This window comes from Phyllobates terribilis, unplaced genomic scaffold (assembly GCF_046119375.1).
Source record: "Phyllobates terribilis strain yellow unplaced genomic scaffold, ASM4611937v1 Scaffold_5__5_contigs__length_657084704, whole genome shotgun sequence".
Lineage (NCBI taxonomy): Eukaryota > Metazoa > Chordata > Amphibia > Anura > Dendrobatidae > Phyllobates > Phyllobates terribilis.
The window spans coordinates 100308302-100380390 of NW_027362765.1; the positions used below are offsets into that span (position 1 = coordinate 100308302).

The 72089-nt window shown below is 44.0% G+C and overlaps 4 non-coding genes and 2 pseudogenes across 4 annotated transcripts; all 6 read left to right on the forward strand.

The window, feature by feature from the left end:
- Window positions 1-13535: 13535 nt before the first annotated feature.
- LOC141150846 (U2 spliceosomal RNA) lies at window positions 13536-13708 on the forward strand (annotated as a pseudogene).
- Window positions 13709-19871: 6163 nt separating this feature from the next.
- Window positions 19872-20065, forward strand: LOC141150808 (U2 spliceosomal RNA). The gene has a single exon (XR_012246917.1). It is a non-coding gene; the product is annotated as a U2 spliceosomal RNA (small nuclear RNA).
- A 5462-nt stretch (window positions 20066-25527) lies between these two features.
- LOC141150799 (U2 spliceosomal RNA) lies at window positions 25528-25716 on the forward strand. Its single transcript, XR_012246910.1, has one exon. It is a non-coding gene; the product is annotated as a U2 spliceosomal RNA (small nuclear RNA).
- Window positions 25717-36505: 10789 nt separating this feature from the next.
- On the forward strand, window positions 36506-36705 carry LOC141150841 (U2 spliceosomal RNA). The gene has a single exon (XR_012246936.1). It is a non-coding gene; the product is annotated as a U2 spliceosomal RNA (small nuclear RNA).
- A 1079-nt stretch (window positions 36706-37784) lies between these two features.
- Window positions 37785-37937, forward strand: LOC141151147 (U2 spliceosomal RNA; annotated as a pseudogene).
- Window positions 37938-40621: 2684 nt separating this feature from the next.
- LOC141150634 (U2 spliceosomal RNA) lies at window positions 40622-40803 on the forward strand. The gene has a single exon (XR_012246781.1). It is a non-coding gene; the product is annotated as a U2 spliceosomal RNA (small nuclear RNA).
- The last annotated feature ends 31286 nt before the right edge of the window (window positions 40804-72089 follow it).

Here is a 72089-nt window from a genome sequence, read left to right on the forward strand (position 1 = left end):
TTGGTGGAACTTGGATACCGAGAAGGAGGCACCTAATCCAAAGGCACTGCCGAGAACCAGCTGACGGTACTGGAACCCGGATGGGTAGCAGAAGATACAAGAGCAAATGGAACTACCGAGGACCAGCTGACGGTACTGGAACCCGGATGGGTAGCAGAAGATACAAGAGCAAATGGAACTACCGAGGACCAGCTGACGGTACTGGAACCCGGATGGGTAGCAGAAGGTACAAGAGCCAATGGAACTACCGAGGACCAGCTGATGTTACTGGAACTCGGTTACTAAGCAGGAGGTACCTGTGCCAGAAAGCACTACCAAGGACCAGCAGACGTTGGTGGAACTTGGATACCGAGAAGGAGGCACCTAATCCAAAGGCACTGCCGAGAACCAGCTGACGGTACTGGAACCCGGATGGGTAGCAGAAGGTACCCATGTAAAAAAAAAGTTCAAGGCCGCGAGCCGGCCGCAGTTACCAAAACCCACAGTCCTACAGAGGGTGCTTGTCCTATTGGCACTATGGAACCAGCCTTCATTGCCAGATCCCGCAGCCCACATAGGAGTCACCTAAACTGCAGGCACCATAGAGTCGGCTAACCCGACCGCAACACGACAGGACAACGCATTGGAGGCAAAGTGACGTTGACACTACCCGGAAACAGCTGGCGTGCTGGAACCAGGCTGGGCAGGAGGGAGTACCCGTGCCAAAGACACTGCCGAGAACCAGCTGACGGTACTGGAACCCGGATGGGTAGCAGAAGGTACAAGAGCCAATGGAACTGCCGAGAACCAGCTGGCGGTGCTGGAGCCCAGGGTAAATACTAAAAACAGAAGAGCCAGAGGTGTATTTGGAGGAGGTTTTAAATCCGTACTACAGTGGATGTGGACAAAGCAGGAGAATTTGCCGGACACACAGCTGGGGATCAGCTGACGTTACTGAATCCCAATAACACTGGAGCAAGCGTTGACTGTGCAGACGGCACTTCTGAGCAGCAACTAGCGGTATTGGAGCCCAGGGTAAATACTAAAAACGGAGGAGCCAGAGGTGTAATTGGAGCAAGTTTTAAATAAGTAGCACAGTGAATATGGACAGAGCAGGAGAAATTGCCGTGAACACAGCAGGGGAACAGCTGACGTTACCGAACCCCAATAACACCGCAGCAAGTGTTGACTGTGCAGACGGCACTTCCGAGCGCCAACTGGCGGTGCTGGAGCCCAGGGATAAGAATGAAAACAGAGGAGCCAGAGGTGTAATTGGAGCAACTTTAAAATCTGTAGTAGTGAGAATGTGGACAGAGCAGGAGAAATTGCCGTCCGCACAGCAGGGGAACAGCTGACGTTACTGAACCCCAATAACATGGTAGCAAGTGTTGACTGTGCAGACAGCACTTCCGAGCGCCAACTGGCGGTGCTGGAGCCCAGGGATAAGAATGAAAACAGAGGAGCCAGAGGTGTAATTGGAGCAACTTTAAAATCTGTAGTAGTGAGAATGTGGACAGAGCAGGAGAAATTGCCGTCCGCACAGCAGGGGAACAGCTGACGTTACTGAACCCCAATAACACGGCAGCAAGTGTTGACTGTGCAGACAGCACTTTCGAGCGCCAACTGGCGGTGTTGGAGCCCAGGGTAAATACTAAAAACGGAGGAGCCAGAGGTGTAATTGGAGCAAGTTTTAAATAAGTAGCACAGTGAATATGGACAGAGCAGGAGAAATTGCCGTGAACACAGCAGGGGAACAGCTGACGTTACCGAACCCCAATAACACCGCAGCAAGTGTTGACTGTGCAGACGGCACTTCCGAGCGCCAACTGGCGGTGCTGGAGCCCAGGGATAAGAATGAAAACAGAGGAGCCAGAGGTGTAATTCGAGCAACTTTAAAATGTGTAGTACAGTGGATGTGGACAAAGCAGGAGAAATTGCCGTCCGCACAGCAGGAGAACAGCTGACGTTACTGAACCCCAATAACACGGCAGCAAGTGTTGACTGTGCAGACAGCACTTCCGAGCGCCAACTGGCGGTGTTGGAGCCCAGGGTAAATACTAAAAACGGAGGAGCCAGAGGTGTAATTGGAGCAAGTTTTAAATAAGTAGCACAGTGAATATGGACAGAGCATGAGAAATTGCCGTGAACACAGCAGGGGAACAGCTGACGTTACCGAACCCCAATAACACCGCAGCAAGTGTTGACTGTGCAGACGGCACTTCCGAGCGCCAACTGGCGGTGCTGGAGCCCAGGGATAAGAATGAAAACAGAGGAGCCAGAGGTGTAATTGGAGCAACTTTAAAATCTGTAGTAGTGAGAATGTGGACAGAGCAGGAGAAATTGCCGTCCGCACAGCAGGGGAACAGCTGACGTTACTGAACCCCAATAACATGGTAGCAAGTGTTGACTGTGCAGACAGCACTTCCGAGCGCCAACTGGCGGTGCTGGAGCCCAGGGATAAGAATGAAAACAGAGGAGCCAGAGGTGTAATTCGAGCAACTTTAAAATGTGTAGTACAGTGGATGTGGACAAAGCAGGAGAAATTGCCGTCCGCACAGCAGGAGAACAGCTGACGTTACTGAACCCCAATAACACGGCAGCAAGTGTTGACTGTGCAGACGGCACTTCCGAGCGCCAACTGGCGGTGCTGGAGCCCAGGGATAAGAATGAAAACAGAGGAGCCAGAGGTGTAATTCGAGCAACTTTAAAATGTGTAGTACAGTGGATGTGGACAAAGCAGGAGAAATTGCCGTCCGCACAGCAGGAGAACAGCTGACGTTACTGAACCCCAATAACACGGCAGCAAGTGTTGACTGTGCAGACAGCACTTCCGAGCGCCAACTGGCGGTGTTGGAGCCCAGGGTAAATACTAAAAACGGAGGAGCCAGAGGTGTAATTGGAGCAAGTTTTAAATAAGTAGCACAGTGAATATGGACAGAGCAGGAGAAATTGCCGTGAACACAGCAGGGGAACAGCTGACGTTACCGAACCCCAATAACACCGCAGCAAGTGTTGACTGTGCAGACGGCACTTCCGAGCGCCAACTGGCGGTGCTGGAGCCCAGGGATAAGAATGAAAACAGAGGAGCCAGAGGTGTAATTGGAGCAACTTTAAAATCTGTAGTAGTGAGAATGTGGACAGAGCAGGAGAAATTGCCGTCCGCACAGCAGGGGAACAGCTGACGTTACTGAACCCCAATAACATGGTAGCAAGTGTTGACTGTGCAGACAGCACTTCCGAGCGCCAACTGGCGGTGCTGGAGCCCAGGGATAAGAATGAAAACAGAGGAGCCAGAGGAGTAATTGGAGCAACTTTAAAATGTGTAGTACAGTGGATGTGGACAAATCAGGAGAAATTGCCGTCCGCACAGCAGGAGAACAGCTGACGTTACTGAACCCCAATAACACGGCAGCAAGTGTTGACTGTGCAGACGGCACTTCCGAGCGCCAACTGGCGGTGTTGGAGCTCAGGGATTACAGTTCAGGTGGTAGAAACATGAACAGAACAGGAGACCTGGATACTGTTGCCAACCAATTATTTATTCTGGAAGAGGACTGGCAAATTCATGAGAGATCCAGGCCTTGTTCATTTTGAGAAAAGTAAGCCGGTCAACGTTATCGGAGGATAGTCGCATGCGACGGTCTGTTAGTACACCACCTGCGGCACTAAAGACGCGTTCCGATAATACACTAGCAGCAGGGCAAGCTAGCACCTCCAGTGCATACTGACTAAGCTCTGGCCATGTATCCAGCTTACAGACCCAAAACTTGAAGGGAGAAGAGCCGTCTGGGAGTACACTAAGAGGGCAAGACATGTAGTCTGTCACCATCTGACGGAAACGTTGCCTCCTGCTGACTGGAGCTGTCTGTGATGGTGTAGACATTTGTGGCGGCGGGGACACAAAACTTTGCCACATTTCGGCCATACTGGTCTTGCCTTGTGCTGAGGCGCTGCTTCTGCTCCCTCTTTGTGCAGAGCTTCCTCCACTGCCTCGACGCACTGAGCTGCTTTGTAAAGCACTAGCAGCACTGCTCTCGGTTGGAATGGAGAACATGATGGAATGCACCAGTGCGTCTTGGTACTCCCGCATTTTACGCTCCCGGTTCAATGGTGTTATGAGGCTTTGTAAGTTGTCCCGGTAGCGAGGATCTAGGAGGGTGGACACCCAATAATCAGCCGTGTTGAGAATGTGGGCGATGCGGCGGTCGTTTCTGAGGCACTGCAGCATGAAATCAACCATGTGCTGCAGACTGCCAACTGGCCAAGAAACGCTGTCCCCTGCTTGAGGCGTGATCTCTGCCTGCTCTGCATCACCCCACCCTCGCTCTAGATACTGACTACTAGAGCATTGTGTACCTCCCTCCTCTGGACAGATGTCTTCCTCATCCATTGACTCCTCCTCATCCTCCTCACAAAGTGTCCCCTGCCTAGGCCTTTGTGAGGAACCACGTTGCGCAGACTGTAGAGAAGCAGATGGCATTTGTGACTCCTCATCCTCCACCTCTTCCAAAACCTCGTCCCTTAGTGCTTGCAGTGTTTTTTCAAGCAGGCAGATAAGGGGGATAGTCATGCTGACTAGTGCATCATCTGCACTCGCCATCCGCGTGGAATAATCGAAGGCACGCAAAACGTGGCAAATGTCCTTCATAGAGGCCCACTCAGTGGTGGTGAAGTGTGAACGGCGCGCACTGCGACTTGTTTGCGCCTGCTGCAGCTGGTACTCCATTACTGCTGCCTGCTGCTCACACAACCTCTCCAACATATGTAACATTGAATTCCACCTGGTGGGTAGGTCACATATGATGCGATGTTCCGGAAGACATAATCGGCGCTGCAGAGCTGCAATGCGTGATCTTGCATTGCTGGAACGCCGCAAGTGAGCGCACTCTATGCGGACCTTGTGAAGCAGTGCATCAAGATCCGGATAGTCCCTCAAAAAACTCTGCACGACCAAGTTGAGCACATGTGCCAGACATGGGATGTGAGTGAGGTTGCCTAGGCCCAGAGCTGCCACCAGATTTCGGCCATTGTCACACACTACCATGCCTGGCTGGAGATTCGCTGGCACAAACCACACGTCACTCTGCTGCTTGATGGCATTCCAGAGCTCCTGCGCTGTGTGGCTTCGATTCCCCAAAGAAATTAATTTTAATACGGCCTGTTGACGTTTGGCCACGGCTGTGCTCATATCGGTCATCATAACAGGTAACCGTTCACGGGTCGATGTGGAGGTAGACCGTGACGGCTCCTGCAGCGCTGATTCAGAGGAACTGGAGTATGAGGAGGAGTCAATGTGTACAGACTGGATTCCTGCAATCCTTGGAGTTGGCAGAACACGTACAGCGCCACTCTCAAGATCTGTACCCGGCTCCACAACATTTACCCAATGGGCAGTGAGGGAAAGGTATCGTCCCTGTCCATGCTTACTGGTCCACGCATCAGTGGTCAGGTGGACCTTGCTACTGACGGCGTTTTGTAGCGCATGTTTAATTTTTCCCTCCACATGATGTTGCAGGGCAGGGACGGCTTGCCTGCTGAAATAAAAGCGGCTGGGCACGTTGTATTGTGGGACTGCCAATGCCATAAAGTTACGGAATGTGTCAGTCTCCACCAGCCTGAATGATAGCATTTCAAGGGCCAGTAGTTTAGCAATGCCAGCATTCAGAGCCTGTGCTCGGGGGTGGTTTGCCGAGTATGGGCGCCTTTTCTCCCATGCCTGTGCTAACGATGGCTGTAGACTGGCCTGGGAGTGTGAGGATGACTGGGAAAGTGGTGCTGTGGGTGGAATTACACTGTGTCTCTGTACAACAGTGCCAGAGATTCTTCCATGGCGATCCTGTGAGGAAGCCGAACCAGCTGTGTGTGAGCTGGAGGAAGAGGCTACAACACGAGCTGAAGAGGTGGTAGGTGGCGCTGTAGGTTGGCCTAGGTCTTCAGTGTGTTTGTGTAACTCCACCACGTGCTTGGTCCGCACATGTTTCCACATATTTGTGGTATTGAGGTTGCTGACACTTTTCCCTCTTTTCACCTTCTGATTACACAGCTTGCATTTGACAAAGCAAATGTCATCTGCAACTGTGTCAAAAAAGGACCAGGCACTGCAAGTCTTGGGAGCGCCCGCTTTGGATTTTGGAAGAGCCATGCTCCTAATGGGTGCCGAAGTGGAGGCTACAGGCAACCAAGTCTGCCCCCTCCCTCTCCCTCCTTTTTGGGCCGTTCGGGGAATCTCTTCCTCAGAGCTGCTCCCACCACCTTCCTGTCCCTCACGCCATGATGGGTCAAGGACCTCATCATCTACACCACCCTCTTCAAACAACTGCTTCTCCTGGGTAGTCTCGACAGCACAGTACGCACCAGAAAGTGGCACCTGAGTCTCATCATCAGATGCGTACTGAGGTGTGCTGCTGACCATAGGCACTGGCCCACCCGCCTCTTCAGATTCAGAGAGACAAAACGGTTGCGCATCACTGCATACTACCTCTTCTTCAAATTCTCGAATTCTGCTTGGCTGGCCCCCTCTTTCCAAGCCAAGAGATTCAGAGAACAGAAGTAGAGATGGCTCCTGTCCAGGGCTCTCTGACTGCCTGGGCAATTTGGCAGGTGGTGAAGAGACAGATGGGTGCTCTTCAGTGCTCAGGACCTGAGAGGATCTGGAACTAATTGAAGTCGATGCGTTAGCTGCCATCCATCCGACAACGGCTTCAATTTGGTCCTCGCGCAGCAGTGGGGTACGGCTAGCTCCTACAAAGCTGCGCATAAAGGACTGTTCCCTGGTAAAACTGGGGGATGCTGAGTCACTGGTGCCCGCAGCAGGCACAGAATCCCCACGTCCTCTCCCTGCAGGCACAGAATCCTCACGTCCTCTCCCTGCAGAAACTCCACGCCCACGCCCACGACCACGACCACATGCCTTACTCCCTGCCTTCTTCATCTTGGTAGACTGATAAAGATAGGCAGAAAAGTACTAAGGGCTTAGTGTGCTTATTCCTGAACAGCTGCTAACAGGTATAAGAAACACTAATTTTATAAAGTGTGGACTAGACTTTAATATGAGCTAATGTGGCCTACACAACTGTAAAGTGGAGTGTTTGGTGAACTTTATTTAGGTTTTTTTTGTCACAAAAAGACACTGGATGTGCCTAAAGATGTAATAACGATAGTATCACAAACTTTTTGTAGCTATTACAATGTAGGAAGGTAACCTACAATGCAATAGATGAGGCTGCAAAAAATAGGCTAATACTAATCTGGCTGGGGCTGCAGGGCCCAATGCTGCAGAAAGGCTCCTCTATCTACTCCTATATAGTGTGTTTGGAATCAATTTAGCTGAATATGGATGGAACCACCACACTAATAGGAGATATCAGGAAAAATTATGAATTGGCAATAAAGGACAATGTATGAGGCAGTGACACACACTGAGTGCACTACAACCAGACGGGGTTGAAGCACACACTACAGGGTGAGCTGCACTCACACACCAGACCTTGCAGACAGCGGTGAACAGTACAGATGCAGAGCACTGTGCACTAGTGCTGCAAGACGGAAAAAAAATTCTCTATCTACTCCTATATAGTGTGTTTGGAACCAATTTAGCTGAATACAGATGGAACCACCACACTAATAGGAGATATCAGGAAAAATTATGAATTGGCAATAAAGGACAATGTATGAGGCAGTGACACACACTGAGTGCACTACAACCAGACGGGGTTGAAGCACACACTACAGGGTGAGCTGCACTCACACACCAGACCTTGCAGACAGCGGTGAACAGTACAGATGCAGAGCACTGTGCACTAGTGCTGCAAGACGGAAAAAAAATTCTCTATCTACTCCTATATAGTGTGTTTGGAACCAATTTAGCTGAATACAGATGGAACCACCACACTAATAGGAGATATCAGGAAAAATTATGAATTGGCAAAAAAGGACAATGTATGAGGCAGTGACACACACTGAGTGCACTACAACCAGACTTGGCTGAAGCACACACTACAGGGTGAGCTGCACTCACACACACAGACCTTGCAGATAGCGGTGAACAGCACAGGGAACTGTGCACTAGCACTGCAAGGCACAGTGATTTAGAAAGTAGCTTGGGTAAAGCAGTATAGAGCAAATAGGTAGCTAAAACTGTCCCTCAGAACAACAGCGTCCTATCCCTAACTGAATTCACAGCAGAGTGAGCTCAAAATGGCGGCGGTGGCTTTTATAGTGCATCATGACATCATTTCAGCAGCCAATCACAGCCATGCCATTAGTTAAGATGCCTACATGCCTAACAGGATGTGCCCACACTTCTTAGGATCCTCATTGGCTGAATAAAATGAAAATGTCTCATTGCATTATGGGAACTTCCGATTCCGGTATACGATATTGCAATAGTATCGGAATTAAGTATCGGAATTCCGATACCGCGAATATCGGCCGATACCCGATATTTCAGTATCGGAATGCTCAACACTAGTCATGATTGATCTGTTGAAAGCTAGAACTGATTTGAGCTCATTGCTAGACACAGAAACAGCGAGACAGAGAGACCACTTCCGTAGATATCTATATGAATACTCAGACAAGCCTGGTAGAGCTTTAGCACGATTTTTACATCCTCGAATTCCTACTACATATATACCCATCATTAAATCTAAATCAGGTAAATCTCTTCATTCCCCCCTGGAGATTGCAGACTCATTTAGGGATTATTACAATTCCCTTTACAACCTTAGGGGACCTTCAGTAGACATGGCCGTGTCCAACTTCCAGGAAAGAGTGGATGATTATGTAAATAGCACTCTGATTCCCCCTCTGCCATCTGAGGAAGTGGCGGCCCTTGAGATCCCGTACTCGGAACAGGAGGTACTGGACACGGTCAAGTCTTTGGCAAATAGCAAAAGCCCGGGTCCGGATGGATTCCCGGCTAATTTTTATAAATTATTTGCACCTAATTTAATATCATTTATGACGAAGCTCTTCAATTCTATCTCTGAGAATTGCCATTTTGCCCCTCAAACCTTAGCTGCCACGATTGTCATTATTCCCAAACCAGGAAAGGACCCCTTGGTATGCGCAAATTATCGGCCTATCTCCCTAATTAACGTAGATGTAAAAGTATATGCCAAAGCAATTGCAAACAGATTAAGCTCACTACTTCCTAGCTCTATTCATGGAGATCAGGCTGGTTTTGTACACCGCAGAGAGGCTAGAGATAATACTATAAAAACATTGCTCCTTACCTCCCATATGCGTAAACATAAGATCCCAGCATGTCTATTATCTATTGATGCAGAAAAGGCATCTGATCGCCTGGGGTGGAGCTTCCTGAGGTCTGCCTTGACACAACTTGGGTTGGGTCCGGACATGCTAGGTAGGATTATGGCACTATATCAGGGTCCCACAGCCTGACTTAAAGTTAATGGCATTTTCTCATCCCCTTTTCATATAGCTAATGGCACAAGACAGGGATGCCCTCTTTCTCCCTTACTCTACATCATTGCAATGGAGCATCTGGCGGTAGCACTGAGGAACGCATCAGATATCAAAGGCGTCATTGTTGGTCAGAATCATTTTAAATTGTCCATCTATGCAGATGACCTTTTGATCTACATCACTAATCCGACCATTGCCTTCCCAGTGCTGATGAGAGAGTTCCAATGGTTTGGAGAAGTATCTAATTTTAAAGTTAATTATTCCAAGACAGAGGCCCTAAATATATCTCTCACTAACGATTTATTTCGGAGACTTCAAACTTCCTTCCCATTTAAAAGGGAGGATAAAGCAATAAAGTACCTGGGAGTTTGGATCCCTAGAGATGGGGTAGACCTGTTTTCATTGAACTATGTCCCACTTCTACACAAAACGTTTTTGGATCTTAAAAAATACAGTAGACCTCAGCTTTCATGGTTCGGCCATATCAACGTTATTAAAATGGATATTCTCCCTCGTTTCCTTTATCTTTTTCAAACTGCCCCAATAGCAATACCTGATTATTTCTTTAATAGTTTACAATCTGCTATCAATAGTTTTGCTTGGGGCGCTTGCAAACCCCGAATTAGGCTCTCGGTTTTGACTAGATCCAAGACACAGGGGGGCACAGGTCTACCTAATTTCAAACGATACTATCAAGCTATTCTCTTGTCTAGATTGGTTGATTGGAGATATAATGACTTGCACAAACAGTGGGTGACTATAGAAAAACTCCTCTCCCCTGCCTCTCTATATTGGGCACCATGGTGTGGTGCCGTTTCTAGGCCCCCGATCTCAGACTTTCCACCACTTACGCAGATAGTGCTGAGATTTTGGGATAGAAATCGGGGAAACTGAAACTTAGTAATACACCGTGCAGACTGAGCCCCCTCTTCGACAACATTGATTTCCCCTCAGTGGTAGATAGAACTACATTTTTATGTTGGAAATCTGTTGACCGGGTGAGATTGGGACAGGTGGCGGACAGGCTCTCTGGGCTCTCCGATGTGGGGGAGTTGGGGGACATATGCCGTAGCAGGCCACGGTCTTGGCTTGAATTCATACAGTTGAAGGACTTCCTCTCAGGTATTTCTTTTAACAGACCGACCCGATTTGAGTCCTTGATGCGGTCTACTGAGGGCCCTACTCACATAGTCTCTTTGCTTTATAATTTGATCCTGGAAACGGTTTCTATTGACACTCCTAGCTTTATTACAGCATGGGAGAGAGACTTGCAGACTACCCTCTCTGAGGCTGACTGCCTGAAGATCTTTACCCTTACTCACAAGATCTCTGTCTCTTGCAGATCACAAGAGAAAAATTATAAAATTTTAACACGCTGGTATAGGTGTCCTGTGCTTCTCCATAAATTCAACCCTGCAATCCCGAATATATGCTGGAGATGCGACAACGAGGAAGGGTCTATGCTTCATATATGGTGGTCTTGTAGACTTCTGCGTCCATTTTGGGGTGCGGTTTTTAATGCCTTTCGCTTGATGACGGATGTCCACTGTGAACCATCCCCTCAAATTGCCCTCCTTTCATTGATTCCTGGGTCTATAACAACCATAAAGAAAGGAATTCTGAGGTTCTGCTTAGTGGCAGCAAGAACAATTATCCCCCGATACTGGAGAGCGGTGAGGGTTCCATCTGCGGCTGAGAGGGTGTCCGAAATGGATAGATTGGGCTGCATGGAGTCGATGATGGCTCAAGATAGCGACTCTGTGTCCTTTCAGGGCCAAACATGGTTCCTTTGGGAGACATTCAAGGTGAGCTTAGAGTTTCGGGACTGGTTAAGTGAGTTCTCATAACCCCCATATAAGGTAATTGGGACCGAGGATGGTTTAGTCCCTCCCCCCCTTTTCCCCACTTCCAATCTTTTGCCTCTATTTCCTTTCCTATCTCTTTACCTTACTTTATTTCTTCTTCACTGTCCTTTTCCTACACCATTTAAGAATGTTTAGTTTAAAATTGACTAAGCGGTGTTTGGACAAGAGGAGTCCAACCTGACATATTTTGGATCACAAGTTTGATTTGTTTCTTCATAAGGTTGTACTATACCTGAATGTGAATTCATATGTATTCATTCATATGCATACTATTTTTCTTGATTATTTTTCCTGTTTGTTGTATCTTATCTTTGAAAAATTTAAATAAATATATTTACGGAAAAAAAGGAAATAAGACTAATCTAGAGAACTGGAGACCAATCACATTACTCAACGTAGATTATAAAATTATGGCAAAAATCATGGTTAACAGAATGAAGAAGGTGATAGAGAAGGTCGTGCATCCTGATCAGGTATGTGGTGTGCCTGGTCGTACAATTGCAGAAAACTTGAATAATATAAGGGACGCAATATGGTATCAGCAAGAGAGGAAGCAAAAGCTAGCTCTTCTGTCCCTTGATTTCCAGAAAGCGTATGACAGAGTCTCTCATAAGTACCTGTATTACATGTTAAAGAAAATTAAATTCCCAGATGTTTTTATTAAGCACATTGCACTTTTATATGATGGAAGTTTTAGCAGGATTTTAATTAATGTTTTTTATCTTCAGAAGTTCTTCTAAAGTCGGGAGTCAAACAAGGATGCCCATTTTCGCCTCTGCTTTTTATCTGCGCAATCGAGCCTCTACTGGCAATGTTGAGGAAAGATAAGATGGTGAAAGGTGTACCCATACCAGGTAGAAATGGACTAAGTACTAAGTCACTGGGGTACATGGATGACATCACGATCCTGTGCGACTCAGAACAATCGCTGACAAGAGCTGTAAGAACTACTGACTTTTTCTGTTTAGCATCTGCCTTCAAACTGAACTTGGAGAAGAGCGAATGTCTTGGATTCGGTGATTGGTCAGATGCGCAGATTCCTCAACTTAAAATAAGTGATAAGATCAAAATCTTAGGTGTTGTGTTTACAAAGAAGAATTATGGAGAAGAAAGTTGGCAGTTGGTGAAGGAGAAAATGCAAAAGAAGATAAGTTTATGGAAACTCAGAAAATTATCAATGGAAGGTAAAAACTTAATCATTAAGTCTTTGTTGTTGCTGACAATGTTGATTTTAAGTATGGTGTACCCCCCGAATGAGAACACAGTAAAGTTTCTCCAGAGACAAATTTTTCTTTTTCTGTGGGGATCAAAAATGGAGAAGGTTCGAAGAGAGACAATGTACCAGCAGCATAAATATGGTGGAAAGAATATCCCAAATATCCAAAAATTTTTGTACCTAAAGTTCCTTAGTTTTTGCTTCAAAATGACTAATTTAAGGACTCGTTGGTCTTTCTATTTAAGATATGCAGCTGGAGATATCTTTAGAAAAAGAAAGTGGATAACATTGCCCCAAAATTCTCCTGTCCTAATTACACCGCCAAAACAATATGTCTTACTAGAAAAAACAATTAGACTTTATAACTTACCTGAAATAGATGTGGAGATGCTGTCAAATTCAAGAAGACTGGCTCTAGAGACAAAGACAAAAGAAACGATGACAGCAGTGGCAAATTTTACATACAGTACAAGTGGAAGAATTTGGAGAATGGCTTATGCACCTTACCTAACAAATGAATATAAAGACTTGGCATGGGCAATAGTGCAAGAATGTGTTCCTGTTAGATTTTTTCAACACAGAAGGGGATTGTGCAATACTGCAAGATGCCCTAGAACAGGCTGTGTTAGAGAGGAAACAGTTTTACACACCTTTTGGAACTGTTTTTATGCCCAAAATGTCTGGAAAGAAGTTGGAAGTCTTTTAAAGTTTGTTACTGGTCTTAAGTTTTTAAATCACAATGTAGTTTTATATGGAAATTTTACATGTCAATCAAAAGAAAAAGAAAGAGTCATCTGGATAATGATAAATGGAATAAAGAATGCGCTATGGAAAGTCCGAAATATATTGCTTTTTAAAAGAGATTTTATAAGTGAAAATGAATGCATAAAATTAGCACTAAGTGAAATATATATTTATTACCTGTTAGATCTGAAGAGAATTGGGAAAAAAAGAGCCAAGAGTCTATGGAACTTTCATCTGTGGAACCTTGTAACATGAACAGATTATAATGCAAGAGAAATATTAGAAGAGAAATAACAACTGAAATATAAGAACAAAATGAAAAAGAAAAAAATCTGTTCTTATCAGTTTAATATCTGATACGTCCCCTATCTGGGGACCATATATTAAACGGATTTTTAGAACAGGGAGATGGAAAAAGAGCTTACTCCACGCATTGACCTGGTATTGCAGTATTTCCAGGACCGGTGCATCCCTTCTTTAATGCAGTTTCTAAAATCAGAAACAATTGAATTCAATGCATTTTGTTGATTTTGCTTGTTTGTCGGATTTTTGGGTGGACTTTTTGCCTTTGCTTTTCTTCCCCTCATTGGATTTTCATGTTAAAAGTTGCAGAAGCCAGATGACAAACTCGTTTTGCTTCAACTGTAGCAACTCTGCATTGCATTGCATTGTACTGTAATGCAATGCTATCTATCTTATCCCCTCTTTCCTTCCTTTTGGATAAACAGCCATATTAGGCAAGGATTTTGGAGTTTTCACCTAACTACAGGTGGTGAGATAAATAAGCTGCACAATATAATTGTTCTTTTAGTATATTGTTGCACACACACCATCTATTTAGCAAATGCCCTTGTTATCAACTGCAGCCGGTTAAACTCACCTGAGCCAACAGGTATGTGTGCTGGTTACCCTTCACTTAAAATTTCTTTTTTGGCTTGCTACAATGACTTTTCTGAAATGTTGTCTCCCTCTGGTGGATCATTGACTTCTTTAATTTCATGCCTGCAGACTATAAAAAATAGCTAAAAAAAGTTTGGTCTGTGTGTGTCTGTGGCGTTCTTTTAAAGTGCTGCTTATGGCTGTCTCTGTGAGCTTCTTAGTGCTGTTCAGCTAGCCAGGTATCCTGCCTGCAGTAGATGGAATGTGGCAATGGAACACTGCGCGTGTCATAATAAGCTCTGACCTTTATATACCTGCGCACGGCAGCCATTTTCAGTCTGCTGAACAACCAGCAGCAGCAGGTAAGGTAAGGTAAGGTAAGTAATCAGCAACACTCTTGCTAAGGGTAGACGGCTGCTCGTTTTTTTTCCCCCTTAATTGGTTCTCCACCCTTGCTCTCCGGTGTTGAGGCGGGTGGGAATAGCAGGGGGTGAGGGTGGTGTTTTAAAATAGGTGGAGCTATGCAGATCTAAAACGCGTGGATTGCAGCAGCAGCAAGCCGAAAAGTGGAGGCATGTAAGGGATCTAGAGGTTGACAACATGTCTTCTTAACGGGAGTCCAGTTGCCCACCTCCACAAATGGACTTTTCAGGATCCGAGGGTGCCACACTAGGCCGAAACCAATTCAGGTTATCGCTTCTCGGCCTTTTGGCTCAGATCCAGTTGGGGGAACCCTGCTGGGTCTGGGTCGGGGGGCTTTTTGCATGGAAGGCAACTTCCGGCATTTTTGGAGCTGCGATCGAGTGCCGTGGGCATTGTACTAGGAATGGCTGCCATCAAGAATACTGTTCGGCTGACTGTTGCTACTGAAATTAAGCTTTCCTTGCAGTTGGGGCATATTGTGCTGGATGTGATTATGGATCTGGCATGTATCGAGTTGGAGAAGATTTTTTGTATTCAAGAATTCCCATCTTCTGGTAATTATGACATTTCCTTTTACCGTGAAGAAGATTGCCTACATTTTTTCCAATATCTAAAGGAGCACAAAGACCACCAGCATATGAGGTACATTTCTGTTACTCCTTTATTTTCAGCTGTTGACAGGCCTCTTGTTGTACATATGTTTAATCCCTTCATTGACACTACTTTAATCATGGCTTTTTTGTCAAGATATTGTTCCTCTGTGAAGGGAGGCATAGCCCAAAGGAATGTTTTTGGCGTTTACAATGGGAATTTGAATTTTGGGTCCGCTTTAAACTTGACTCTGAAGGTGTTGGAGGGACCATGCATCCTCCAGCGAATTTTTTAATTGGGGGTAATAGGGGATTTCTCCACTACCCTTGGCAACCTACCTTCTGCCGTAGTTGTTTCCGTTATGGGCATTTAAAGGAGGACTGCCAGCAAGGGGTTACCAGCAAGAACTGTAAAAGAACAGGACATGATGCAGGGGCTTGCCCTTACCCCCCTGTGTGTGATATGTGTGGGGGTTTGGACCATACATGCAGGTCCTGCCCAAGTCTAGGTGCACAGCATATCCTTGAGAGGAGGCGTTTTGATAGGAAAACAAGTGCCTTTAACATACGTGCAAAGCTCCACTCTGTGGAGGACAGTGAGGGTGCTGGTGTAATACATCCTGTATTGCCTGCGGAAGAGGTGGAGTCCCATCCTGCTCCAGCTGATGTGCCTGCTGGGGAGAGTAGTGCTGGACTGGTGGTGTCTGAGGTTGAGCAGGTGCCTGGAATGGAGGCTAATGATGCCCTTGAAGTATGCAAAGTAGCTGAGACGCCTGAATCTGCCCAGGGGAATGCTGGGACCATTGCTGGCTTCCTGGAGAGTGATAGTCTAGATATGGGTGCAGATGAACTTGACTCTGATCTGATTGAAATGTCCTCATCTGATGGTGAAAGTCTGGGCAAGGAAAAGATATCTGCTGTTGAGCTTCCTGCAGGCTTTCATAAAGTTTTTTCAAAAAAGGGCAGCAAAGGAGTTAATAGGGTGAAGAAGGGGCCTTTGGAGAAGCTTTCCTTTGTGTCACGCAATGTGTTTGACGTTTTGAGTCTGGAGCCTACCATTAGTGAGGGCCCTGCTTCAGGGGTCACTGAAGACCCTATTTCTCCTGGTCAAAGTTTTCTTTCCAGTGAACAGGTGGCAGTACTGGAAGAAGTTATTCAGTTTGGCAGTAGTGGAACTAAAGCTTTTTTTTGTCTGCATGTCCTTTTTTCTGTTTAGTGTTTTTTCATGACTTTGAAGCTGAATATTGCCTCACAGAATGTGAGGGTCTTCCAGTCGGCATATAAGCGTGCTTGTGTGCTGGATTTTCTAGCTTCTAAAGGTTGTGATGTGGTGTGTGTGCAAGAATGTGGGTTAAATAGGGCGCCTAAGAAGAATGAATGGGATTTTGGTGAAGTGGTGTGGTCATTCTCTCCCATAAATAACAATGACGGAGTGGGGATTTTGATTAAAAATAGGGACATTTCTATATTACAAAGTGTGGTTGTGGAGGGGGATAGGTGTGTGTGCTTGATTTTGTGTTTCAGGGGGTGGAAATTTAAATTAATCAACATTTATGCGCATGCTGACAAGAAGCAGAGACTTGCCCTTTTTGAGAAATTGCGGGTTTTTTTGCATGGCAGAATTCCAACTTTTGTGGTTGGTGATATTAATTGTGTCCTGGACAAAAGGGGTAGAGCTGGTTCAGTGGAATCCAAAATTGACGTGACTGGAAATCTCTGGAATCGTCTGATGTCTGATTTTTCAATGAAAGATGCTGTGGATTCTAAGCCAGGTACCTATATGTACCATGTGGAAGATGGTCGGACCGAGTCCCGTTTGGACTACTTCTTTTTTTCTTCATCTGCTGTAAAGTGCGTTAATTATATGCAAGAAAGGGTGTGTTTTTCTGACCACGAGCGTTTGGTGGGGAGTTTTGAGATTGCTAATTTGTTTTATGGGTGTGTAGTATGGAAAATGAATGTTAGATTTCTGCAGGATGAAAGGATGAAAATCGAGTTTGCCAGGAAGTATGCATGTTGGGTTAGGAGAAAGAAAGGCTTTGCAAATTTGTTGATATGGTGGGATTGGGTGAAAGTAAGGATTGGTGTGTTCTTTAGGAAAGCTGGTATACGAGAGCTAGGAAAAGGAGATGTTTGTATAAGTGGCAAAATAGGAGGATTTCCTATTTGCATAAATGCAAATCTTTGGGTTTGGATGTTAAGTACGAGTTGGAAAGGGCCAAGAGAGAGATTAAAGAATGGTTTGGGAAGGAGGGTAGGAAAACTATTTTGAGATCTAAAATTGAGGTGAGAGAGAAGAATGAAAAGTGTACAAGTTTCTTTTTTAAGAGGATGTGTGGGGGTGGACGCGATATGAATGTTATGTTGGACAAGAATGGTTGTGAGGTGTATAGGAAGGATGTGATTGGGGTAGTGGCTGATTATTATAAGTCTTTATATAAAAGGAAGGAGTGTGAGTTGGGTGGTTTTTTGAGTGTGATTGATAACTTTGTGCCTGTGTCTGAGTTTCCTTTTTTGTTAGGTGAAATTAAGGAGGATGAGGTGAAGTATGTGGTTTCCAAATCTGCTAAAAACAAGGCTCCAGGGAGTGATGGTATCCCTTGGGAGTTTTATGCTAAGTATTGGGAGATTGTTGGGAAAGATGTGGTGGCTATTATGAAGTGTTTGTTTTCTGGATGTGGGATGACAGAGTATGAAACAAGGTAGAGTGGAATTGTTGTTCAAGAAGGAGACAGGCGTGTGGTGGGTAATTGGCGTCCGATAACTCTTTTGAATGTTGACTACAAAATCTTTGCCAAACTTTTGGCTAACCGTATGAGAGAGGTAATTTCAAATGTTGTTATGGAGGATCAAGGGTGTGCGGTTCCAAAGAGGAAGATCCATGAGAATGTGATGTTGGTGAGAGATATGATTAGGGATTGTATGGTGAGGAAGAAAGGCGTGATTGTGTGCGTGCTTGACTTCGAGAAGGCCTTTGACAGGGTGGCGCATACGTACTTGTTTTGTGTGTTAAGGAAGATGGGGTTTCCAGAGCATCTGGTTAAATTGTTGCATGGATTGTATGAAGGGGCTATGAGCAAGATTCAGGTTAATGGTTTCCTTTCTGATAGTTTTGAGATTTTTTCTGGGGTTAGGCAGGGGTGTCCATTGTCGCCCATACTGTTCATTTGTGCGATAGAGCCTTTGCTGCAATCTATTAGGAAGGACAAAGTCTTTAGGGGACTTTTGATTCCAGGTAGTGGGGGTAAGTACGTTAAAGTTTTAGGCTATATGGATGACATTTATATCTTGTGTGAATCTGCCTGTGAAGTGTTGAGAGTGAAGCTTTTGGTTAATGTGTTTTGTGTGGCTTCTGCTTTTAGAATTAATTGGGCCAAAAGTAAGATGAAAGGGTTCTAGTTGCAAGGTAAGTTAAACGATGATGATATGGAATGTGTGGTTTCTAAAGGTGTTAGGATTTTGGGTATAGACTTTGATGATGATTTGAAGGGCAAGGAGAGTTGGGAAGAAATAGGGGGCAAAATAATAAAAAAAATAGAGTTTTGGAGGTTACGGGATTTGTCCTTTACAGGGAAGGTTCTGATAATTAAAAGTATTATTTTGCCTATGATACTGTATGTTGCTTTGATTTTTCCTCCATCAGCTGTGACTTTGAAGAAATTAAATCGGATTATTTTTTTGTTTTTGTGGGGGTGTAAGATGGAAAGGGCAAAACGAGAGAAACTAATGAAAAAGACATATGGGGGTTTGGATTTTCCAAACTTAGAGGTTTTCATCGGATTAAATTATGTTGGGCTGTTTTGTGAGCTTTTTTTCAAGGATACCAAAGCTGCTTGTATGTTGAGATATCAAGCAGGCTCTATGTTAGGGCGTTTGATATGGTCTGTACAGGATTTGAGGAAGCCTTTTTCCTTTATTTGTCCTGAGTGGTATGCTTTTGTGGAAGTGTTTGTGAGAAAGTTTAGACTTGAGAGTTTTAGTATGGGTCGCTTTATGAATGAGAAGAAAATGTTAAAAAGGATGTGTGTGGACAGTTTTGCCTGTGGTATTATTGGTTTGAAATCAGTTGAGTGTGAAGGTGTTTGGAGGAAACTATGTAAGTTTGATGTTTCTAATAAGCAGAAAGATTTGCTGTGGCTGTCTTGGCATTGTATATTACCGGTAAGAGCGGTTCAGAAGAAAAGGGGGTTAGTACCATCTGATAGATGTCCTAGAGTTGGATGTGGTGGTACAGAGGAGATAGACCATGTTTTCTGGTTTTGTAAGCATGCGAGGGATGTATGCGGTAGTCTGGGCAAGCTTTGTTGGGAGCTGACAGGTGTAAGGGCTCTAACGGTAAAAATGGTCATGTTTGGTCTATGTAATCTGAATAAGGAGAAAGAGAGAGTATTTTGGTTTTTCTTGGCTTGTGTGAAAGAGGTTTTGTGGAATACTAGGAATTTGTATGTTTATAGGAATGAGGTTCTTGAGGTAAGTGATTGTGTAAGGATGGTTTTGGATAAGTTGTATTTTTGCTATAAATGGGATGTTGAAAGGAGTTTGGATGCTGAAGGTAAATGGAAATTTTTAAAATGGAAGCACTGGGTGTAGTGTTTTTGTGGATGGATTTCTGGTTATGGATTGTTTGGCTTTGGGTGTTACTACACATTTTTATCACTTTTTAAAAATAATAAAAAATTGGCCATAATGATGAGTCTCTGTTGCGTCTAGATGTGTTGTGAAGCCCTTTGGGGTAAAGCTTTGGTTCTAGATGTTTATAGAACCTGAATGGTTTAAAAAAAAAAAAATCTGTTCTTATCAGTTTAATATCTGATACGCCCCTTATCTGGGGACCATACATTAAATGGATTTTTAGAACAGGGAGATGGAAAAAGAGCTTGCTCTGTCCACTCCACGCATTGACCTGGTATTGCAGTATTTCCAGGAACGGTGCAATCCTTCTTTAATGCAGTTTCTAAAATCAGAATGAATTGAATTCAATGCATTTTGTTGATTTTGCTTGTTTGTTGGATTTTTGGGTGGACTTTTTGGCTTTGCGTTTCTTCCCCTCATTGGATTTTTCATGTTAAAAGTTGCAGAAGCCAGATGACAAACTCGTTTTGATTCAACTTTAGCAACTCTGCATTGCATTGCATTGTACTGTAATGCAATGCTATCTATCTAGCTTATCCCCTCTTTCCTTTCTTTTGGATAAACAGCCATATTAGGCAAGGATTTTGGAGTTTTCACCTAACTACAGGTGGTGAGATAAATAAGCTGCACAATATAATTGTCCTTTTAGTATATTGTTGCACACACACTATCTATTTAGCAAATGCCCTTGTTATCAAATGCAGCCGATTAAACTCACCTGAGCCAACAGGTATGTGCTGTGCTGGTTAGCCTGCACTTAAAATTTATTTTTCGGCTTGCTACAATGACTTTTCTGAAATGTTGTCTCCCTCTGGTGGATCATTGATTTCTTTAATTTCATGCCTGCAGACTACTTTTTTCTTGAAGAATGCCGGCAACGATTCCATATTCATCGGGTGAAGCCCGGATGAAGAATACGGTCCGCGTCGAGGTCCAGGAGGCCTGGAGGAAGGAGAAGGACTTGATGTTTGTTTGCCACAAGATCCTGTTGGGAGCCTTGGAACTCCGAAGAGAGGATATCTTTTGCTTCCAGGATAACGAGTTCAAGGGGACCTACACCATCACGTTTCAGAACCAGGGTTGCTGTCAACAACTTACGCAAAAGGTAAACGAAAATGCCCATTTGGATGAATTTGATGGACTAACCTTTGTTCTCCTTTTTTCCTATGACGAGATCCCTGTGGTGGTATATTTTCCGAACCCTTACGTAGAAAAAGACGATATTGCCACCTACCTAGGCCGGTATTGTGATGGCCTATTCTACCAAGGTCTGGTGAGGAACGCTGTCGGCTTTTGGTGTGGTAAAAGGAAATTTCTCGCCCGACTGAAGAAAGACCCAAGTGGGCCAGCAGGAACATTGCACCCTCCGTCGACCTTCGTGATTGGTAAGAGCAGAGGCTATTTGTTCTACCCTGATATGCCAGTATCTTGCAGGAATTGCGGAAATATGGGTCACACTCAGGCATCCTGCAAAGATAGGAAGGTGGACAGATGTAACAACTGCAGCTGTTATGGACACCAAATGATGGACTGTCCCTTAGGTAGAAGATGTAACCTGTGTGGTGTTGAGGGGCATATGTTTCGCAATTGCCCTAACAGGACAAAGGCCCGGACTTATGCGGAAGCTGCCGTTTCCCCGGCCCGTAGTGAACCAATTCGGCCGGTGGTGACCAACGTCGGGCAGGCTCTGGAATCTTGGGAAAGACCTAAGGACATTTTAAAGGGCAAGAAGGTTGGGATGGAGCAGGGAGCCGGCCCTCTTCGTAAAGCGGTCACTGCATCGAAGTCCTTAAATCGGAGCAGACCACCCGTGGGCCGGAGCAGGGTGTCCCCCTCCCCAGGGGGGATGCCCCTGTGTCGAAGGCCCCCCATACTGTTTCTGTCGGGTTGGAGCAGGGCGCCTCCAATATGGTGGCATTGGAGGGCCCTGTGGCAAAGACCCCAGTTACCCCTAGGGAGGCGAGCCAGCAGGACGCGGTATTTTCTCCCCTAGGTGACCTGGTGGATGCCTCTTTGCTGACGGGATTGGATGGACTAGAGGAGGAGTGAGACCATATCGGGGTGGCTGAGGAGGACTGTACCTGTGACCTACTTGAGCCGGCTGGGAAGAGAGCTCGGGCAGAGATGGTCCCTGGAGCTGGTCCAGATTCCCCAAATTTTGAAGTAGACGCTGACAAGGAGATGTGGTTGAACCAAGTGATGTACCAAGGAATTCCATCTTCAGACTCGCAGAATATTGGAACCTTTAACTCCACAAACCGTGACCTCTTGGAGCAGTTTGTGGAACGGAGCCTCACGCAAGAGGGGATGATTATGGAAGATACACCCCCACCATAGTCCTAATGCCCTTAATAAAAAGTATATCTCTTAATGTGAGATCTCTAAAGGGCTCTGTTCGCAGAGCTGCTCTTTTTGATTATTTGGAAACTTTGGATTTTGACGTATGTTTACTACAAGAGTGCGGCCTGCAGCATGCAATAAAATATGATGACCTTAAGAAAGACTGGAAGCTAGGGCCTTCTGTGTGGTCTGGTGCAAATAGTAATAAGGCTGCAGGTGTGGGTTTGCTCTGCAAAGGTCGTAACATCAGCATCAACTCAGTAATAGAGGTGATGCCAGGCAGGGCAATCCTAGTGCACTTATGTATTAATAACTGTTTTTAGATTAATTAATGTGTATGCTCCTCCTGACAAACAGGAGAGAATTCATCTCTTTGAATTATTACCTATGTTCTTTGTAGGGTCATCTCCTCTTCTGGTCGGATGAGATTTTAATTGCCTCAGTGTGGATGAGCGACGGGGAGGGGGTGACCCAATCCGTAAGTTAGACAAATCATGTTACCTGTTGAAAAATATTGTGACTGATTTTAAATTACGTGATGCCTGGAGGTCGCTCTCATCGTCTGACCCTGGTTTTACTTGGTATGGTCGGGGAGTGTCCTACAGGATTGACTTTATATTTTTATCTGATGATTTTACACCTGTGCAGTTTTTTTTGATGTCTAACTTATTTTCTGACCACAAAATGTTAATGTTGCACCTTGAGTATAATGGAGAGAAGAAGGTGGACAAGGGGTTGTGGCGGCTGGGCACGCACCTTCTGGAAGACCCCCAGGTACAGATGGAGTTTTGTAAGGACTATCGAGGGTGGAGAGAAAGTAGGCCTCTTGGTTCTAAAATGTTGGCTTGGTGGGAAGCTGTCAAAAACAAAATTAAGACTTTCTTCATTAAAGTAGGGTTAAGTAAAGCTAGACAGAAAAAACGAACCTATTATAATCTAAATAAAGGCTACAAACGCTATATAAATTTAAAGACTTAGGGCTAGAGGTGGAGGAGGATATTGATAACATCAAAGCAGAAATACAAAGGTGGTTGGTGCAGAAAGGGAGGGAGATTATTTTTAACTCCAAAGTGCAGCACTTGGAAGAAGGTGAGAAGTGTACGAATTTTTTTTCCCAAAAAGTAATGGATAAAAAGGAGATTATTGCCAGTTTGGATGGTGAAACCACAATACAAGGTATGAAGAATGTGGCTTTTAATTTTTACCAGTTTCTTCTTAGTGAAAAAAGTGTTGACGATTCTTTTTTACAGGAGGCTCTTAATGTTCTAGATTTTAGTCTGAATTCTACAGATTAGGAGTTTTTATCGCAGGATATTTTTTTAGAGGAGCTTTTTAGTGTTTTTAAAAGTTTCTCGAAGGGGAAGGCTCCAGGGGCCGATGGCCTACCAGTAGAATTTTATCTTACTTTTTGGGACGTTTTAAAAGAAGATCTTTTAGCACTTTTTAAAGAAAGTTTTAAATGTGATCAATTTCCTAGGTCAAGGAGGAGGGGTATTGTGTCTCTTATTTTTAAAAAGAAAGGGGATAGAGATGATCTTGCCAACTGGAGACCTATCACCCTCCTTAACATGGACTGCAAAGTGTTGGTTAAAATAATTGCATGTAGATTAAAAACAGTGATTGGGAAATTAATCCAGCCAGAATAAGTGTGTGGGGTTCCAGGGAGGTGTATATCTGAAATTTTGAACATTATAAGAGAAGCAATATGGTACTCTGGTAGCAGGAACCAAAGGTTGGCCCTGCTAGCGTTAGATTTTGAATAAGCCTTTGATAGAGTTTCACATAAATATTTATTCAACGTTTCAAAAAAAATTGCAGTTCCTGATTATCTTTTAAATTGTATTAAGCTCTTATATAACAATGCCTTTTCTCAAATTTCTCTTAATGGTTTTTTGAAAGATGAAATACAGTTGAAATCTGGAGTGAAGCAGGGATGCCCGCTGTCCCCAATCCTGTTCATCTGTGCCATGGAACCACTACTGTGCCAGATTAGGAGGGATAAGGTGATACGCGCGGTCCCTGTTCCAGGGGGTGTAGGGAGCCAAATCAAGGTCTTTGGGTACATGGATGACGTCACAATGATTTGTACAGATTCCGCCTCACTAAGAAGGGCAGTGATGTGCACTAACTTTTTTAGCCAAGCCTCAGGATTTAAGCTAAACCTTAATAAATCGAAATGTATGGTAATAGGTTGCTGAGTTGCCAGCGGTAAAAGTGAAGCTTGCTAGTGTTAAGATCTTAGGGATTACTTTTAATAAAGACAACAGTGGAGAAGAACGTTGGAAAGAGGTACAAGGAAAAATAATTAAAAAACTTTCCTTTTGGTGTCTTAGGGACCTTTCAATCGAAGGAAAGATTTTGATTATAAAAGCCATCTTATTACCAATGATGTTGTACGCAGCTATGGTATACCCCCCTTCTGATCTAATGGTAAAGAAACTGAACCGATGTATTTTTTTGTTTATCTGGGGTTCAAAGATGGAAAAATTGAGGAGAAATGCATAAAAGGAGACAGAATGGGGTTAGAGATGTTCCTGACTTACGTTTATATCTGTATATTAATTTTTTTTTGTTTCTGTTTTAAAGCTTTTAGTTCTAAAAGTGTTTTTGGTCTATTCTAAAAATATACATGTGGTATGATATTTAAATGATGGTTTAGGCCAGCATTGTCTTCACCGGTTTTACTTTGTCCGCCAAAACATCTTGCGATTCTGGAGAAAGTCATCAGGAATTACAATTTGGAAAATTTGGAGGTGGATACACTACAGAATCACAAATGCCTGACCATCCATTTGAGAAGGGAGGAAGGTGTAACACAAGTGGTGAATTTTTCCTACAACAGATCAAAACAAGATTGGCGTAATGTCTTTGGAAAATTTCTTGCTAACATCCACAGGCACCTTGCTTGGATGACCGCTCACCAGTGCCTCCCAACTAGAGACTTCCAACATAGGAGGGGCCTGGTGCGCAGGGCAAAATGCCCAAAAGACTCATGTGCAAATGATGAGACTGTTCTGCACCTTTTTTGGAACTGTGTTTTTGTCCAGGAGATATGGAAAAAGGTGGGGATATTGCTAAAATGGGTGTGTGGGTTAAAAGACTTTCAGTGTGATTATGTTTTATATGGACTTTTTAACTGCCCAACCTCACAGCAATTCAAGATTTGTTGGTGTGCAATAAATTGTGTGAAAAGTGCAATATGGAAGGCAAGAAATATTTTATTGTTCAAACGGGATTCTATTTATGTAAATGATAGTATTAAAATGGCTTTTAGTGAATTGTATATTTATTATTTAAAGGATGTTAAAGATATTGGGAGGAGAGAGGCGAGCCGTAGATGGTCTTTTTATATGTGGAACACGATTTTGTATTAGTTATGCTTAGATTTTCGATGTCTCGTGTATGTATTCATTGTAAATTTGTGTGTTTTATTATTATGTGCTAATAAGCTTATGTTGAAACCTGATCTGTTCTTATCAGTTTAATATCTGATACGTCCCCTATCTGGGGACCATATATTAAATGGATTTTTAGAACAGGGAGATGGAAAAAGAGCTTGCTCTGTCCACTCCACGCATTGACCTACTATTGCAGTATTTCCAGGACCGGTGCACCCCTTCTTTAATGCAGTTTCTAAAATCAGAAAGAATTGAATTCAATGCATTTTGTTGATTTTGCTTGTTTGTCGGATTTTTGGGTGGACTTTTTGCCTTTGATTTTCTTCCCCTCATTGGATTTTTCATGTTAACAGTAGTGTTGAGCCACCCCCATAGTGTTCGAGTTCGGTTCGGTTCGTCGAACACCCGTGTGTTCGCCGAACTGTTCGTCGAACACCTTCGAACACCGTTAAAACCAATGGCAGGCAAACAAAAACACATAGAAAACACCTTCAAAGGTGTCCAAAAGCTGACAAACTGCTCAGAAGACATAACTAACACATGGAAAAGTGACAAGTACATATAGTCATGCGAAAAGAAAAGAGATGGGGGAGTAAAAGGAGGGGGAGACACAGATATAGGCATGTCATGCCCTTCTAAAATCCAAAAAGTTAGAAGCCGACACGGCCAGTCCGTTCCTGCCCGTGCCACCTCCGTGTCGACGGGTTTGTGCCAGAGCCGCGGTGGACCCTGACGGCCAGCCCCCCTCTCCCAATACTGGTGCCTGTCTGCTGGTGGGTCGAGCGAGCCCCCCTGTGGTGGAGGCAGCTCTAAGCTTTTTAATTTAAATTGTCTCTCTAATTTGAATGAATACACTTTAAATCCTTTTACAAGGATCTATTGGAGGGCAAGTCTCATGCCAGCAGCCGCGTAATTCCAGCTACAGTAGCGTCCACTAAAGCTGCTGCAGTTAAAAAGCTTTTATAAGGATCGAGCTCGGCTGTCCACCGCAAGGCATCCTACCGCCAGTCACAGCCCCTATGCCTTGGGGTGCCTCCTGATGCTCTTCACTGAGTATCCCGTGATCCCGAAGCATTTCCTTTGAAAAAATTAAGCATCCAAACTACAGGTGGTGTAGCTTGCTTAACAGCTGGGATAATCCGCTGAATAGCAGACACTGCTACTAGGCACAAAGTATTTCCTGGGCTAGATGCAGTTAAAAATTTGTAATTAGATACTCTCGTTGGATGCTGAGAAAGCATTCCATAGAGTCTCCTGGCACGCCATATATTATTCTCTTAAAAAGCTTGGGGTAGGGGTCTAGGGGACCCTTTTATAGCCAAAATCACAGCCCTGTATCGCAATACGTCACCTAGGCTGAAGATAGATGGAACTGTAGCACCCTGAGGGCTCAGTTGCTACAGAGGTATTGCACCTCACCCAGAGGTGTGATATCTCACTCTCAGGTAAGGATGGAGTGAGGATCAGGACCCGACACCTGAATGCATTACACCACATTGACGTGGGGCAGGGCGACCAATAAGCCCCTGAGATGGGCATGACAGTCCCTGTCCCTGGCTGGAGTGGGGGAAGGGAACACTGAGGAAGGGGAACCCTGTAGTGCAGGAGCAGGGAGGAAGCAGTTCCTGGGTGCATTGAGAAGGGAGTATAAAAGGTGGGCACCATCTTAGTTCAGTGCAGAGAAGTCTGAGCAGAAGTGACAGGGAGCAGGGGCTCTGCATGAGCTCTGCTCCGGAGGCGGGCCTAGTAACAGAGGCCCAGGCCTGGAAGAGTGAGAAGGAAGGAAGAGGATCGGAGAAGGCTCGAGGAACGAAGGGATCCCAGGGGTGCGGACGGGCGAGTCGCCACCGCACGCCCGAATCCACCTGCGTGGAGGGGTCAGGCCAAAGGGGGAGACTGGTCCCCGAAACTAGTGGAGGCGGGAAATGACCCTCAGCTAGAAACCGGAGGCTGTGACATTTTATGTGGCGCAGCCCCTCGCTAAACCCGCTAGGAAGGCACCACATAGGGTCAGGGAAACTGGCGCCAAGTTTACCAAGAGGAGGCCCGAAGCAGCCGGACAGAAGGGTTGGTAAGAAAGGCCAGACAAAGGACACACAAAGGGGGTCCTGTGAAGTGCTCCAAAGTTATCTGGGAGTTGTCTGAGCCCCTCACCTGATGAGCACAGTACGACGTATGCAGCAGTTACCTGCAGAAGTGGTCTGGATAATAAGAACTGTGAGTAAAGGCCCTGGACTGCATCACTGACTCCGTGTCGTTACTGCTGCTGCCCTGCACCATCACCCCCATCCTCCGCATACACTGCCCTGAGGCTATACTCCTCCCGTGGGGAGTTATGCTACACTCTGCTGCACCCACAACACCAGCCTCAGCGGTCAGCCCTGCAGCGGCGGTTCACTCTGACCGCAATCCACGGGTGGCGTTGTCGGACATTTAAACATCAAAACCACATAAATAGTTCCGCCACTGGTTTGACCGCCCTGAGCCACGGAACCGGGTCGCCACCACGGAGACTACAACCACCAGCATCCACCAAAAAGGGTCCGGCTCCGGGTGGCCCAAGGCCCAGGGGGCGCGTCAGAACATTTTCATCACCTTTCATAATCACCAATGTGACAAGGCAGGGATGTCCTCTGTCCCCTCTCTTATACATCCTAGTGACAGAGCATCTGCTCTCATCAATTCGCCATAACCCCAATATTAGGTGGATTGAGGTGGGAGGCACCGAGTACAAGTGCTCTCTATTTGCTGATGATGTCCCAGTATATATCACTCAATCACATATATCCATCCCTGCTGTTATGGCTGAAATAGATCACTTTGTTACATGGTCAAATTTTAAAATCAATGCAGCGAAGTCTGAGGCCCTCGATGTCTCCCTCCCCAAATCCATACAGGATTCCATCCAGTCCAACTTTCCCTTTGCCTGGCCCTCACATGGTATCAAATACTTAGGAATTCCTATTCATAGAGACCTCTCTCATCTATGTTATCTTAATTGTCGGCCCTTTATTGAACAACTCCATACAGACCACGGTTGGCAAGTTAGAACTGTAAGATTCACTACGTGAACCACTGGTGTTTTGTGGAAAAGCAAATGTACACTGTGTTCCAAATTATTATGCAAAAAGTGTTTAGGAGTGATAAGGGAAGAATTTGTTTGTTTGTCAGTTAAACTCATTGATGGTGATGTGTGTCAGGGCTCTTTATATCACTATAAGCAATTGCAGACACCTGTGCTAATTAGTTTGGCAGGTGTGTCCAATGAAAGGCAAGACTACTTAAGAAGGCTGTCCCACATTATTAAGCAGCCTACATTTTCTGCCAAAATGGGAAAGAAAAAGGATGTGTCGGCTGCTGAGAAGCAACAAATTGTGGAGTGTTTAGGTCAAGGCATGACTACAATCAACATTGTGCGATGATCAGGATGAAGTGTCTTGGCAATCAAGAAGTATGTAGCTGATTCACAGTACACACGTGTGCGTGCTGATAAGGGCAAATTGAGGACTCTTTCCTACAGGCAATTACGTCAGGTTAAAAGAGCAGCGGCAAAAAAGCCTTGTCATAGCAGCAGACAAGTTTTTGAAGCTGCTGGTGCCTCCAACGTCCCCCGAACAACAAGATGCAGGGTCCTTCAGAGGTTTGCAGCTGTGTGCGTACGCCATCCTGTCGACCTCCTCTATCCACTGCACACAAGCAGAAACGGCTCCAGTGGGCCAAACATTACATGAAGACTGATTTCAAAACTGTTTTGTTCACGGATGAGTGCCATGCACCGCTCGATGGTCCAGATGGATGGAGTGGAGGATGGCTGGTTGATGGACACCCCACGCAAACATGGCTACAGCGCCAACAAGGAGGAGGTGGAGTAATGTTTTGGGCTGGAATCATGGGGAGAGAGATTGTCGGCCCCTTTAAGATCCCTGAAGGGGTAAAGATGAACTCCATAATGTATGTGCAGTTTCTCAAACAGCACTTCCTGCCATGGTTCAAGAAGAAGAACCGTGTATTCCACAGCAAGATCATTTTCATGCATAATAATGCACCGTCTCATGCTGCACATAACACATCTGCATCTCTGGCTGATATGGGCATAAAAGGGGACAAACTTATGGTGTGACCCCCATGCTCCCCTGACCTCTACCCCATTCAGAACCTCTGGAGCATCATCAAAAGGAGTGTCTATGATGGCGGGAGGCAGTTCACATCTAAGCAACAGCTCTGGGAGGGTATTCTGTCCTCATGCAAAACAACTGAAGCAGAAACCATCCAAAACCTGACAAATTCAATGAACGAGAGAGTTCAGAAGCTCCTTTCGAACAAGGGGTCCTATGTGCAAATGTAACATCACCTAGAATAAAGTTTTGAGTTGAAAACTGTTTGATTTCATTTTCTAATAACCCGCTAATGCTTATAATTTCAAAAATGACCATTTTTTTGGTCTTCATTAAAATGAAAAGGTTGATCGAAGAGTGTGGGGGATCTAAGAGTGTGGCAACCCAGTAGTCAGGATTACTTCGAATTCTGACAATCTGAGGGTCATGTTGCAGGTAGTGCAGCAAGAAGGCACTTATGTGTCTTGCGCATCTCGGAGCCCCAAAATTATTTTCCGGGCTTGATGCAGCTAAAAATTATTATTAATTTTAAATCTGGTGGAGCTTAGTATAGATGGCCTAATAGAATCAGTACTGCACACTGCTACAAAGCCCAAATTATTTTCCAGCCAAGATACAGATAAACATGATTAGTAATTTGAAAGCTTAAAACGGTTGGTGAGGTGATTTTAACCAATCATCAAGCTTTTACTCTCCCCAGGATGACACAGGGGTAGAAAACTCGTTTCGGATCCATGATTTGTTCATCTTTATGAACGTGAGTCTGTCTACATTATCAGTGGAGAGCCGCGTGCGCTTATCTGTCAGCACACCACCAGCAGCGCTGAACACACGTTCAGACAGAACGCTGGCTGCAGGGCATGACAAGATCTCCAAGGCGTAAGTGGCGAGCTCCGGCCATTTATCCAGATTGGAAGCCCAAAAAGAGCAAGGGTCCAGTGACACAGTCATGGCTTCAATGTTTACTTGGAGATACTCCTGTACCATCGTCTCTAGGCGTTGACTATGTGTCAGACTTCTTGTCTCCTGTGGCCTTGCAAAGGATGGGCTAAAAAAGTGGTGAAATGATTTCGCAAAATTGATGTTACCAGCAGATACTGTGTTTCTGTTACGGTTTGAGTGCTGAACACTCGACGGTCCCATGGTTGACAAGTTGGAACTGTGAGATTCACTACGTGCACCACTGGTGTTTTGTGGAAAAGCACATGTAAGATTCTGCAACAGTCTCTGCTGATACTCCTGCATGCTTGCATCCCTTTCTATGGCAGGAATAATTTCTGCAAATTTACTTTTGTACCGGGAATCTAACAGTGTGGCATCCCAGTAGTCAGGATTATTTCTAATTCTCACAATTCGAGGGTCATGTTGCAGGTAGTGCAGCAAAAAGGCACTCATGTGTCTTGCGCATCCAGGAGCACCAAGTCCCTGTTGTGTTGGTGGCGAGGTAACAATCATGCTTCCTTCCTCTGTCCTCTCCCCCCAACCTCGCACAACAGAAATGTGATCAAGGTCTCCCTCATCTGATGAGTCTTCCATCAGTTCGTCCTCCACTTCTTCCTGAGCTCCTGCACTTTCCTCACTAGTTTGGCTACCATGCGCCCTGGTAAAACCATCTCACCCACCCTCACATGCCTTCCGCCTTGGTGCTGCCGACCGTCTGGACCTTGCAGATGTTAGCCCTTCCGCATACAACTCCTCCTCCTCTACTTCCTCCACCTCCTCTTGTGCCACCACCTGACTCCGAATTCTGTTTAACATGTGCTCCAGCATGTAAATCACCGGAATAGTCATGCTGATAATGGCATCGTCAGCGCTAAACATCTTCGTCGCCATTTCAAAACTGTGCAGAAGGGTGCATAGGTCCCTGATCTGAGACCACTCCTCCAGCGTGATTTGCCCCACCTCTGGATCTCGTTGGCCCAGGCTATAAGTCAGAACGTATTGCACCAGGGCTTGTCAGTGCTGCCACAGTCGCTGCAACATGTGCAGAGTTAAATTCCACTGGGTAGGCACATCGCATTTTAGCCGGTGAAGTGGCAGGCCCAACGACTTCTGTAGAGATGTAAGTCGCTGAGCTGCGGGATGCGAATGGCGTTAGTGAGCACACAGCGACCGTGCCCTCTGCAGAAGGCCATCTAGTCTGGGATAGTGGGCTAAAAATTGCTGGACAACCAGGTTCAACACGTGAGCCATACAAGGCACGTGTGTGACATTGCCCCGGCGAAGGGCCGTACCCAGGTTTGCAGCATTGTCGCACACGGCCTTCCCTGGTTTCAGGTCCAGTGGAGACAACCATTCATGAAATTGGTTCTCCAGAGCTGACCACAACTCCTCAACTGTGTGACTCACATTTCCCAGACATTTCAAAGTAAATACCGCCTGATGACGTTGAGCCCTACTGCCAGCATAGTAAGTAGGTGTGCAGGATCCCTTCTGCGCAGTTAGAAAGCTTGTGGCATGACCAGACAGGCTTTGGGTGCAGGTGGAGGACCAAGAGGAGGTTGAGGAGGCAGAAGCAGTGCAGGAACTTTGAGATAAAGAGTATTGACGCACAACTCGTGGGGACGGCAAGACTTGGACAGCAGCCCCTTGTCCTGCTGTCACCATAGTTACCCAGTGCCCAGTCAGTGACATGTAACGCCCCTGTCCATGCCTACTCGTCCAAGTGTCTGTGGTGAAATGCACCCTGTTACACACAGAGTTTCTCAAAGAAGCGGTGATGTTGTGTGCGACATGCTGGTGGAGCGCAGGCACACCTTTCTTTGAGAAGTAGTGCTGACTGGGCATCTGGTACTGGGGCACTGCGACGGACATAAGGTCTCAAAAATCCTCTGTGTCCACCAGGCGGAAAGGCAGCATTTCTGTAGCCAAGAGCTTGCAGATGGTGAAATTCAACCTCTTAGCTTTCTCATGGCTAGGAGGAAATGGTCTTTTACTTGTCCACATCTGAGGGACCGAGGGCTGGCTGCTGTGCTTAGACGGGGTTGATAAGGGTGTCCCCGGCAAACTTCCGGTCTGTGAGGAAGATGCAGGCGGACATGTTAGGTTGCCTTGATCCAAAGGTGGGGCTATTGATGTCGGACAGCGCTCAACACCAGCTGGTTTTACCACCCCCAAAGAAAATGATGACCTGCCAATCACGCTGGCTGTTGCGGGCAAAGAGGTGGCAGGTCTGCATCCCAAAACAGGTGTGACTGCTGTCCCCCCAGTCACAGAGGATGAAGAGGCCGCGGATGCACAAGATGTGGCAGACGGTGGTTGGCCCGGCCGGCTAGGCCGCATTGTAGCACAGTGAGCTTCCCACTGCAACTTATGCTTCATGTCCATGTGCCGGTTCATGCATGAAGTACTCAAACTATGTATTTTTTGGCCTCTACTTAGGTTTTGCTGACAAATGTTACAGATAACACGAGTTGGGTCATCTTTATTGATCTGACAAAATGCCCAGGCTATGCAAGGCTTAGCACCCATGCGACCTGAAGAGCCACCACGACTTGTGGTGAGAGGCTGAATTGTGTTTGAGGATGCAGCTGTTGACGTGCTTCCAGTACTACGTCTCTGTCCAGGAAGGCGCAACCTGACCTCGTCGTCACTAGCATTCTCCTCAACCTCCTCTGCTGACCTCATCTCTTGGCTGACTGTGGGTTGACAGTAAGTGGGATCTCCAACCTCATCATCATCACCCTGTGTGTTATCACACCCGTCGTCCCCCGAGCCAACCTGTTCCTGCCCTGACAAAAAACTAAAGTTGTCGCTCCAATCAGGTATTTGAGTCTCATCATCGTCTTCCTCATTGTCTCCACCAACAGGAGTTACAGTTTGGGAATGAGGGTCTACATTATGGTCAGAACCTTCTGCGTCTGGTCCTGGATCCGACTCATAAAGATTCTGGGCATCAGTGCAGATCATTTCCTCGTCTGGATTCACAGAAGCGCTGGAGCCGACCTCTGATTCCCAGGCTATAGTATGAGTAAACAGCTCTGCAGACTCAACCATCTGTTCTACCCCATACTCAGATGGGCAGCTGGAGATTTGGGAGCTGTGAGGAAGCAAGTGCGATTGGGGTGACAACTCTGAGGACTGGAGTATTTGTGATGTTGAAGTTGATGTGGAGGAGAGCCCACTTAAAGGAGCACTTGATATCCGTTGAAGCACCTGCTATTTTTGTGCCTCATCTGGAATTTGTAGCGATCGGCGCAGCCGTAAGAAAGGGATCTTATCACATTGTCCGCTAAAAGAAGTAGACATTTTAGTTTGGCTGGAAGATGGTCTTTCTTCTGCAGATGTTACTGTTGCTTTAACACCTACCCCACGGACACAACCTTTTTTCCCCTTCCCAACATGCCTATTCCCCTTTCCACCAGCAACAGGCCTTTTTCCACTCATTTTGGTGGTTAACTAATTCACAACTCTGAAGTTGTTTGCACAAAAAAACAATGGATGGGAACCGAGCAGAGCTGAGTGGCCAAACTGTGGTATTAGGCCAAAACTATTGGCTGGGTTAGATGCAGAAAAAAATTATATTCAATTTGCAACCTGATGGAGGTCAGTATAGATGGACTAATAGACCAAGTCCCACACACTGCTAGAAGCCCAAATATTTTTTCAGAGCTAGATGCAGAAAAAAATTATATTCAATTTGCAACCTGATGGAGGTCAGTATAGATGGACTAAGTCCCACACACTGCTAGAAGCCCAAATATTTTTTCAGAGCTAGATGCAGATAAAAATTATTTTTAATTTGCAACCTGATGGAGGTCAGTATAGATGGACTAATAGAACAAGTCCCACACACTGCTAGAAGCCCAAATATTTTTTCAGAGCTAGATGCAGAAAAAAATTATATTCAATTTGCAACCTGATGGAGGTCAGTATAGATGGACTAATAGAACAAGACCCACACACTGCTAGAAGCCCAAATATTTTTTCAGAGCTAGATGCAGAAAAAAATTATATTCAATTTTCAACCTGATGGAGGTCAGTATAGATGGACTAATATACCAAGTCCCACACACTGCTAGAAGCCCAAATATTTTTTCAGAGCTAGATGCAGAAAAAAATGATATTCAATTTGCAACATGATGGAGGTCAGTATAGATGGACTAATAGACCAAGTCCCACACACTGCTAGAAGCCCAAATATTTTTTCAGAGCTGGATGCAGATAAAAATTATTTTTAATTTGCAACCTGATGGAGGTAAGTATAGATGGACTAATAGACCAAGTCCCACACACTGCTAGAAGCCCAAATATTTTTTCAGAGCTAGATGCAGAAAAAAATTATATTCAATTTGCAACCTGATGGAGGTCAGTATAGATGGACTAATAGAACAAGTCCCACACACTGCTAGAAGCCCAAATATTTTTTCAGAGCTAGATGCAGAAAAAAATGATATTCAATTTGCAACATGATGGAGGTCAGTATAGATGGACTAATAGACCAAGTCCCACACACTGCTAGAAGCCCAAATATTTTTTCAGAGCTGGATGCAGATAAAAATTATTTTTAATTTGCAACCTGATGGAGGTAAGTATAGATGGACTAATAGACCAAGTCCCACACACTGCTAGAAGCCCAAATATTTTTTCAGAGCTAGATGCAGAAAAAAAATATTTTTAATTTGCATCCTGATGGAGGTCAGTATAGATGGACTAATAGACCAAGTCCCACACACTGCTAGAAGCCCAAATATTTTTTCAGAGCTAGATGCAGAAAAAAATTATATTCAATTTGCAACCTGATGGAGGTCAGTATAGATGGACTAATAGAACAAGTCCCACACACTGCTAGAAGCCCATATATTTTTTTCAGAGCTAGATGGAGAAAAAAAATATATTCAATTTGCAACCTGGTGGAGGTTAGTATAGATGGACTAATAGAATGATGCTATGCCCAAAAGGTTTTACTTCACTAGGTGCAGTAAAAAAATTGGTATTCTATACACAGGTGGTGTAGCTTGCAACACAGATAGGCTACTCCACTGACTAACACACACTGCAATAGGCCAAAAAGGATTAGCTTTGCTAGATTTAGCCAAATGCTGTGAAAAAAACTTGCACAGCACTGGCACAGACCTGCCTGGCAAAAACTGATGTAACTTAGTCCTGAAAAGGACTGCAATTACAATTAGTCTTTACTGCCAACCTATCTATTTAAGAGCACAGACCTGCCTGATAAAAGTCGTAGGAAATGCTGTAACCTAGTCCTTAAAAGGACTGCAATCACAACTCTTCCCTACTCCCAAGCTATCTGTAGATTTGTGCGAAAATTGGCTAGAAATTAACAAGGTATAGCTCACACAGCAACAGCGGTGCGGTCTAACACGCAGCCGCAGCAGTGAGAAAATGGTGGCGACGGGGAAAATGGCTGGGTCTTATTGGGCAAGGACATGTGACATACACTACCAATGACACATGCCCTTGCTTGTGTGAAAAAAAGCACTTCGCTCCGTGTGTGCGCTGCTGACAGATTGCACCTCCCCACTGTAAATGCGGGAAAGAGAAAAAAAAATGGAGATCTTCATTATTCCTGCAGAGATTCATCCCCTGCCCCTCCCCGCTGTACACTCCAACTGCGTATTAACATTAATTTTCATTACTGAGAAAAAATCCAGTTATGATTTTGGTGCACGAACAGTTATCGAACATAACCTCGAACAGCCGAATTTTTATCAAATTGTTCTTGTTCGCCGAAAGGCTCGAACACCGCCCAAAACAGCTCGAATTTGAGATTGGCGAACAGTTCGAGTCGAACACCGCTCATCTCTACTTTTTAACCAATGGAATAGTTGACGCTTGTAAAATTGCTGTGATGTAATCTTTATTTTTCTTTGTGTTCTGAAAGTTCAATGTAGATGTAATGTTTTTTTTTCTGTAATTTGTTAAATTTTAAATAAACGGTTTTCTCCCCGTGTGGAGGATAGCCAACTTAAAAAAAAAAAATCTGTTCTAATCAGTTTAATATCTGATACGTCCCCTATCTGGGAACCATATATTAAATGGATTTTTAGAGCAGGGAGATGGGAAAAGAGCTTGCTTTTTTCACTCCACGCATTGACCTGGTATTGCAGTATTTCCAGGACCGGTGCACCCCTTCTTTAATGCAGTTTCTAAAATCAGAAAGAATTGAATTCAATGCATTTTGTTGATTTTGCTTGTTTGTCCGATTTTTGGGTGGACTTTTTGGTTTTGCTTTTCTTCCCCTCAATCGATTTTTCATGTTAAAAGTTGCAGAAGCCAGATGACAAACTCGTTTTGGTTCAACTTCAGCAACTCTGCATTGCATTGCATTGCACTGTAATGCAATGCTATCTAACTAGCTATCCCCTCTTTCCTTCCTTTTCGATAAACAGCCATATTAGGCAAGGATTTTGGAGTTTTCACCTAACTAACTACAGGTGGTGAGATAAGCTGCACAATATAATTGTCCTTTTAGTATATTGTTGCACACACACCATCTATTTAGCAAATGCCCTTGTTATCAACTGCAGCAGTTTAAACTCACCTGAGCCAACAGGTATGTGCACTGGTTACCCTGCACTTAAAATTTCTTTTTTGGCTTGCTACAATGACTTTTCTGAAATGTTGTCTCCCTCTGGTGGATCATTGACTTCTTTAATTTCATGCCTGCAGACTATAAAAAATAACCAAAAAAAGTTTGGTCTGTGGCGTTCTTTTAAAGTGTTGCTTATGGCTGTCTCTGTGAGCTTCTTAGTGCTGTTCAGCCAGCCAGGTATCCTGCCTGCAGTAGATGTAATGTGGCAATGGAACACTGCGCGTGTCATAATAGGCTCTGACCCTTATCTACCTGCGCACTGCAGCAATTTTCAGTCTGCTGAACAACCAGCAGCAGCAGGTAAGGTAAGTAATCAGCAACACTCCTGCAAAGGGTAGACAGGCTGCTCGTTTTTTTTTTCCCTTAATTGGTTCTCCTCCCTCCCTCCGGTGTTGAGGCGGGTGGGAACAGCAGGGGGTGAGGGTGGTTTGCTAAAATAGGTGGAGCTATGCAGATCTAAAACGCGTGGATTGCAGCAGCAGCAAGCCGAAAAGTGGAGGCATGTAAGGGATCTAGAGGTTGACAACATGTCTTCTTAACGGGAGTCCAGGTGCCCATCTCCACAAATGGATTTTTCAGGATCCGAGGGTGCCACACTAGGCCAAAACCAATTCAGGTTATCGCTTCTCGGCCTTTCGGCTAAGATCAAGTATAGTATCGCTTCACGGCCTTTTGGCTAAGATCAAGTGTAGTATCTTTTGAAAAGGCGGTTTTGGCCTTGGGCTGCCCTAGTAAATTGATGCACATTACACACTGGTTTGGTGCACTTGTTAGTACGCCAGGTGGCTCATAGAGTCATCTGATGGAAAACATGGCCCTCCAGGATCGAAGTCACTAGGCTGGGTAAGTGTGAGAGCTTTGGAGCAATGTGCCCCAGGAGTAGGCGCCCTGGTGGGAGTCCAAGCTTACTGGGACTGGGAACCCCAGAAAGACTTGGGCTTCGTAGCATGCCGCACCTTTGCCAATCATACTTTCTGAGCAACCCCCCATATTCCTGGCCTCCGGGCTAGGAAGGGGAATTTTTATAAACCCGGTCGGAGGTCCGGTCAGCTTTGGGCTGAGAAACCAACACAGGCTCCAGCTCCTCTAGGGTGGAAGCCTAGCTGGACGCTGGGAGCACGAAAAAGGCTCTTCTCCGGCTTCGGCTAGGGAGAGCATCGGAGATCTCCGACCCTCGCTGTGGCCTTCTGGCTCAGAGGGATGGGGATGGTTTATTGGGGACCCTCTCCTCTGGGAAGGGTCCACATGAATCCTCGCCTTGTGCGCTGTTTTGGTGTGACTTCGGTCACATTTTTCAGTGCCTTGGATGCAGCTTCAATCAAAAAAATTTGATGGTTCTGCACTTGGTCTTGGCCGGAGGTGTCTGGGGTACCCGGCTCATTGGCCTCGGGCGATCGCCCTTGCTTAATGGTGAGGGCTTACCCCCGTGCTGCTTTTGGCGAGTTGGATTAGTCCCCAGACAATGAGGAGCGATCACCTCACTCTGCAGTCTTGTAGTGTGGAGCTTTATTTTCAGTGAAGATGGCTGGGCCGGATGGAGTGAGCTTTTCGGTCCCTGAATTTGCCAGAGTCAAACATGGACTACGCTTGTACGTTTTGGAAGATTTCCGGGATGCCAAGGATTACCAGTTTGTGATGAAAGAGATCGTGCTGGTACTGGCTGAGTTGAAACCGGAGGAGGTTCTTGCGATTATGGACTACACGAAGAAAGGTTATTATGACATTATTTTCTTTGACCAAAATCATTTATTTCAGGTGGAGAGGAAGCTTATAGCTTCTAAAGACTCTAGCTTGGACGGTGTTAAAATAATGCCTCATTTTCAGTTTTCAGAGAAGATGATAACGGTTAAAATGTTCTCCCCATTTATGGCGAAGGAAGAAATAATTACTTTTATGGAGTACTACTGTAGTTCTGTCAAGCCTAAAGGCAACATTTTGAACCAATTTGGGTTTTGGACTTCAAAGTGGAGATTCATAGTTAACATGAAAATGGATGAAGCAGGTTATTATTTGCTTCCGCCAGCGAAATTTTGTCTGGGTAGTGTAAATGGAGAATTATATTATGATGGAATGAGAGATTTTTGCAGACCATGTAATCTGTATGGCCATACGAAAGAGAATTGTACCAATGAGGGGTGTGGCTTGTGCTACAAGACTGGTCATTCGCCTAAGGACTGCCCTTTAAGAATGAGATGTGATTTATGTAAAGAGGTATCACAACGTTTTAAGAATTGTCCTAAGAGGAAGGGAAAGGAAGGAAGGGGTAGAAAGGTGGAAGAGAATAAAAATAAGAGTAAAGTGGAGGTTAAAAAAGTAACTATTCAAGAGAAAAGTGAAGAAGCAAGTATGGAGGTAGCAAGTATTTCTCAGGGGATCGTTGAAGCAAGTAGTGATGTTCCTCTGGAGAGGGGGGCTTTTTCAGTGGTCGGTCAGAAGACAGTGGCGATGGAGATTATTCGTTTGAAGAAGGAAGGTGTAGATTTTCAGCTATATGCGGATAAAGTGATAGCGAATTTGAAAGCAGATTAGGGTAAATTTTTCTCTACCTATAAAGGGCACAAAAAGGATATTGAATATGTGGAGGGAAATTTTGACCCAGTGAGTGGTGCTTTGAATCAGCAGATATTGGAGCGGTTATGCTATTATGGGTAGAGAGGAGGTATGTCAAGTTCATAAGTTCTGCTTAGGTGATTCTGTTTAATTTTTTTTATGTGTATTATGTATTTTTAGGATTGCTGTAATGTGAAATTATGTTGTAATTGTTTTTTTTAAGTTTTTTGGTTTCGACATGATGATTATCAGCCTTAACAATACGTTTTATGTTATTGAGTGCTTGATATTCTGATGAAACCTGATCTTTTGAAAAGGCGGTTTTGAACTTGGGCTGCCCTAGTAAATTGATGCACATTACACACTGGTTTGGTGCGCTTGTTAGTACGCCAGGTGGCTCATAGAGTCATCTGATGGAAAACATGGCTCTCCAGGATCGAAGTCACTAGGCTGGGTAAGTGTGAAGGCTTTGGAGCAATGTGCCCCAGGAGTAGGCGCCCTGGGGGAGTCCAAGCTTACTGGGACAGGGAACCACAGAAAGACTTGGGCTTCGTAGCATGCCGCACCTTTGCCTATCATACTTTCTGAGCAAACCCCCCTATTCCTGGCCTCCGGGCTAGGAAGGGGAATTTTTATAAACCCGGTTGGAGATCCGGTCAGCTTTGGGCTGAGAAACCAACACAGTCTCCAGCTCCACTAGGGTGGCAGCCTAGCTGGACGCTGGGAGCACGAAACGGCTCTTCTCCGGCTTCGGCTAGGGAGAGCATCGGAGATCCCCGACCCTCGCTGTGGCCTTCTGGCTCGAAGGGATGGGGATGGTTTATTGGGGACCCTCTCCTCCGGGAAGGGTCCACATGAATCCTCGCCTCGTGCGCTGTTTTGGTGTGACTTCGGTCACATTTTTCAGTGCCTTGGATGCAGCTTCAATCAAAAAATCTGTTCTTGTCAGTTTAATATCTGATACGTCCCCTATCTGGGGTCGATATATTAAATGGATTTTTAGAACAGGGAGATGGAAAAAGAGCTTGCTCTGTCCACTCCACGCATTGACCTGGTATTGCAGTATTTCCAGGACCGCTGCACCCCTTCTTTAATGCAGTTTCTAAAATCAGAAAGAATTGAATTCAATGCATTTTGTTGATTTTGCTTGTTTGTCGGATTTTTGGGTGGACTTTTTGGCTTTGCTTTTCTTCCCCTCATTGGATTTTTCATGTTAAAAGTTGCAGAAGCCAGATGACAAACTCGTTTTGGTTCAACTTTAGCAACTCTGCATGGAATTTTACTGCATTGCATTGCATTGTACTTTAATGCAATACTATCTATCTAGCTATCCCCTCTTTCCTTCCTTTTGGATAAACAGCCATATTAGGCAAGGATTTTGGAGTTTTCACCTAACTACAGGTGGGGAGATAAGTTGCACAATATAGTTGTCCTTTTTGTATATTGTTGAACACACACCATCTATTTAGTAAATGCCCTTGTTATCAACTGCAGCCGGTTAAACTCACCTGAGCCAACAGGTAGGTGCGCTGGTTACCCTGCGCTTAAAATTTCTTTTTTGGCTTGCTACAATGAATTTTCTGAAATGTTGTCTCCCTCCCTCTGGTGGAGCAATGACTTCTTTAATTTCATGCCTGCAGATTATAAAAAGTAACCAAGAAAGTTTGGTCTGTGGCGTTCTTTTCAAGTGCTGCTTATGGCTGTCTCTGTGAGCTTCTTAGTGATGTTCAGCCAGCCAGGTGACCTTCCTGCAGTAGATGGAATGTGGCAATGGAACACTGCGCGTGTCACAATAGGGTTTGACCTTTATCTGGCTGGATACGGCAGCCATTTTCAGTCTGCTGAAAAACCAGCAGCAGGTAAGGTAAGTAATCAGCAACACTCCTGCTAAGGGTAGACGGTTGCTCGTTTTTTTTTCCCTTAATTGGTTCTCCTCTCTCCCGTGTTGAGGCGGGTGGGAACAGCAATGGGTGAGGGTGGTGTGTTAAAATAGGTGGAGTTATGCAGATCTAAAATGCGTGGATTGCAGCAGCAGCAAGCCGAAAAGTGGAGGCCTGTAAGGGATCTAGAGGTTGACAACGTCTTCTTAACGGGAGTCCTGGTGCCCATCTACACAAATGGACTTTTCAGGATCCGAGGGTGCCACACTAGTCCGAAACCAATTCAGGTTATCGCTTCTCGGCCTTTTGGCACGATCTGTAGTGGGTTGTGACATTGGGCTGAAGGTTACTGTGGTGGCAGTACCGATTCTTGGCCTTTGGAGATATCCAGTGCTGCTTTTGGGAATCGGTTCTAAAGCTGTAGTGCCTTTTCTTTCCGGAGGACGGTGTGTTGGAGGGAGGATGAACTTCGTGGAGGCTGCGATCCGTGTGTGATATTTTCCTTGGTATCCGGAAAAGAAGAGGAAAATCATGGAGACAAGGAGAAACCTTGGAGAAAGGAAGGAAAATCAAACGAGCAACCCGAATGATTATTTCTCGGAAGACTATCCGCTGAAGGACACCATCAGGTTCGTGGTTGCTCCTGATCACCAGCAGGTGAAAGATTCCCAATTTATTTTCAATGTTATTTGCAAGCTCTTGAAGATTGACAAGGAGCATCTTTTTTGCTTTCAATCCTTTTTTTCTCGAGGACTTTATGATGTTACGCTAAATAAAGCCTCGCAGTGTGAAAGTGCCTTCGCTCTTTATGAAGTAAATAAAGAGAAGGAAGAGCTGGAGGGGGTGAAAGTAATCCCCTCTTTTCAGTTTTCAATGAAAGTACTGACGATTCATTTGTTTAGTCCATTTATTACAGACTCTGAGGTTGAAAGTTACCTATCAATGTATTGTGACAAAATCATCCCTAAGAGACGCGGGGAAACACAGTTTGGAGTGTGGAACGGGAAACGTGTGTATTTGGTATCGTTAAGGAAGAACCCGAATGAGGAGGGGGCGTGTCCAGACCTCCGCCGCAGGTTTATATCAATCGTAGCCGTGGTTATTTATTCTTCACAGGGATGCCAAACTACTGCCGTGTGTGTAAAAAATATGGACATCAGGATGCAGAATGTAACAAGTGTTTTAGTTGCATCGGTAGTCCTCACCAGATGGATGAGTGCCCAAAAAATAAGAAAAAGGATGTAGAGGAGATGGACACATCGCCTGAAGAACAGCAACAAAAAGCTAAAGACGATGTGGAAGCAGGCATGGCTGCTGAAGAGGAAAAAGGGGAAGAGGAGAAAGAAAGTAGTGAGAAGGAGGAGACTGAAAGAAAGAGAAAAGAGGAAGAGGAGGGACGGAAGAGGAGGGACGGAAGAGGAGGGACGGAAGAGGAGGGACGGAAGAGGAGGGACGGAAGAGGAGGGACGGAAGAGGAGGGACGGAAGAGGAGGGACGGAAGAGGAGGGACGGGCGAAGAAGGAGAAGAAGGAGGAAAGGGTTAAGAAGTCACAAGAAGAAGAGGAGAGTAAGTTGGAAGAAAGGAAGAGAAAGAAGGAAGAGGAAAAACAGAAGAGGATAGAGGACATAGAAAAAAGGGCCATGGAGATAAAGAAACAGATGGAAAGAAAAAAGAGAGAAGATCAGAAGAAAGAAGATAAGAAGAAAGAAGATCAGAAGAGAGAAGAGAAGAGTCAAGTGTTGAAATAAATTTCCCCACTTAGTAAAGGGGGTAATGTGGAAGGAAAAGTGATGCTCCAGAAGTAGTGGAGTCCACTCCTACTAACTCCCTGTCGCAGGTACAAATGGACTGCACAGAAAAATCTCTAAAAAGAAGTGTGGATAGAAATGATAGTGAAGGAATACCATGTGGTGGGAAAGTAAAGGCATTAGAAGCAACAAGTCTGCTGGGGAGAGTGTCGTCTTCAGATGTATCAGATCTGGAGGTAGACCCATCTTCTCCGGCAGTAGAGAATGAGGGCGGAGGGAGGAGCCCTGCACTAAATGTTAGAAGATGATCCGCTCAATGTCCCTGAATGTTCAGGGGTTTAATGACCTATAAAGAGAACTGCTTTATATGACTTTTTAAATAATGAAAATATTGATTTTATCTTTCTACAAGAATGTAATTTGACAAAAAAAATAAGTTATGAATATTTACAGGGTATATGGAAGGGTAATTTATGCTTTTCTGGTGGGAATGAGTCAAAAAGTGATGGTGTGGGGTTTTTATGCTCTAAAGATTGGGAGATTGTAAATTATGAAGAGATATACCCTGGGAGGATTTTAAGAATTGATGTGCAGAAAAATGGGAAGAAAGTGAGGTGTTTTAATGTGTATGCAAATGCAGAAAAAGCCTTGAGATTACATTTGTTTGAACTGTTGCAGCTGTTTTTACCTGGAGTAGATCCATTAGTTTTAGGTGGGGATTTTAATTGTCATTTAAAAAATGTAAAAGATGGGTCAGCTTCATGTCTTAGAAACATTTTAGCAGCTTTTAATCTTAAAGATACATGGGTTTTAGATGGACAAAAAAGGAGCATGAAGTCACTTGGGTGGGGAGAGGTGTTTCATCCAGAATAGATTATATTTTTATATCTCAAGCCCTAACATGCTCAGGTTTTAAAATGAATGCAACACCTTTTTCCGATCACAAAATAATAGAATGTAGTTTTAAAATAGAATCAGATGAGGATAAAAGACCGTCACACTGGAAATTAAATGTATCCCTGCTACAAGACGAGGTGGCTATGGAAGGTTTTAAAAAGCTGTATGAAAAACTGAAGCTCAAGAAACCGTTTTTTAAATCTATTTTTAATTGGTGGGATTTTGTCAAGAAGGAGGTAAAAACATTTTTTATTAAAGAAGGAAAGAAGAAAGCTGCTGCAAAACATATTTTTTATAATAATCTTAATGCTAAACTGCAATGTTTTTTTCACCTCAAAAATAACAGATGTGATATGGAGGAGGCGATCCGAGCAACAAAAGAAAAGATCCAAAACTGCCTGAAAGAAAAAGGTAAAGAAATTATTTTTAATTCCCGAGTTTAAGTTTTAGATGAGCATGAAAAATGCACAAAATTATTTTTAAAAAAAATATGTGACAAGAAGGATTATATGAAGGTTTTGGAAGGAGAAACAAGTTTGGAGGGGAAGAAGATGAAAGCAAAATAATTTTATGATGATTTATTTTCTGTTAAAAACACGGATGTGTCCCTAAAAAAACATTTTTTAGAAGGACTGGAAAAAATTTTTAATGCGGAAGATAAATCTTTTTTAATAGGGAATTTTACTAAAGAGGACGTTTTTAATACAATTAATAAGCTACAAAATAACAAAAAGCCAGAAGCAGATGGACTACCTGTTGAATTTTACAAGTGTTTATGGGAGATCATGGGTGAGGATTTTTATGAAGTAATTTTAGAAGCAGAAGCATCTTTTAGTGTCCCAGAGTCGTGGTGGGAGGGTCTTATTGTTTTATTATTTAAGAAAGGAAATAAAGAACAGATTAAAAATTGGAGACCAATAACCCTTTTAAATACGGACTGTAAGGTATATGCGAAGTTACTTGCAAATAGATTAAAAAAGGTAATCGGCTCAGTAATAGAAGTGAATCAGACGTGTGCAGTGCCAAATCGGAGAATCAGCGACTCATTGATTTTAATCAGGGATGTTTTATGGGATGTTGTAGACAGAAAACAAAAGCTTGCTCTAATTACTTTGGATTTTGAAAAAGCGTACGATAGAGTTGCCCATGATTTTTTATTTGCAGTTTTAGAGAAAATGGGATGCCCGGATGTTTTTAGCAAAAGTATTAAATCTCTTTACAAATCATGTTTTAGCAAAGTATCTATTAATGTTTTTTTATCTGATAATGTAAAAATAAACTGTGGTGTTAAACAGGGGTGTCCCTTATCCCCTATTCTTTTTATTTGTGCACTTGAACCACTTTTAGCAGCTTTTAGGAGGGATAAGGTAATCAATGTTTTTTTTATTCCCGGGAGTTGCAATGAACAAGTAAAAGTGGTAGCATATATGGATGATGTGACCGTTTTAGTTAAAGACACTAGAAGCATGAATAGAGCCATAAGAACAGTGGATTGGTTTGGGGGCGCATCGGGATTTAAAATTAACATGGAAAAATCTGGTATTTTAACTGTTGGTGATTTTATTTTAGATTGTGAGTGTAAATTAACAAGAATGAATGAAGTAATGAAGAGTCAGGTGGTAATGTAAGAAATTGGGAATCTCTGCTGGAGAGAGTTAAGAAAAAGATTACTTTCTGGCAGTTGAGAGATCTTACCCTGGAAGGAAAAATTTTAATTATTAGGCTGGTTTTACTCCCAATGTTTTTATATGTCTCAACAGTTTTTATTCCCCAAAATAATATCATGAAGAGAGTTATTAAGGTACGTTTTAATTTTTTATGGAAATCCAAGATGGAAAGAGTAAAGAGAGAGGAGATATATAAATCAAAGAAATAAGGTGGGAAAGGTTTTCCGGATATTAGTTCCTTTTTATATGCAAAGTTTGTAGCGAACTGTGTATGCACTTTATTAGGGCCAGACTGTAAGCTAAAGTTGTTTTCTATACAGGTAGTTCTCGAGTTACGACGGTCTCGAGTTACGTCGTTTCGTGGTTATGACGCTTTATATGACGCTCATTCCTACTTACGAGGTTTAGCGTCCTAAGTCGAAGTTTAGCGTCGTAAGTCAAACTGTACGTGCGCCTCATTCCACGTGCGGCAGAAGTCATAGAGTCCAGTACTGTACTGGACACTGTACCAGGTTACACGAAGAAAACGAGTCTCCTACATGCCATAACACCCTTTATTATGGCTCCCAAACGGAAGGTAGACTCATCTGATAACAGCGCATCAAAGAAAAGGAAGGCCATCACCATGGAGGTGAAAGTGGATATCATAAGGCAATCTGAGAAGGGGGAAACAGCAACAGAAATTGGCAGGTCATTAGGACTTAGTCGTTCGACTGTCGCTACGATTATCAAGGATAAAGATCGCATCCTTGAACATGTGAAAGGATCTGCTCCTATGAAAGCGACAGTGATAACAAAGCAACGTAGTGGGCTTATTATTGATATCGAAAGATTATTGGTGCTTTGGTTGGAAGACCAAAATCAACGCCGTTTCCCTGTGAGTTTTATGGTTATTCAGGAGAAGGCTAGGCGACTGTTTGAGGCGTTGAAAAGAGCAAAGGGGGAAGGAAGTGAAAGTGAAGAATTTGTGGTGAGTAGGTGTTGGTTTATGAGGCTTAAGGATCGTGCCAATTTCCATAACATTAAAGTGCAAGGTGAAGCTGCTAGTGCTGATGAGAAAGCAACAACTGAGTTTCCTAATGCATTGGCTAAGATAATTGAGGAGGGTGGTTACTGTGCTCAACAAGTGTTCAATGTGGATGAGACAGGCTTGTTTTGGAAACGTTTGCCTAACCGTACGTACATCTCCAAGGAGGAAAAATCAGCACCAGGTCATAAAGTTGGCAAGGAGAGACTGACTTTGCTTCTTGGGGGCAATGCAGCTGGCGACTACAAACTGAAGCCCATGCTGGTGTATCAGGCAGAGAATCCAAGGGCACTCAAGGGCATTTCAAAGAGTCAACTCCCAGTCATCTGGAAGTCTAATAGGAAGGCATAGGTGACACTTGCAGTGTTTGATGACTGGTTCACCAACCACTTTGTGCCAGGCGTGAAGCGGTATTGTACCTCCAAGGATATCCCCTTTAAGGTGTTGCTAATTCTGGACAATGTCCCTGGACACCCTGTCCATCTGGATGACTTTAACCCTAATGTCAAGGTGGTTTACCTTCCACTTAATACTACTGCCCTAATACAGCCTATGGAAAAAGGAGTCATTGCTACATTCAAGGCCTACTACCTCCGAAGGGTCATTGGTAATGCTTTAGCAGCAACTGAAAAGAATAAGGACTTGACTCTAAAGGACTTTTGGAAAACATACAACATCCTTGATGCTGTGAATAACATTGCTGATTCCTGGGATGAGGTTAAGCAGACCAGTATGAATGGTGTGTGGAAAAAATTGTGTCCCCAGTTTGTGAATGATGTCACAGAGGTTCAAGAGTCAGTGACTAGCGTCATAAAGAACGTTGTTGATATGAGTAAGACAATGAATCTGGAGGTGGAGGAGGATGATGTCACAGAGCTACTGGCATCTCATGGAGAGGAGTTATCTGTTGAGGACCTTATTCAACAGGAGAAGCAGATGATAGAGGAAGAGGAAGACATACCAACCCCAGAACCTAAGAGATTTACAAGGCAGGGCTTGGCAGCAGGTTTTGCCCTGATACAGGAAGGGTTGTCAAGGTTTGAGGCTGAGGATGCCAACATGGAAAGGTACACTAGGGTTGCCAGAGGAGTCATGGATTCCATTAGGTGTTACAAGGAGATCTTGGATGAGAAGAAGATGGTCTCCTTCCAAACTAACCAGCAGCAGTACTTCAAGAAGGTAGAGAGGCCTGCAACAGATACTGTACCCTCTACCTCAGCTGCCCCTCTTGACTTAGCTGCCCCAGTATCTCCAGCACCTTCTGCAGCTTCCTCCAATAAGTAAGCCTGTTCTTTCTTTGGAATTGTTATCTGTTATCTTTGTTTATTATAGTACTGTACACTGTTTACTACTGTTACAGTACAGTATTTCATTATTAAACGTACTGTACTGCACAATATTTTACTGTACCTATGTTTATTGATAATTATGTAGGGTACTGTGTTAGGGTAGGTGTTTGGATAGGCTAAGTGTTTGCAGTACTGTACTGTACTATTATTATGGTACAGTACTGTATGAACCTATGATCCGACTTACGTCGAAATTCGGTTTACGACGTCGCGTAAGAACGGATCAACGTCGTAAGTCGAGGACTATCTGTATATAATTTAGGTTTTTATATTCGAAATTATAAATGGTTGGAGCTGTCTATAAATAGGCCTTATAGGTTTTTGCCTCCAGGAAATTATATTGTTTTAGAAAAAAATTTAAGAGATTTTAAACTTAAGATGGTTGAAATAAGTGTTCTTAAATGCCATAAAAAAATCCTAAAAATCCTGGAAGAGAGAATAGGTATTAGTCCTGTGGAACATTTTTCATTCAAAATTGTGGAAAGAATCTGGATGAACGTAAATTATAGTGTGTTATCTAATGAACACAGGGATCTACTCTGGTGTATCGTTAAAGACTGCCTGCCAACCCGTGAGTTCCAACACAGGCGTGGGTTGGTAAGATCTGAAGTGTGCCCAAGATCCAGTTGTGGTAATAGTGAAACACCCATGCACATATTCTGGAATTGCAAATTTGCACAGACAATATGGAGGAAAGTGTGCAATATAGTGAGAGCTGTGAGTACTGTTAATTTTTGGGATTTTCACAGAGTATTTTATGGGATGGGTATTAGAGAGGAGGATTTTAAATTAGTATGGATTATTATTACATGTGTGAAGGCGGCATTGTAGAAAGCAAGGAACATTTTAGAACTAAAACATAAGGAAGTAACAGTCGACCTGTTAGGCGTCGGGCGTTTGCTGCATTCGAAATGGGTTCAGAACCATCTGTGGATTCTGTGGTCTCCCATTCCAGAACAGCTGGGGCTGATGCTGCTCAGCATCGTCGTCAGTCCCAACGCCTAGCAGGTGCACGAGATGTACAAGTTGTCTCTTGGGTCTTTGTTCCTAGCAACATGAAGCGTAGGTTGCGAAGGGAAACAGGGCTGCTACAGCCTAAGCCCAGGATTCACTGCACTGAGCATGCCCGTGACATGGCTGACCATGATTGGTGGTTTGGGAGTCAGCTGATCCGGTGATCTGGCACCGCCTGATTGGTCGCGGGTGACGTCACCAATAGTGCGATGGTGGGCAGGTCTTAATCTTTAAATAGCCCGCCCACAAACATGGCGGCGCGCTCTGATCATTGAGGTGTTGTTGTGTGGACGCTTGGTCGTTTGGGCGCCATGTGTGCTTTAGCTTCTGTTAGGCAGGTTTAGCGGAGGATAGGCAGCCTTAGATGGAGGGAGGCAGGTAGCTTCGTCTGGCAGTCTGGCTTCGACAAAGGGGTCGCCATACACCCCGAGCAGTCTGCAGACGCCGTATTCCCGGCATCGCCTGTAAGCCACGTGGAGAGATACTCCTCTGTCCGGTAGCATGCCGGCTGGGAGCACGTATACGCCAGCGTGCATCACACACACATCCTAGTGCCTGCTGTGTAGTCCCTGTGCTATAAACAGGGCTACAGATACATTATTTATTGCATATCTCTCGTGCAGTTAATGGAGATAGTGCGAATTCCTATTCCCGTTCCGATGTGCAGTAACACGGAGGGGATTGTTATTTCAGTTGGTTGTTTTACCTTATTACCCGGAAGGTGTTCAGGCATAGTCCTCCAGGCTGCATCGCGGACCCCGAGTTCGGTTGCGTTCCATTATTTAATACAGTTGTTTGCAACCGTCCCCATAACAGTGGTGGAGCATTGACTTCTTTAATTTTATGCCTGCAGATTATAAAAACTAATCAAAAAAGTTTGGTCTGTTGCGTTCTTTTAAAGTGCTGCCTATGGCTGTCTGTGTGAGTTTCTTAGTGGTGTTCAGCCAGCCAGGTGTCCTGCCTGCAGTAGATGGAGTGTGGCAATGGAACACTGCACGTGTCACAATAAGCTCTGACCCTTATCTGGCTGCGCGCAGCAGCCATGTTCAGTCTGCTGAACAACCAGCAGCAGCAGGTAAGTAATCAGCAACACTCCTGCTAAGGGTACACAGCTGCTCATTTTTTTTACCTTAATTGGTTCTCCTTCCTCCCTCTGGTGTTGAGGCACATGGGAACAGCAGGGGGTGAGGGTGGTGTGTTAAAATAGGTGGATTGCGGCAGCAACAAGCCGAAAAGTGGAGGCATGTAAGGGATCTAGAGGGTGACAACATGTCTTCTTAATGGGAGTCCTGGTGCCCATCTCCACAAATAGAGTTTTCAGGATCCGAGGCTGCCACACTAGTCCGAAACAAATTCAGGTTAAAGTTTCTCGGCCTTTTGGCTCAGATCTGGTGGTGGTTTGTCTGTCATCAGTTTTGGGTTCTCTAGGTGCTTGGGGTACCCCGCCTCTCGGCCTTGGGTGCGGGTCCCACTCTTGTAGTGGGATCCAATCCCTTGTTGCTATTGGGAGGTGGGCTTAGTCCCTGAGCAACTGGCTGCGATCCCCTTAGCTTCTCAGGTGTTCTTTGCTACAAGACCCTGGGAAGTGCAGATTTACAAGAGATTGTGAATGTGCTCCTTTGTGGCGAGTGAGAAGGAGGTTGACCCCAACCTCGTGCCTCTGTATGCGAGGCTTAAGAATACGATTCGTGTTAATTTTTCAGATGGTGACGCAGATGAAAGGAAGCTACGTTATGTAGTCCAGGACGTGCTCGAGGGCTTGTTCCATGTCCGGATAAGCAAAATTTTATCCATCCAATACGTGGAGACTACGACATCACCTTTACAGGACAAGGTATTTTTCAGGATGTCTAGATTAGAGCAAGTCGGGAAAAGGATAGCCCAGTATTAATGGGAATACAGATTATCGAGCACGTCCTAGATGAGGTGAAAATGGTAGTAGTAAAAGTGTTTTCTCCTTTTATAAGCTCTGTCGAATTAACATGTTTTTTAGCACCTTATTACAAAAATATTAAATGCACTGGAAAAGGGCTAAATGAATTTAATATTTGGACATCTAAATGGAAATTTCTGGTGACATGTATAAGGGATGCAGAATTTCCTAATGGTATCAAACTTCCCCCTGCCCGTTTCAAAATAGGGCATACAAATGCTGACTTTTTCTTTTCTGGAATGCCTGTCTTTAGCAGGAATTGCGGCAAATATGGTCACACTAAAGAAAGTTGTGCGGCGACCTGTAGAAACTGTGCCAGTTGTGAAAATAACACAAAAGAATGTATGCATGAAAAAAGGTGCAGTTTTTGTAAGACCCCAGGTCATTTTTATGTTTCTTGTCCACACAGGTTTAGAGAGGAGGAACAGGGACAAGAAGGGAGGAACAGGGACAAGAAGGGAGGACCAGGACATCCGAACCTGAACCAAAAGGCCAGACCGCTCCGCAGGAGGAGGAACAATCTGGAGCCTCAGAAGCCAAAAAGGGCATGCCAGAAGGGGAGGTGCTTTCTAAGGCAATGAAGGATGACTCTGACATAATTAAAAATTGGCTAACAGAAGCGAGGGCGGACAAAAGGAAGGTGCAAAAGGATAAAGGTGCAAAAGGGTCTCCTAATCTGGGTTCAGAGTCTGAAGGTGAGAAATGGTGCAAGGTAGGTTCTAGGAATAAGAAAAAAAGGGGGAAAAAGGTTTGTCCTGATGGCGTGGTTAGGGGAGAACAAATGGACACTTCTCCTGGTGGGGAGGTGGAGTTAGGGCCCCCGGGGGTTCTGGACCCTGCTGTTCCCAGTGAGGCTCCGGACCCTGCTGTCTCAGAGGACTCAGGGTCAATACCCTGCGCACAACCAACTCCTGGATGTTGCCCTCCCGTAGGTCAGACAGGGGTAGCAAGGCCCGTTGGGGACCCACCTGACAAGGAACTAAATGCTCAACCCATGGAGACTCAGGGAATTGCCCCAGTCTGTAGCCTCCCGAGCTTCTCATACGGAGCTGTGGGTCATTTACTTGAAGAGTCTTGTTCCTCCTCCGAAGATTCACTTCTTACAGTGCAATCGGGAGATGAAAGCGGTACGAGTACAAGTGGTCTGGCTGGTTCAATGGATAGGTTTTAAAGTTTTGATCCCTGTGATATAACATCCTAACCTATTCTGTGTGATGGCTGAACTACTTGGTTTTTTCCTACAGCAAATGTGAGGGGTATAAAATCCAGAAATAGAAGGATAACGCTTTTTAATTTTCTTTTATGTTTAACGGCATCTGTGCTTTTTCTTCAGGAGTGCAATATCCCACATACCTTGTCCTATAAAAAATATGAGGAAGACTGGAAGCATGGCCCATCTGTCTGGTCCGGGTCTAATGCTGTGGGATAGGCAGGGGTAGCAATGTTTTTTAAAGGTGATGTTCGTATTGATTTTATTCAAGAAATTTTACCAGGGAGTATTTTATTGGTTAAAGCTTTTATTAATGATATGAAATGGCAGTTTTTATATTTTTATGGGTCTCCGGATAAAAATGAATGGGGAAAGAAATGTTGGAGATTTAACCACTTTTTATTAATACAGCTGAACCTTTTATCCTAGCTGGTGATTTTAACTGTATTTTAAAAGGTGAAAGTCGGCACACCAAGTCTGTAAGTAGAAATTATGATAAGACTTCTGGCATGTTAAGTGATATTATCCATGATTACAGGTTAACAGATATTTATAAAGATTGCAATAAATCTATTCCAGAGGAGGTCGGCTTCACCTGGAGCAATGCAAATTCTAGCTCAAGGATAGATTTTATTTTTGGTTCAGAACATACTGTATATTGCCTGTTAAATGTGAGGCCCAAACTGATATTTCCTCTGACCATAAAATGCTGTATTTTAATATAAAAACAAGTGCAAATAAGAAAAGGGGGAAAAAGTCTTGGAAAATGTATACATCTCTTTTAAATGATCCCCAGGTTTTATCAGATTTTATTAGTTTTTATAAAAAATGTAAAAAAAAAAAATCCTAATATGTCAATGAGCATTAGGTGGGAAAAAATGAAAGTAAAAATTAAGGTTTTCCTTATTAAAAAAAAGTATAAACAAAGCCAAAGAAAAATTTGATTTTTATAATAATTTAAATATCCGTCTCCAAACCCTATATAAACTCAAAGCGAATGAGTTGGACGTAGAAAAAGATATACTAAAATTAAAAGAAGAAATTACAAGATGTCTAGAGCAAAAAGGGAAAGAGCTGATATTCCTTTCCAGAGTCAGACATGTGGAAGAGGATGAAAAATGCTCCAGGTATTTTTTAAAAAAAAATTAGAGATAAGAAAACTTGTATTTAAAATATAGCTGGTGAAAAAAAATGAAAGAAATATTAGACAAAGTCCATGAATATTTTTCAAATCTTTTTAATAATAAAATAATCGATCAAAAAATAATGCACAATTCCTTGGAAAAAATAACCTCCTATTTAGACCTTGATTCACAACAGTTTTTATCCCAGGATGTAACAGAACAAGAAATTTTAGAGACCATAAAGAGTTTTAAAACCGGAAAAGTACCTGGTTCTGACGGTATCCCCATAGAATTTTATGTGACCTTTTATGATGTTTTAAAAGACGATTTGTTTTATCTTTTTACTGAAGTTTTTTAAAAAAAGGTTTTATTAACTTCTTGGAAAAAAGGTTAAGTCTCTATTGTATAAGAAAGGAGATAAAACATACCTGAAGAATTGGAGACCAATAACACTTTTAAATAGCGATTATAAAATCATGGCAAAAATTTGTGCAAATGGTCTAAAGAAGGCAATTGGAAAAATAATTCACTCAAATCAAGTGTGTGGGATACCGGAACGCAGTATTTGGGATAATTTCAATTTGGTTAAAGATTGTATCGAGGATGTTAAAAGCAGAAAAGGGAAGATGGCCATTTTATCTATTGATTTTGAAAAAGCCTTCGACCAGGTCTCTTATTTTTATCTTTTTAAGGTTTAGAGAAATTGGGAATACCGGAATGTTTTTTTGTCTCTTAAAGCCTTTTATAAAGATTGTACAAGCAAACTTGTTGTGAATGGTTTTAAAATGCAGGATGTTCTTTTAAAATCTGGGATGAAGCAGGGGAGCTCCTTATCACCATTGCTTTTTAGCTGTGTTTTGGAACCTCTTTTATGTACAATCCGTAATAAGAAAATTTGTGGTGTACCTCTACCTGGTGGGAAAAATCTTGAAGCAAAAATAATTGGTTATATGGATGATGTAGCAATTTTATGTCGTACAGTGCCTACAAGTAGTATTCAACCCCCTGCAGATTTAGCTGGTTGACACATGCGGAATTAACTTGGCATTATGACATTTGTACTGTAGATCAGCCTAGAAGTGGGAAATGCACTGCAGAGACAAGATCGTGGAGGGTCACAAGGCTGGCAAGGGGTACAAAACCCTTTCCAAGGAGTTGGGCCTACCTGTCTCCACTGTTGGGAGCATCATCCGTAAGTGGAAGGCTTATGGAACTACTGTTAGCCTTCCACGGCCAGGACAGCCTTTGAAAGTGTCCTCCCGTGCCGAGGCCAGGCTTGTCCGAAGAGTCAAGGCTAACCCAAGGACAACAAGGAAGGAGCTCCGGAAAGATCTCATGGCAGTGGGGACATTGGTTTCAGTCAATACCATAAGTAACGTACTCCACCGCAATGGTCTCCGTTCCAGACGAGCCCGTAAGGTACCTTTACTTTCAAAGCGTCATGTCAAGGCTCGTCTACAGTTTGCTCATGATCACTTGGAGGACTCTGAGACAGACTGGTTCAAGGTTCTATGGTCTGATGAGACCAAGATCGAGATCTTTGGTGCCAACCACACACGTGACATTTGGAGACTGGATGGCACTGCATACGACCCCAAGAATACCATCCCTACAGTCAAGCATGGTGGTGGCAGCATCATGCTGTGGGGCTGTTTCTCTGCCAAGGGGCCTGGCCATCTGGTCCGCATCCATGGGAAGATGGATAGCACGGCCTACCTGGAGATTTTGGCCAAGAACCTCCGCTCCTCCATCAAGGATCTTAAGATGGGTCGTAATTTCATCTTCCAACAAGACAACGACCCAAAGCACACAGCCAAGAAAACCAAGGCCTGGTTCAATAGGGAAAAAGTCAAGGTGTTGGAGTGGCCTAGTCAGTCTCCTGACCTTAACCCAATTGAAAACTTGTGGAAGGAGCTCAAGAATAAAGTCCACATGAGACACCCAAAGAACCTAGATAACTTGGAGAAGATCTGCATGGAGGAGTGGGCCAAGATAACTCCACAGACCTGTGCCGGCCTGATCAGGTCTTATAAAAGACGATTATTAGCTGTAATTGCAAACAAGGGTTATTCCACAAAATATTAAACATAGGGGTTGTATAATAATTGACCCACACTTTTATGTTTAAAATTTAATAAAATTCAACTGAGCAACATAACTTTTTGGTTTGTAAGATTTATGCTTCTGTTCATAAAACCTACTCTCGTTTGCAGTTTGAAGGCTCTAACTTATTTGCATCTTATCAAACCAGCTAAATCTGCAGGGGGTTGAATACTACTTGTAGGCACTGTAATTCACCATATTTGCAATTTTCTCTTAAACAGATTCAGTCCTTCTGCTTAGGATCTGGTTTTAAGGTTAATTTTAATAAATGCAATATTTTAAATATTGGTGATATGGTTTTACACGATGTAAACATTCCGGTAACAAGTTCTATTACTATTTTAGGTGTTTCTTTTAATGAATTAAATGAATTAAATGATGGTCTTAACTAGTGTTGAGCCACCCCCGTAGTGTTCGAGTTCGGTTCGGTTCGTCGAACACCTTCGAACACCATTAAAACCAATGGCAGGCAAACAAAAACACATAGAAACACATAGAAAACACCTTCAAAGGTGTCCAAAAGCTGACAAACTGCTCAGAAGACATAACTAACACATGGAAAAGTGACAAGTACATATAGTCATGCGAAAAGAAAAGAGGTGGAGGAGTAAAAGGAGGGGGAGACACAGATATAGGCATGTCATGCCCTTCTAAAATCCAAAAAGTGAGAAGCCGACACGGCCAGTCCGCTCCTGCCCGTGCCACCTCCGTGTCGCCGGGTTTGTGCCAGAGCCGCGGTGAACCCTGATGGCCAGCCCTCCTCTCCCAATACTGGTGCCTGTCCGCTGGTGGGTCGAGCGAGCCCCCCTGTGGTGGAGGCAGCTCTAAGCTTTTTAATTTAAATTGTCTCTCTAATTTGAATGAATACACTTTAAATCCATTTACAAGGATCTATTGGAGGGCAAGTCTCATGCCAGCAGCCGCGTAATTCCAGCTCCAGTAGCGTCCACTAAAGCTGCTGCAGTTAAAAAGCTTTTATAAGGATCGAGCTCGGCTGTCCACCGCAAGGCATCCTACTGCCAGTCCCAGCCCCTATGCCTTGGGGTGCCTCCTGATGCTCTTCACTGAGTATCCCGTGGTCCCGAAGCATTTCCTTTGAAAAAATGAAGTGTCCAAACTACAGGTGGTGTAGCTTGCTTAACAGCCGGGATAATCCGCTGACTAGCAGACCCTGCTACTAGGCACAAAGTATTTCCTGGGCTAGATGCAGTTAAAAATTTGTAATTAGATACTCTCATTGGATGCTGAGAAAGCATTCCATAGAGTCTCCTGGCACGCCATATATGATTCTCTTAAAAAGCTTGGGGTAGGGGTCTAGGGGACCCTTTTATAGCCAAAATCACGGCCCTGTATCGCAATACGTCACCTAGGCTGAAGATAAATGGAACTGTAGCACCCTGAGGGCTCGGTTGCTACAGAGGTATTGCACCTCACCCAGAGGTGTGATATCTCACTCTCAGGTAAGGATGTAGTGTGGATCAGGACCCGACACCTGCATGCATTACACCACATTGCCGTGGGGCAGGGCGACCAATATGCCCCTGAGATGGGCACGACAGTCCCTGTCCCTGGCTGGAGTGGGGGGAGGGAACACTGAGGAAGGGGAACCCTGTAGTGCAGGAGCAGGGAGGAAGCAGTTCCTGGGTGCATTGAGAAGGGAGTATAAAAGGTGGGCACCATCTTAGTTCAGTGCAGAGAAGTCTGAGCAGAAGTGGCAGGGAGCAGGGGCTCTGCATGAGCTCTGCTCCGGAGGCGGGCCTAGTAACAGAGGCCCAGGCCTGGAAGAGGGAGAAGGAAGGAAGAGGAGCGGAGAAGGCTCCAGGAACGAGGAACGAAGGGATCTCAGGGGTGCGGACGGGCGAGTCGCCACCGCACGCCAGAATCCACCTGCGTGGAGGGGTCAGGCCAAAGGGGGAGACCGGTCCCCGAAACTAGTGGAGGCAGGAAACGACCCTCAGCTAGAAACAGGAGGCTGTGACATTTTATGTGGCGCAGCCCCTCGCTACACCCGCTAGGAAGGCACCACATAGGGTCAGGGAAACTGGCGCCAAGTTTACCAAGAGGAGGCCCGAGGCAGCCGGACAGAAGGGTTGGTAAGAAAGGCCAGACAAAGGACACACAAAGGGGGTCCTGTGAAGCACTCCAAAGTTATCTGGGAGTTGTCTGAGCCCCTCACCTGGTGAGCACAGTACGACGTGGGCAGCCGTTACCTGCAGACGTGGTCTGGATAATAAGAACTGTGAGTAAAGGCCCTGGACTGCATCACTGACTCCGTGTCATTACTGCTGCTGCCCTGCACCATCACCCCCATCCTCCGTATACACTGCCGTGAGGCTATACTCCTCCCGTGGGGAGTTATGCTACGCTCTGCTGCACCCACAACACCAGCCTCAGCGGTCTGCCCTGGAGCGGCGGTTCACACTGACCGCAATCCACGGGTGGCGTAGTCGGACATTTAAACATCAAAACCACATAAATAGTTCCGCCACTGGTTTGACCGCCCTGAGCCACGGAACCGGGTTGCCGCCACGGAGACTACAACCACCAGCATCCACCAAAAAGGGTCCGGCTCCGGGTGTCCCAAGGCCCAGGGGGCGCGTCAGAACATTTTCATCACCTTTCACAATCACCAATGGGACAAGGCAGGGATGTTCTCTGTCCCCTCTCTTATACATCCTAGTGACGGAGCACCTGCTCTCATCAATTCGCCATAACCCCAATATTAGGTGGATTGAGGTGGGAGGCACCGAGTACAAGTGCTCTCTATTTGCTGATGATGTCCTAGTATATATCACTCAATCACATATATCCATCCATGCTGTTATGGCTGAAATAGATCACTTTGTTACATGGTCAAATTTTAAAATCAATGCAGCGAAGTCTGAGGCCCTCGATGTCTCCCTCCCCAAATCCATATAGGATTCCATCCAGTCCAACTTTCCCTTTGCCTGGCCCTCACAGGGTATCAAATACTTAGGAATTCCTATTCATAGAGACCTCTCCCATCTATGTTATCTTAATTTTGGGCCCTTTATTGAACAACTCCATACAGACCACGGTTGGCAAGTTAGAACTGTAAGATTCACTACGTGAACCACTGGTGTTTTGTGGAAAAGCACATGTACACTGTGTTCCAAATTATTATGCAAAAAGTGTTTAGGAGTGATAAGGGAAGAATTTGTTTGTTTGTCAGTTAAAATCATTGATGGTGATGTGTGTCAGGGCTCTTTATATCACTGTAAGCAATTGCAGACACCAGTGCTAATTAGTTTGGCAGGTGTGTCCAATGAAAGGCAAGACTACTTAAGAAGGCTCTCTCACATTATTCAGCAGCCTACATTTTCTGCCAAAATGGGAAAGAAAAAGGATGTGTCGGCTGCTGAGAAGCAACAAATTGTGGAGTGTTTAGGTCAAGGCATGACTACAATCAACATTGTGCGATGATCAGGATGAAGTGTCTTGGCAATCAAGAAGTATGTAGCTGATTCACAGTACACACGTGTGCGTGCTGATAAGGGCAAATTGAGGACTCTTTCCTACAGGCAATTACGTCAGGTTGAAAGAGCAGCGGCAAAAAAGCCTTGTCATAGCAGCAGACAAGTTTTTGAAGCTGCTTGTGCCTCCAACGTCCCCCGAACAACAAGATGCAGGGTCCTTCAGAGGTTTGCAGCTGTGCATACGCCATCCTGTCGACCTCCTCTATCCACTTCACACAAGCAGAAACGGCTCCAGTGGGCCAAACATTACATGAAGACTGATTTCAAAACTGTTTTGTTCACGGATGAGTGCCGTGCAGCGCTCGATGGTCCAGATGGATGGAGTGGAGGATGGCTGGTTGATGGACACCCCACGCAAACACGGCTACAGCGCCAACAAGGAGGAGGTGGAGTAATGTTTTGGGCTGGAATCATGGGGAGAGAGATTGTCAGCCCCTTTAGGATCCCTGAAGGCGCTAAAGATGAACTCCATAATGTATGTGGATTTTCTCAAACAGCACTTCCTGCCATGGTTCAAGAAGAAGAACCGTGTATTTCACAGCAAGATCATTTTTCTGCATGATAATGCACCATCTCATGCTGCACATAAAACATCTGCATCTCTGGCTGATATGGGCATAAAAGGGGACAAACTTATGGTGTGACCCCCATGCTCCCCTGACCTCTACCCCATTCAGAACCTTTGGAGCATCAGTAAAAGGAGTGTCTATGATGGCGGGAGGCAGTTCACATCTAAGAAACAGCTCTGGGAGGGTATTCTGTCCTCATGCAAAACAATTGAAGCAGAAACCATCCAAAACCTGACAAATTCAATGGACGAGAGAGTTCAGAAGCTCCTTTCGAACAAGGGGTCCTATGTGAAAATGTAACATCACCTAGAATAAAGTTTTGAGTTGAAAACTGTTTGATTTCAGTTTCTAACAACCTGCTAATGCTTATAATTTCAAAAATGACCATTTTTTTGGTCTTTATTAAAATGAAAAGGTTGATCGAAAAGTTTGGGGGATCTAAGAGTGTGGCAACCCAGTAGTCATGATTACTTCGAATTCTGACAATATGAGGGTCATGCTGCAGGTAGTGCAGCAAGAAGGCACTTATGTGTCTTGCGCATCTCGGAGCCCCAAAATTATTTTCCGGGCTAGATGCAGCTAAAAATTATTTTTAATTTTAAATCTGGTGGAGCTTATTATAGATGGCCTAATAGGATCAGTGCTGCACACTGCTACAAAGCCCAAATTATTTTCCAGTCAAGATACAGATAAACATGATTAGTAATTTGAAAGCTTAAAACGGTTGGTAGGGTGATTTTAAACAATCATCAAGCTTTTACTCTCCCCAGGATGACACAGGGGTAGAAAAGTCGTTTCGGATCCATGATTTGTTCATCTTTATGAACGTGAGTCTGTCTACATTATCAGTGGAGAGCCGCGTGCGCTTATCTGTCAGCACACCACCAGCAGCGCTGAACACACGTTCAGACAGAACGCTGGCTGCGGGGCATGACAAGATCTCCAAGGCGTAAGTGGCTAGCTCCGGCCATTTATCCAGATTGGAAGCCCAAAAAGAGCAAGGGTCCAGTGACACAGTCGTGGCTTCAATGTTTACTTGGAGATACTCCTGTACCATCGTCTCTAGGCGTTGACTATGTGTCAGACTTCTTGTCTCCTGTGGCCTTGCAAAGGATGGGCTAAAAAAAGTGGTGAAATGATTCCGCAAAATTGATGTTACCACCAGATACTGTGGTTCTGTTACGGTTTGAGTGCTGAACACTTGACGGTCCCACGGTTGGCAAGTTGGAACTGTGAGATTCACTACGTGCACCACTGGTATTTTGTGGAAAAGCACATGTAAGATTCTGCAACAGTCTCTGCTGATACTCCTGCATGCGTGCATCCCTTTCTATGGCAGGAATAATTTCTGCAAATTTACTTTTGTACCGGGGATCTAACAGTGTGGCAACCCAGTAGTCAGGATTATTTCTAATTCTCACAATTCGAGGGTCATGTTGCAGGTAGTGCAGCAAGAAGGCACTCATGTGTGTTGCGCATCCAGGAGCACCAAGTCCCTGTTGTGTTGGTGGCGAGGTAACAATCATGCTTCCTTCCTCTGTCCTCTCCCCCCAACCTCGCACAACAGAAATGTGATCAAGGTCTCCCTCATCTGATGAGTCTTCCATCAGTTCGTCCTCCACTTCTTCCTGGGCTCCTGCACCTTCCTCACTAGTTTGGCTGCTACCATGCGCCCTGGTAAAACCATCTCCCCCACCCTCACATGCCTGCCGCCTTGGTGCTGCCGACCGTCTGGACCTTGCAGATGTTAGCCATTCCGCATACAACTCCTCCTCCTCTACTTCCTCCACCTCCTCTTGTGCCACCACCTGACTCCGAATTCTGTTTAACATGTACTCCAGCATGTAAATCACCGGAATAGTCATGCTGATAATGGCATCGTCAGCACTAAACATCTTCGTCGCCATTTCAAAACTGTGCAGAAGGGTGCATAGGTCCCTGATCTGAGACCACTCCTCCAGCGTGATTTGCCCCACCTCTGAATCTCGTTGGCCCAGGCTATACGTCAGAACGTATTGCACCAGGGCTTGTCGGTGCTGCCACAGTCGCTGCAACATGTGCAGAGTTGAATTCCACCGGGTAGGCACATCGCATTTTAGCCGGTGAAGTGGCAGGCCCAACGACTTCTGTAGAGATGTAAGTCGCTGAGCTGCGGGATGCGAACGGCGGAAGTGAGCACACAGCGACCGTGCCCTCTGCAGAAGGCCATCTAGTCTGGGATAGTGGGCTAAAAATTGCTGGACAACCAGGTTCAACACGTGAGCCATACAAGGCACGTGTGTGACATTGCCCCGGCGAAGGGCCGCACCCAGGTTTGCAGCATTGTCGCACACGGCCTTCCCTGGTTTCAGGTCCAGTGGAGACAACCCTTCATGAAATTGGTTCTCCAGAGCTGACCACAACTCCTCAGCTGTGTGACTCACATTTCCCAGACATTTCAATGTAAAAACCGCCTGATGACGTTGAGCCCTACTGCCAGCATAATAAGGAGGTGTGCAGGATCCCTTCTGCGCAGTTAGAAAGCTTGTGGCATGACCAGACAGGCTTTGGGTGCAGGTGGAAGACCGAGAGGAGGTTGAGGAGGCAGAAGCAGTGGAGGAACTTTGACATAAAGAGGCTTGACGCACAACTCGTGGGGACGGCAAGACTTGGACAGCAGCCCCTTGTCCTGCTGTCACCATAGTTACCCAGTGCCCAGTCAGCGACATGTAACGCCCCTGTCCATGCCTACTCGTCCAAGTGTCTGTGGTGAAATGCACCCTGTCACACACAGAGTTTCTCAAAGAAGCGGTGATGTTGTGTGCGACATGCTGGTGGAGCGCAGGCACACCTTTCTTTGAGAAGTAGTGCCGACTGGGCATCTGGTACTGGGGCACTGCGACGGACATAAGGTCTCGAAAATCCTCTGTGTCCACCAGGCGGAAAGGCAGCATTTCTGTAGCCAAGAGCTTGCAGATGGTGAAATTCAACCTCTTAGCTTTCTCATGGCTAGGAGGAAATGGTCTTTTACTTGTCCACATCTGAGGGACCGAGGGCTGGCTATTGTGCTTAGACGGGGTTGATAAGGGTGTCCCCGGCAAACTGCCGGTCTGTGAGGAAGATGCAGGCGGACATATTAGGTTGCCTTGATCCAAAGGTGGTGCTATCGATGTCGGACAGCGCTCAACACCAGCTGCTGTTACCACCTCCAAAGAAAATGATGACCTGCCAATCACGCTGGCTGTTGCGGGTAAAGAGGTGGCAGGTCTGCGCCCCAAAACAGGTGTGACTGCTGTCCCCCCAGTCACAGAGGATGAAGAGGCCGCGGATGCACAAGATATGGCAGACGTTGTTTGGCCCGGCCGGCTAGGCCGCATTGTAGCACACTGAGCTTCCCACTGCAACTTATGCTTCATGTCCATGTGCCGGTTCATGCATGAAGTACTCAAACTATGTATTTTTTGGCCTCTACTTAGCTTTTGCTGACAAATGTTACAGATAACACGAGTTGGGTCATCTTTATCGATCTGAAAAAATGCCCAGGCTATGCAAGGCTTAGCACCCATGCGACCTGAAGAGCCACCACGACTTGTGGTGAGAGGCAGAGTTGTGTTTGAGGATGCAGTTGTTGACGTGCTTCCAGTACTACGTCTCTGTCCAGGAAGGCGCAACCTGACTTCGTCGTCACTAGCATCTTCCTCCACCTCCTCTGCTGACCTCATCTCTTGGCTGACTGTGGGTTGACAGTAAGTGGGATCTCCAACCTCATCATCATCACCCTGTGTGTTATCACACCAGTCGTCCTCAGAGCCAACCTGTTCCTGCCCTGACAAAAAACTAAAGTTGTCGCTCCAATCAGGTATTTGAGTCTTATCATCGTCTTCCTCATTGTCTCCACCAACAGGAGTTACAGTTTGGGAATGAGGGTCTACATTATGGTCAGAACCTTCTGCGTCTGGTCCTGGATCCGACTCATAAAGATTCTGGGCATCAGTGCAGATAATTTCCTCGTCTGGATTCACAGAAGCGCTGGAGTCGACCTCTGATTCCCAGGCTATAGTATGAGTAAACAGCTCTGCAGACTCAACCATCTGTTCTACCTCATACTCAGACGGGCAGCTGGAGATTTGGGAGCTGTGAGGAAGCAAGTGCGATTTGGGTGACACCTTTGAGGACTGGAGTATTTGTGATGTTGAAGTTGATGTGGAGGAGAGCCCACTTAAAGGAGCACTTGATAACCGTTGAAGCACCTGCTGTTTTTGTGCCTCATCTGGAATTTGTAGCGATTGGCGTGGCCGTAAGAAAGGGATCTTATCACATTGTCCGCTAAAAGAAGTGGACATTTTAGTTTGGCTGGAAGATGGTCTTTCTTCTGCAGATGTTACTGTTGCTTTAACACCTACCCCACGGACACAACCTTATTTCCCCTTCCCAACACGCCTATTCCCCTTTCCACCAGCAGCAGGCCTTTTTCCACTCATTTTGGTGGTTAACTAATTCACAACTCTGGAGTTGTTTGCACAAGAAAACAATGGATGGTAACCGAGCAGAGCTGAGTGGCCAAACTGTGGTATTAGGCCAAAACTATTGGCTGGGTTAGATGCAGAAAAAAATATATTCAGTTTGCAACCTGATGGAGGTCAGTATAGATGGACTAACACAACAAGTCCCACACACAGCTAGAAGCCCAACATTTTTTCAGAGGTAGATGCAGAAAAAAATATATTCAGTTTGCAACCTGATGGAGGTTAGTATAGATGGACTAATACAACAAGTCCCACACACAGCTAGAAGCCCAATATTTTTTCAGAGGTAGATGCAGAAAAAAATATATTCAGTTTGAAACCTGATGGAGGTCAGTATAGATGGACTAATACAACAAGTCCCACACACAGCTAGAAGCCCAAATATTTTTTCAGAGGTACTGTAGATGCAGATAAAAATTAGTTTTAATTTGCAACCTGATGGAGGTCAGTATAGATGGACTAATAGAGAAAGTCCGACACACTGCTAGAAGGCCAAATATTTTTTCAGAGCTAGATGCAGAAAAAAATTATATTCAGTTTGCAACCTGATGGAGGTCAGTATAGATGGATTAATAGAACAAGACCCACACACAGCTAGAAGCCCAATATTTTTTCAGAGGTAGATGCAGAAAAAAATATATTCAGTTTGCAACCTGATGGAGGTCAGTATAGATGGACTAATACAACAAGTCCCACACACAGCTAGAAGCCCAATATTTTTTCAGAGGTAGATGCAGAAAAAAATATATTCAGTTTGCAACCTGATGGAGGTCAGTATAGATGGACTAATACAACAAGTCCCACACACAGCTAGAAGCCCAATATTTTTTCAGAGGTAGATGCAGAAAAAAATATATTCAGTTTGCAACCTGATGGAGGTCAGTATAGATGGACTAATACAACAAGTCCCACACACAGCTAGAAGCCCAATATTTTTTCAGAGGTAGATGCAGAAAAAAATACATTCAGTTTGCAACCTGATGGAGGTCAGTATAGATGGACTAATACAACAAGTCCCACACACAGCTAGAAGCCCAAATATTTTTTCAGAGGTACTGTAGATGCAGATAAAAATTATTTTTAATTTGCAACCTGATGGAGGTCAGTATAGATGGACTAATACAACAAGTCCCACACACAGCTAGAAGCCCAAATATTTTTTCAGAGGTACTGTAGATGCAGATAAAAATTAGTTTTAATTTGCAACCTGATGGAGGTCAGTATAGATGGACTAATAGAGAAAGTCCGACACACTGCTAGAAGGCCAAATATTTTTTCAGAGCTAGATGCAGAAAAAAATTATATTCAGTTTGCAACCTGATGGAGGTCAGTATAGATGGATTAATAGAACAAGACCCACACACAGCTAGAAGCCCAATATTTTTTCAGAGGTAGATGCAGAAAAAAATATATTCAGTTTGCAACCTGATGGAGGTCAGTATAGATGGACTAATACAACAAGTCCCACACACAGCTAGAAGCCCAATATTTTTTCAGAGGTAGATGCAGAAAAAAATATATTCAGTTTGCAACCTGATGGAGGTCAGTATAGATGGACTAATACAACAAGTCCCACACACAGCTAGAAGCCCAAATATTTTTTCAGAGGTAGATGCTGAAAAAAATATATTCAGTTTGCAACCTGATGGAGGTCAGTATAGATGGACTAATACAACAAGTCCCACACACAGCTAGAAGCCCAAATATTTTTTCAGAGGTACTGTAGATGCAGATAAAAATTATTTTTAATTTGCAACCTGATGGAGGTCAGTATAGATGGACTAATACAACAAGTCCCACACACAGCTAGAAGCCCAAATATTTTTTCAGAGGTACTGTAGATGCAGATAAAAATTAGTTTTAATTTGCAACCTGATGGAGGTCAGTATAGATGGACTAATAGAGAAAGTCCGACACACTGCTAGAAGGCCAAATATTTTTTCAGAGCTAGATGCAGAAAAAAATTATATTCAGTTTGCAACCTGATGGAGGTCAGTATAGATGGATTAATAGAACAAGACCCACACACAGCTAGAAGCCCAATATTTTTTCAGAGGTAGATGCAGAAAAAAATATATTCAGTTTGCAACCTGATGGAGGTCAGTATAGATGGACTAATACAACAAGTCCCACACACAGCTAGAAGCCCAATATTTTTTCAGAGGTAGATGCAGAAAAAAATATATTCAGTTTGCAACCTGATGGAGGTCAGTAAAGATGGACTAATACAACAAGTCCCACACACAGCTAGAAGCCCAATATTTTTTCAGAGGTAGATGCAGAAAAAAATATATTCAGTTTGCAACCTGATGGAGGTCAGTATAGATGGACTAATACAAGTCCCACACACAGCTAGAAGCCCAATATTTTTTCAGAGGTAGATGCAGAAAAAAATATATTCAGTTTGCAACCTGATGGAGGTCAGTATAGATGGACTAATACAACAAGTCCCACACACAGCTAGAAGCCCAAATATTTTTTCAGAGGTACTGTAGATGCAGATAAAAATTATTTTTAATTTGCAACCTGATGGAGGTCAGTATAGATGGACTAATACAACCAGTCCCACACACAGCTAGAAGCCCAAATATTTTTTCAGAGGTACTGTAGATGCAGATAAAAATTAGTTTTAATTTGCAACCTGATGGAGGTCAGTATAGATGGACTAATAGAGAAAGTCCGACACACTGCTAGAAGGCCAAATATTTTTTCAGAGCTAGATGCAGAAAAAAATTATATTCAGTTTGCAACCTGATGGAGGTCAGTATAGATGGATTAATAGAACAAGACCCACACACAGCTAGAAGCCCAATATTTTTTCAGAGGTAGATGCAGAAAAAAATATATTCAGTTTGCAACCTGATGGAGGTCAGTATAGATGGACTAATACAACAAGTCCCACACACAGCTAGAAGCCCAATATTTTTTCAGAGGTAGATGCAGAAAAAAATATATTCAGTTTGCAACCTGATGGAGGTCAGTATAGATGGACTAATACAACAAGTCCCACACACAGCTAGAAGCCCAAATATTTTTTCAGAGGTAGATGCAGAAAAAAATATATTCAGTTTGCAACCTGATGGAGGTCAGTATAGATGGACTAATACAACAAGTCCCACACACAGCAAGAAGCCCAAATATTTTTTCAGAGGTACTGTAGATGCAGATAAAAATTATTTTTAATTTGCAACCTGATGGAGGTCAGTATAGATGGACTAATACAACAAGTCCCACACACAGCTAGAAGCCCAAATATTTTTTCAGAGGTCCTGTAGATGCAGATAAAAATTATTTTTAATTTGCAACCTGATGGAGGTCAGTATAGATGGACTAATACAACAAGTCCCACACACAGCTAGAAGCCCAAATATTTTTTCAGAGGTACTGTAGATGCAGATAAAAATTTGTTTTAATTTGCAACCTGATGGAGGTCAGTATAGATGGACTAATAGAGAAAGTCCGACACACTGCTAGAAGGCCAAATATTTTTTCAGAGCTAGATGCAGAAAAAAATTATATTCAGTTTGCAACCTGATGGAGGTCAGTATAGATGGATTAATAGAACAAGACCCACACACAGCTAGAAGCCCAATATTTTTTCAGAGGTAGATGCAGAAAAAAATATATTCAGTTTGCAACCTGATGGAGGTCAGTATAGATGGACTAATACAACAAGTCCCACACACAGCTAGAAGCCCAAATATTTTTTCAGAGGTAGATGCAGAAAAAAATATATTCAGTTTGCAATCTGATGGAGGTCAGTATAGATGGACTAATACAACAAGTCCCACACACAGCTAGAAGCCCAAATATTTTTTCAGAGGTACTGTAGATGCAGATAAAAATTATTTTTAATTTGCAACCTGATGGAGGTCAGTATAGATGGACTAATACAACAAGTCCCACACACAGCTAGAAGCCCAAATATTTTTTCAGAGGTACTGTAGATGCAGATAAAAATTAGTTTTAATTTGCAACCTGATGGAGGTCAGTATAGATGGACTAATAGAGAAAGTCCGACACACTGCTAGAAGGCCAAATATTTTTTCAGAGCTAGATGCAGAAAAAAATTATATTCAGTTTGCAACCTGATGGAGGTCAGTATAGATGGATTAATAGAACAAGACCCACACACAGCTAGAAGCCCAATAGTTTTTCAGAGGTAGATGCAGAAAAAAATATATTCAGTTTGCAACCTGATGGAGGTCAGTATAGATGGACTAATACAACTAGTCCCACACACAGCTAGAAGCCCAATATTTTTTCAGAGGTAGATGCAGAAAAAAATATATTCAGTTTGCAACCTGATGGAGGTCAGTATAGATGGACTAATACAACAAGTCCCACACACAGCTAGAAGCCCAAATATTTTTTCAGAGGTACTGTAGATGCAGATAAAAATTATTTTTAATTTGCAACCTGATGGAGGTCAGTATAGATGGACTAATACAACCAGTCCCACACACAGCTAGAAGCCCAAATATTTTTTCAGAGGTACTGTAGATGCAGATAAAAATTAGTTTTAATTTGCAACCTGATGGAGGTCAGTATAGATGGACTAATAGAGAAAGTCCGACACACTGCTAGAAGGGCAAATATTTTTTCAGAGCTAGATGCAGAAAAAAATTATATTCAGTTTGCAACCTGATGGAGGTCAGTATAGATGGATTAATAGAACAAGACCCACACACAGCTAGAAGCCCAATATTTTTTCAGAGGTAGATGCAGAAAAAAATATATTCAGTTTGCAACCTGATGGAGGTCAGTATAGATGGACTAATACAACAAGTCCCACACACAGCTAGAAGCCCAATATTTTTTCAGAGGTAGATGCAGAAAAAAATATATTCAGTTTGCAACCTGATGGAGGTCAGTATAGATGGACTAATACAACAAGTCCCACACACAGCTAGAAGCCCAAATATTTTTTCAGAGGTAGATGCAGAATAAAATATATTCAGTTTGCAACCTGATGGAGGTCAGTATAGATGGACTAATACAACAAGTCCCACACACAGCTAGAAGCCCAAATATTTTTTCAGAGGTACTGTAGATGCAGATAAAAATTATTTTTAATTTGCAACCTGATGGAGGTCAGTATAGATGGACTAATACAACAAGTCCCACACACAGCTAGAAGCCCAAATATTTTTTCAGAGGTACTGTAGATGCAGATAAAAATTAGTTTTAATTTGCAACCTGATGGAGGTCAGTATAGATGGACTAATAGAGAAAGTCCGACACACTGCTAGAAGGCCAAATATTTTTTCAGAGCTAGATGCAGAAAAAAATTATATTCAGTTTGCAACCTGATGGAGGTCAGTATAGATGGATTAATAGAACAAGACCCACACACAGCTAGAAGCCCAATATTTTTTCAGAGGTAGATGCAGAAAAAAATATATTCAGTTTGCAACCTGATGGAGGTCAGTATAGATGGACTAATACAACAAGTCCCACACACAACTAAAAGCCCAATATTTTTTCAGAGATAGATGCAGAAAAAAATATATTCAGTTTGCAACCTGATGGAGGTCAGTATAGATGGACTAATACAACAAGTCCCACACACAGCTAGAAGCGCAATATTTTTTCAGAGGTAGATGCAGAAAAAAATATATTCAGTTTGCAACCTGATGGAGGTCAGTATAGATGGACTAATACAACAAGTCCCACACACAGCTAGAAGCCCAAATATTTTTTCAGAGGTACTGTAGATGCAGATAAAAATTAGTTTTAATTTGCAACCTGATGGAGGTCAGTATAGATGGACTAATAGAGAAAGTCCGACACACTGCTAGAAGGCCAAATATTTTTTCAGAGCTAGATGCAGAAAAAAATTATATTCAGTTTGCAACCTGACGGAGGTCAGTATAGATGGATTAATAGAACAAGACCCACACACAGCTAGAAGCCCAATATTTTTTCAGAGGTAGATGCAGAAAAAAATATATTCAGTTTGCAACCTGATGGAGGTCAGTATAGATGGACTAATACAACAAGTCCCACACACAGCTAGAAGCCCAATATTTTTTCAGAGGTAGATGCAGAAAAAAATATATTCAGTTTGCAACCTGATGGAGGTCAGTATAGATGGACTAATACAACAAGTCCCACACACAGCTAGAAGCCCAAATATTTTTTCAGAGGTAGATGCAGAAAAAAATATATTCAGTTTGCAACCTGATGGGGGTCAGTATAGATGGACTAATACAACAAGTCCCACACACAGCTAGAAGCCCAAATATTTTTTCAGAGGCACTGTAGATGCAGATAAAAATTAGTTTTAATTTGCAACCTGATGGAGGTCAGTATAGATGGACTAATAGAATGATGCTATGCCCAAAAGATTTTACTTCACTAGGTGCAGTAAAAAAATTGGTATTCTATACACAGGTGGTATATCTTGCAACACAGATAGGCTACTCCACTGACTAACACACTCTGCAATAGGCCAAAAAGGATTAGCTTTGCTAGATTCAGCCAAATGCTGTGAAAAAAACTTGCACAGCACTGGCACAGACCTGCCTGGCAAAAACTGATAGGAACTGATGTAACCTAGTCCTGAAAAGGACTCCAATTACAATTAGTCTTTACTCCCACAACCTATCTATTTAAGAGCACAGACCTCCCTGATAAAAGTCGTAGGAAATGCTGTAACCTAGTCCTTAAAAGGACTGCAATCACAACTATTCCCTACTCCCAAGCTATCTGTATATTTGTGCGAAAATTGGCTTGAAATTAACAAGGTATAGCGCACACAGCAACAGCGGTGCCGTCTAACACGCAGCTGCAGCAGTGAGAAAATGGTGGCGACGGGGAAAATGGCTCGGTCTTATAGGGCAAGGACATGTGACATACACTGCCAATGACACATGCCCTTGCTTGTGTGAAAAAAAGCACTTCGCTCCGTGTGTGCGCTGCTGATAGGCTGACAGATTGCACCTCCCCACTGCAAATGCGGGAAAGAGAAAAAAAAATGGAGATCTTCATTGTTCCTGCAGAGATCCATCCCCTGCCCCTCCCCCCACCCCGCTGTACACTCAAACTGCGTATTAACATTAATTTTCATCATTACTGAGAAAAAATCCAGTTATGATTTTGGTGCACGAACAGTTATCGAACATAACCTCGAACAGCCGAATTTTTATCAAATTGTTCGTGTTCGCCGAACGGCTCGAACACCGCCCAAAACAGCTCGAATTTGAGATTGGCGAACAGTTCGAGTAGAACAACGCTCATCTCTAGTCTTAACAATTGGGAATCAGTAGCCCAGAAGGTGAACACAAAAATAAGCATGTGGAATTTGAGAAAATTAACTATGGAGGGTAAGGTGTTGATTATAAAAATCGTGATTTTACCCCTCCTTTTATATCTTAGTCTGGTATTCCCTCCCCCAAAGAATATGTTGAAAAAAATTACTAAAGTTTGTTTTACCTTTTTATGGAGCTCAAAAATGGAGAAACTAAAGAGAGAGATCGTGATAAAACCAAATGCAAAGGGGGCAAAGACTTTCCAGATTTTAACAGGTTCCTTTTAATAAAATTTTTCTGTTTCTGTTTTAATTCCCTTTTTAAAGAAAACTATTGGTCCTTTTGTATGCACTTTAATGCTGGGTTTTTTATGAGAAGGTTTGGGTGGTTTAAGACTGTTTAATCTTCCCCATACGCTTTTAATCTGCCAAAGCATTATGTCATTTAAGAGAAAATAGTAAAAAATTTTAATCTAGAGGGAAAAGTGTTGAAGAAATAAGAAATAGTAAAAAATTGATTAAAGAATTTTGTAAACAGGAGGTTTTATGTGATATTGGGAATTATGATGATAAACAAACTGTAAATATATGGAAAATG